Below are 72089 nucleotides of genomic sequence, written 5' to 3' on the forward strand. Positions count from 1 at the left end.
GGGGGGGGGGTTTTAGAACATGGTGATAAATCAACACATGTACAATTTATATCACAATGTTTCCCATGGGTTATAATTTTTTGTTTCGGGGGGGGTTTGAACCCCTAAAACCCCCCCCTGTGTACGCGCCTGCATAGAAGTAATGGAGAGAAATGTCAAATTCGTGCGCGCCAAAATAGCAGGGCTGCGCACCCATACAATTGACATGATATGTTGAATGTGATGCCGTGCGATGGCGTTGTTGAACTGAAGATTGATTTCGCTCCAAGCTGACAGGGTCTGGTAATAGTGTAATTTTATTTATCCTTCGTTAAAAAGTGTCTGAAAATACTATGGCAACAATACAAGGGAGAAAACATGTGAACAATGCACAAAATATTTTATTACTTTCATTGATTTCATTTTTGCATATTAGGAACCAATGCATACGCAATCAAATTTCTTAATTTTGTTCATATTGTAACTTGATATTATTAACCGAGGAGGTGGCTTTAATATAACTTTCAGAACTTTATTCCGAATCTTCTGAAGCGATTTCTAAGATTTGATTCGGTTGTTCGGTAATTTTTAGACGAAAACTTACGGTAATCAATAGAAATAACTGATGTTTCGGTAAATGAATTTCATTTTAAATTTTTGCCGGACGATCAGTTCTACGCAAGTTTTCATCATAGAATTCTGTAAATAGACATACGAATAATACGGTAAATCCTAATAGTCGCTGAGTACGGTAAAACCCGTACCGTCGGTATGGTAAAATTATCGTCCGACGATCAAACTTAGGTATGTAAATACTGATTGTCGTGAAAACTAACAGTTCTTGAAATTTTCAGTAAGTGTTTTTTCATTAACTAAACAAAAAAATATTGACGGGCGGTCGAATGAAATGATTTACAAATGCAAGTTTTTAAAACATTAGAGCTACTCAAAGCTTAGTTTACTTATAGGCAGAAAAAAAATTCATATCACTATGTCCACTTGCTGCTAATACATTTCGTTCGAGAGTAATTTCTGGTGGTCTTGACGGGTTGTGCAATGCTCCGAAAGTCGCTCATAATTCCGGTCAACCGGGAAATGAAGTTACTTCTTTTTACTTTTTTTTGATTTAAACATAATTTTTCGTGAATATATAGTGCACCGTAGTCACGACCGATTCGAATTTTCTTTAATCGTTTTTTATGAAAAAAATCCGTATACGAAAAACCCAATCGTAAGTTTAAAATGTGTGTTGTGTTATGAAATCCGAAAATGCATTCAAGTTCAGAATTTTAACCAAAAGTATACAAACACAAAAAAAATACCGAACCATTCGATAGATCCATTTGATTTATAGTTACGGTAGTTGTTTGACAATTCAGCAATAACCGAACGATCGGGAAATCAATTCAATTACCGAACTGATTACCGAACGTTCAGCTGTTGAAAATTCAGTAAAAAATTACCGAATTCGGTAAAATTTTCTAAGTGTGTATTTAATGAAAAATACAGGGTGCTCCATCTTTTATTTCGGTATGAATAACTTTGAGAAAAAACAACCGATATCCATCAGTGATGTATTTTTAATCAGTTTGGTTCCATACAATTTTTGTAGACTAGTTTTTGAAAACAATATCAATTAAGTGGACACCTTTCTTAGCAATTATAAAATGACTCCTTTTTTCTGCGTTTGGCATTACCTTTTCTAGCATCTCGGGTGTTATAGCGTCGATTTCAGCATGAATGTTTGCCTTGAGCTCATCAATAGTTTGAGGTTGGTTGGCGTAAACCTTGCTTTTCAGATAACCCCAACAAAAAGATGTGTGGAGGGGTAAAATCAGGTGATTGTAAGGTGGTGCCTTTTTGCCGCGATATTTTTTCCGATATGCACGTTGTATTAACACAATGGAACGACTGTTTTCGATGTAAAGTGTCATTATTTCAGCGCGTTGTTTCGGTGTGAAATGGTTCAAGGCAAACATTGTACTGAATTGACGTTTCCAAAACTTAACTGCAATCGCTCGGTTGGTAAATTTGAATGTTATTCAGTGTTTATATACCGATATAAAAGATGGAGGTATCTATGGTTATCTTCATATCACAACTTTAAACTGAATCCATTTGCAAGTCACCGTCGACAAATGAATTCAATTTTAGGCGTACAATACTGAAGTTATGTTTTCGAATCGAGTTAAATGTGGCAAATTGACCAACAAATCACCGAGATACAAGCGCTCCGAATTGGGTCCGGGAAATCTTTCGCCGGAAATTTTAAACTGACCTGTTTGTCCTGTTAGTCTATGTAAAAATCTTAAAATGAATTTTCAAATTCGAAGCATTCGTTCAAATTCAAGTAAATAGAAAAACTCGTCCAAAAATTTGCTAAATATGTTATATGGGATATATCAAACGAACCACTATCACGCTTTCTCGTGGTGATCACGCTGAATCGATTCTTCAATAGCTAAATGATATTTAGGCTGTGAACCAACCGCTCGAGTGTCAGATTTCTACCAAAAGTTGACATTAACCGCGAAATGGTTCACATCCTTAATATACTCAAGGGAACACGGTGTGTAGCAGACAGCAGAAAATCGCACCGACACACAATGCAAAAGCGAAAATCCAACGAGCAAACGAATATAATTTGCAATCCAGTCATCACCTCAATGGACGATTTGATTTGTTCACAGGAAAGCACCTACTAAGCAAAGAAATGTTATACAGCATATATTTATATTAAATTAAGACTGTTGAAAAAACAATCACTTACAACTCTGACCGCCCCTTCTGAAAATTTTAAAAGAATATCGGTGAACTTTAATCGAAATATTCCACACCCATTAAAATCAAAACTAAAAAAATTTGGTTTAGATTTAGTGTTCAGCAGTATGAACTACCAATTAAAAACTTTACTAGGTTCTACAAAAGATCCTACAGAGAATTTGAAAAAGTCTGGGGTATACAAAATCTCGTGTCCTCATTGCGATAAAATATACATCGGACGAACAAAGAGAACAGTAGACATTCGTTTCAAGGAACATATCTCAGAAATAGCGAAAGCATCCAAAGTATTGAAAAAAGGACTACCACATCACTTCAAGTCAAAAGTAGCAGAGCATGCCTTTTTTGAAGATCATGAACTCACTACTAATGACATAAAAATCTTAAGGCCAATTTCCAATCCATGGAAATTAGATTCAGCAGAAAGATCAGAAATATTCAAAAATAACTCCATCTCTTTATTTAACCGAGACCAAGGGAACAGATCTTCTAAGCTTTTCCAGTTACTACCCATATCCAAGATAAAAACAAACATAGAAAACACTTAACTTTTCCAGTTTCTGTTACCTGTTTTTTCCTTTTCAATTTTGTTGTTCCTTTTGAGGTTTTCCTACTTACGTTAGTATAGAAGAAACTTCACTGCAGCATTCTTTCAATAAAATGTTAAAATCGATACACCGAAGAAGGATGTAAATAAAATTCCGAATTACATATCTGAATTATAACGTATGATACACTTTTGTGAAAATAGTGACTTTGTGAGAGTGTAATGACGTGACATAGTAGAATTGAACGGTACAACAACAGTAATATTAGTGATATATTTATAGATTCCTTCAAACTTCGAAACTTCGTACTACGCAGAGCGATGCGGTGTTTTTATGCATGACGCGAAATCTCCCAATGGCGAACGAAGCAGATCTGCTACTAAATGAAATTCGAGGTGTAGCTGTGATTGAACATTAAGTTAAAGGTTTCCGAATCGATTTGTAGTTAAATTATATAAATCTATTCACAGATCTCTGAGTTATTAGCGTTAAAGATTATGAATAAAAATCTTATTCAATGCTAGAAGATACATAAACAACCATCTGTTAAATTATTTTCATCTAAGGGCTCCCCCAAAATAGCATATTGAGGTTCGGCCTGGTATTCATGTAGATGGTACTAAAAGATCTACCACTTAACGGAAAAGAACCCTATCACACGATCTGGGGATTGTGAAGAAACTTGTAATGAGAGCAAAGGGAAAGTCAACTGAAAATTTAATGAATTTAAAAACGCAATGAAGCTATACTAATAGGCTCTGTATTCCATTAAAACTTGTTTTTCTAGGTTTGTGATATTTACGAAATAAAAGTGATTTCTTGAAGATCCCAAAGGTAGTAACTAATAAAGAACTCAACGTTTTCACACTCTCATTCCTTCATTAGCTGGGAAAAACTATTTATTAAGGCAGCCGAACTAGTGCGCTCGTCTCCTGAAACAGTCGACTAATTGCTTTACGAAACATAGATGAGATAGCCAGCACACGACAGCCGTTCGTGATAGTAATTTCCTAAAAATCAATGAATGTCATCGAATTTCGAAGGCTGTCACTGCAACAGTACATGCGAATGAGCGAACATAAAGAAACAGGACACAAAAAGACCGTTCTTTTTGACTACTCTCCGAATAGAATACTCTCATCAAACTGGCGAGCAGAAGCTGTCTCAGGGACAATATTCATTGCCATTATACATGTGTGTCGGTGTTACTAATACATTTCGGACTGTTCGCCACACAGAATGTATACTGAGGCATTCGATTTTGCGACATTTGATGCTGTCTCCTGGCACCTGTCATAAAAAACAGTACTGCTGGGAAGCATTTTATACTAGATAAGATTCTTGCGGGAAAATTATTTGCACACTCCGTTTCCCTCAGTACACGTATAGATGGATTGTAGATTCTCAACTAAATAAGCTCAGTAAATGAAAATCAGTGATGCCACATTTGCAGATTTATCTCCAAATTTAAAAATTTCTGATGAATGCTGCCTCGCTGTTTCACTTATTCTCAAATGTTAAATTGACATTTTTTGAATTTCGTGTACATACTTGACTTTCATTGTTGTTAGCTAAAAAACGCTATTTTCCACTGTAATTGAAGCAGTCTCATTTCACAAACATTTTTCAAATCTGCTTTCCAGGTCTGAATGACCAGTGGACTTTGTACTAATATTAGTTAGTGAGAAAAAAGTTGCTGTTAAAGATTTTAAGCGCTCGAGTCAAAAAATTCACTGCATTTGCAATAAAAAGTTGCCTGTTCATTTCACACAACCACAGTAGCTATTGGAAAAAAGCACACCCGTTTCTCACTAGAAGTGCTGTCAGTGGCTGTGGCAGTACAGTGGGAAATCTAGGTTTACTTAATTTATGGGGTATAAAATGTGCTCGGTAGATCCTTAATAATACACCCACTTCCCGCCCACATAATACGCAAACTTCCCGCCTTCAGAAAAGAATTGCACTGTTTCAGTGTCATTAGCAATTCCTTATTGTGGGGTCTCTATGTTTATTTTTTTATGCTATTACAGTGATTTTCATTTGATTTTCACATCCAAATCTACTTGGGGTTAAGAGAAAATAATGCTCATTGTTCGATTATATATAGATTTTTTTTATTTTTTTTATTTTTTTTCTTTGCAGATTCATATGTGCTTTTCCTTTAAATTTTCGGTCAGTATAACAACATACAACATCTATTGTGTTCAGTTTATGTAATGGTCTATAGTATTGACTCATCCAATAGTTCCATGTTATTTTTTGTGTTACGACGTGACAATGATTTCATATACATAATATACGTTTTATATCATTTTCGTTTTTCTATGTCCTCTATCTGCTAAAATTTGCGCATGCATTCATCATGCGATTTTCTTATGCTTTGGAGACGCTTTCTTTAGGAATCTGGCTAATTTGAATAATGACAAGATTTTATCTGTGTCTCTAAGAATAATATATAATCGATCCTAGTAGTTCCGTTACTAAGAAAATTATTTCGCTCGAAATACAAAATCAAGAAACTAATGTTTGTTTTAGTCGTTTACTGTGTTCATAATATATGTGTTTTTTTTTCGATTCTCGTCACTCTCGAGATGAAATATACATAATGGTGAACTAGAATTTTTTCAACAATGACTAGATGAAACAATCAGGTGAATAGATTAGTACGATTCTAATCCACCAAGATTAAAGGTATCTGAGAGTGAGCGTGAATCATGTATTAATTAACATTTCGTTCGAAGGAAGACTTTGTGAATTTGTCGTTTTCTTTCTGGGTTTTGATTGCTATATTTTTAATTTTTCAACAAATTCGTATTCATTTTTGAGTAGAATAAAATAAACTTTCAATAGATCAAAGATTTTCACAAGATATAACGAAACTAATAACAATATAAATTCCAAGTACTTTCGTGTTACTAATTCTAGAATGAATCACACTTTGTTTCAGTTAATAGGCTCGTTGCTAACAATTATAAAATATTTCTTGTCAAACAAAGATGGATTGTAGGTTTTAAACTAAAAATAATGCTTATTTTCCAAAAGAATCTTGAAATATGACAATAAAGAGCACCTTGGCAGCTGCTGGTATTGTTTTAGTCGTTCAGTCGGTAGCGTTTGTTTCCAAGTCTTCTCTTATTAGAAAACATTGGATTAAAGCATTTTGTTTCGTGCATTGTTAGGTAGCATATATATATACATATCTCACAACGTAACCTTGAGCAGAGGCAAAGTAACAATGAACAAAACCATATTAAACTATCCTATGGTACAATTATACTTACATTTGGTTAGTGATTATGATCATCATTGGATGTTAATGATACTTTATTGCACACTACACATTGATAAAATGTTCATTTACTAACTTTCGTAAATTGACTAGTTTTGAAAATGTTCAGAACTGAAATTAGTTTGCGTATTTTGCAAAATCAATCTAATGTTTGTAAGGTACATATATTTGTCACCAGCACTCAATTGCGAAACAGGATGAACATGTATATATGTGAGCGGAGAATGAATATTCTTGTATATATAATGAATATAGTTTTTGTATATAATTCTTTCTCCCATCAACGTATTTAAACAGACTATTTTGGTAAATATCTTTTGTTTCGGTAATTTGTCTGTTTCGCGAACTTCGTTTTCAATATTTTGTTTTGTTTTGAACAAATAGTTTAAACTACTACTGCCAGTTTTCTGATGTTCATTCGGTGTTAGCGTGAATTCTAGTTACTATAATTATTTAATAATTACACGAGCATAATGAGTAGCTTTGTTAAAAATATGTTTTGCAAATATTTCGTCTTTTTTCAAAGCATTTGAAATTTAATTTTTCTATATTGTTTTTCAAATAACCATATTTCGCTAAGTGTAAACCATAAGCAACGACAAAAGTTATACTTTGCTCAACAAATTCGAGTACTTCAAGTAGTGTGATATTCAGTGATATGTTATTATAACTGATACTCCTTGGTTGTTAAATCTTCTGTTGCAATAAATTTCCGATCAAAATAATTGTCTCAACTGTTAAAATTGTATTTCCTCTGCGTATTCTTTTAGCTTATTGTGTTCAATAATTTACAAGTCCTGACCCAGGCGGTCAATTTCGTTGAGCATGAAATCCACATCGGCTTTGGTGACCGCTATCGAAGATATGATTGAACGGAAGAAATTCGGACGTCGGTCGTCAGGCTGATAACCGACCATCAGCGTTCCGGATTGCATCATGCGGGATTTTATGATTGGACAAATTTTACCCAGTTCCTGTTCTTTTTTAGCATTGTGCGGGACTCCGCGCAGTCTTTTCGGGATATACCAGAAGGACACATTAACACACTCTGGTTCCATGATCAGATAAAATTTGTCTGACTGTTCCTTGATACGTCGAACTTCGTATTCGGTCAGTTCCATTAAATGATCCATTTGCTTCTCAAAGCCTTCAGTTCCTTTTGACCGCCACTGCAACCACAGTTTAAAAATATCGTTGTGTCTCCCACATTGGATGACTTTGTCTCCTGTGTCGTAGCTTATGTCGTAGAGTTTATCGGTCATAAACAGATACTCAGCGGACATCTGGTTGCAGCTAATCAACAGACCCTGTAAAAGAAAACATATTGATTTATTGAATGAAATTAATAAAAAAGATTTGCACCAAGTGCCATGTATTTCGTGACGTGCCGGGAGAGCAAAACAAATGCAAATAAGTGATTTGTTAATAGCAAATACTTTCCGTTTGTAAAGCGGTTAATGTTGAACCGTTAGGTGGCGTTAGCAGTTCAACATAAACTGCTGACGCACTGATAAGCTGAGTACAAAACGTAAAAATTAAAATTAGTCATTTGAAAAAAATTGGTGCAGAAGTTTTTGAATGACGATGGACACGGACTTCGAGGAAAACGCGTTTAAAGGTTTTTGTCTATAAAATCAATGGAAACAATTAATTACTCCAGGGAGCCCGTAGGGTCTAACATTTTCAAAAAATCATGTTTTATCTTTTATAATTTATTACAACGAAACATTTTAAGAATGTTTTGTTAAGTTTTGAAGTCAATCGAAGTAGAAATCTTGGGCCTGTGCGCCGAGTCCTTGCTTCTTCGTAGAATGAGATAGCAATAGATAAAGGTCCATAACTTCCAGAGTTTCGTTCCAATAGGCTTGAAAATTTCACAGAAAATTCTTCAAATGTGTTACTATACGAAAATATAAAGAAAATAATAAATGGTTCTTCAAAAGTGTTAGACTAATACATTTCGAATGTCATATTAGTATGTTGGTATTCATTAGTTAATCTAAACACCTTTTTTTATTAAGCGATTTGCTATTATAAATTACATTAAATAAAATACATTTATTTTGTAAATGATCTTATAGCTATTTCAAGTTTGTTTGTATCAGTTCATCACTTTTATTCATATAATAAAGTTGACTATTGGTTGAACTCATAGAAGAGAAAGAGATCTAACATAAAATAAAATTTAAATTGGAGCTCCAATGGACTTAATGAAACGGTAAAAAAGTTTCATGTAAGGAAGGTCACGACAAGCAAGAATGTTGCGAACTAGAACATTGGATAGTTTACCTTGAGTACGCAAGGAATTTATTAGTTGGGATCTGACATCACGTTACTCCACGCATGTCCAAACGACATGATCAATATCGCGGCAACCTTCACCATAAGCATAATAATTCGTCTTTGGAAGTCCAATTCGAAGGAGATGTGCATCTAACGTGTAGTGATTGGACATGAGTCTGGACATCACACGAATGAAATCCCTACTCACATCCAGTCCCTTGAACCAAGTACCTTTGTCGATATTTTAGGAATAATTGAGGGCATTCACCGACCCAGATCATCTTTATCCCAAGAAGCTTGCCAGCTGGCAAGTGTTCTTTGGCGAGACGCGCTATAGAATTCGTTGGAAGCAATCGGTCTCTCATAAATTTCACCCTCAAAAGTACCACTTTTGGTTAAAGTATCGGCTCTCTTATTGCATGGAATGGAGCAATGAGCCGGGACCCAGACTATAGTTACTTGAAAATTATTATTCAAAATGTCGTTCATGTATTGTTTTACTTTACCCAAGAAAAAACGATTCATTTTTGCCAGCAGCGTTTGAGCGAATGGCTTCAATTGCATTCAGACTATCTGTGAAGAGAAAAAAATGGTTTGAAAATAATGTGACGATTACACTTAAGCTATAATGAACTGCTGCTAACTCTGCTATATAAACAGATGCAAGTTCTTGAAGCCTAAATGAAGCCGACACATTATTGTTGAATATACCAAAGCCAGTAGCGTCTTCAATTCGTGATCCGTCCGTGTAAAACATTTTCTCAGAACCAATATGTCTGAACTTACTTGTAAATATTTTAGGGATTTTCATCGAGCGTATGTGTTCCGGGATTCCACACACTTCGCGCTGCATGGATGTGTCGAAAAATAACGTTGAGTCAGGAATATTTAGGAGGCTGACACGGATAGAAATATATCTTGAAGGAGTTTGGATTATCATATTTACAGAAGTTTGCTTATATACTTCATGTTGTATTGTACCGTTCTCGCTGATTATCTAGATGTATCATACAATTTGAAAATTATTTAATTTTTTTTTGTAAAACAGTGTGTGATCAACTTATCCATCTGTAAGAAATACTATCAATCGAAAAATGTCGCATGTGGTATGGAAGAATAACTTTCTTGGTATCCTGAATGTTATACTCATGTGATTATCGGCCAAGACAAAAGGCTCCACTGCAAATCACTGGTCATCTATGACAAACAGACAATCTAATTGACACCAATATCTACTTTTTGATAAACTTCACTTACCCCTTAGAAATAAGCAGTACATGACGAACCATTTTCTTATACTGTATTTTCCAGGTATATTTTGATTCAATACAGATTGACGTCAGATAAAAAAAACTGGAATCACTGATGCTGTACGAAATATTCAAAGCGATATTTGATTTGTTAGAACGAAAGATATAACGAGTCGTTTCATTCCAACTTTTAAAAGCAAAACTAGCGGTGGGAAATGTCAGAAATAATAGTGCAAGGTCGACGTGGATACACAATGGTTTGTATATACTATTGTCTACCACCACATGTACATGGAACTTGGAGATGCAGATTATTTGTAGCCTTGTAGTTAAAAACTAGAGGGTGGTATATGATACAGTACCAATATTGGTGCGAACCCTAATGTGAATTTTTTTGCTATCTAGATTCTTAGAATAATTTAAAACATCTATTTTCAAATCCTACTTGACAACACAGAAAGTTGCCATCTTAAATTTGAAAATAGCTCAAAACATTACTATTTAGCATCAATTCTTCATACCCGTACCAAAAATAATAATATTGTAAGAATTTGCAATAACTTCGATAAAGTCGCCAATTTGGGTTTGATAGTGACTTAAACCATCAAATTTGAAACCGTCTCGTCGAACCCATTCCAGAATACACATATGTAGAGATTTGAAACAGCATAGACAACAATAATCATTGACATCCACTCGTCAAGCTGGTTTACCTGCTCTGATTGACACGTTCTAACATCAATCAATTCAATCCAATTTATTGTAAGTACTTATTACGAAGCCTCCCTATGGCAAACGAAGCAGAAGCCACTATATGAAATTCTGAAACCGAAACCGTCGGCCGTACACGAAAAATCAAGGAATGACATCATTTTTGTCCACTGTGATTGGTTCATGAAAACATAGATAAAAAATTCACAATTCAAACTAATTTTTCAATTGTGTACTATTGAAATACTGAAATCACGTTACCATACAAGTTTATGTTAAAGGTTTCTGAATCGATTGGTAGTTAAATTATATAAATTCATCCACACATCACTACTAAGTTATTAGCGTTCAAAATTATGACAAAAAATCTAACGCGGCTAGTTTCCTAACTTTTATTTGACACCTGGATCCGTATAGTGCCCAAACATATAAAAAGATATTTTTTGATAAATGATATCATATACTTATACTTATATAGAATTGGCAGTACATTATCTCATACAAGTTTCTATTAAATCATACGAAAATTGCATAAAAATACAAACAAAACTGTAGATTACAGAAATATTTTAGGAAAAAACGGTCGGCCGGTGGTTCTTAATCGAATGTTATTACTTACATCTTCTTTGAAGTGGATCGAGGAGCACTGTAACAGAGCGCCCATTAGTTTATGTGGGTTCCATGTGACAGAATCCGCTCTGTAAGTAAAATAAGAAAATAAGACGTTATTATGTTTAAAAGGTATTGAATGATGCACTGCATAGCCCAATATGTTGCCTTCCTCATATTGTACGTTGTCATTCAAACAATCTTGTTCAGCAGCTGTCGACTGTCGTCCCAAAACTAGAAGGGGTTTCATACCCTTCCCTTATTGCTAGGTAGTCACGTGTCGTCTCAACGAACTGCTACCCCATGGCTGATTGTTTGATGTGGCAGCAAATTTTCCCGCATAGTGATACCCGGAGGAGTGTTTAAGAATTAATTTTGTACACACATTTTATTATTTCACCCCTCTGAAGACACGGTGCACGCAACAGGGACACTTGCTTTACATCAACAACAAAAAATTTTCACAGAAAATGACAGTATCTTGTGTACAGTGAGGAAAAGATGAGTATTGTGGTGATGCAAATCCGCTTATCTTTATTTGTTCAGTGACACTGAATTGGAAATAATTTAAATATTTGACTTTGTAGCAAAAAGAGTTTATACTTTAGTGGATTTGACTGATCATCGTAAAGTTGTCCTCAAATTTAATCAACTAACATGTAACAAACAATGTTAAGAAAAGCCCAAATCTTCTAGTAGTTAGTAGTTAAGATATTAAAGTGGTGAAAACATAAGCCCAAATCTTTCGATTATTGTTGGAGATGTGAAAATGATTTGTTTCTATGCATCAAACAGCATCGAAAAGTACAAGTTATGCTTGTGAAATTGTTCTTATCATAATATTTGGTGAATGGAAGATTCTATGGCTCTTACCCGAAAACGATTTTATTATTATAAAAATTTGAGGTTAGGTTTCCAATTGTTACAATTCTACATATTGAAAGCAATAAATTGGCTTAACAATAATCTTTTCTTGCTCTCAGAAGCAGTTGTTCTTGAGATATTTAGACACGAACTTAACCATCCGTCTGACAGATATTTTTATACCTTCAGTCTGACTGATGGGTCTGGCCAGACCCCTATTCATTTACGTGTATTTTTACGCATTTCGGTGTAAATTAGAAGTGTATTCAGGTTCATTTCTATACAAACCAGGTATATTTCGTTTCTTACATTTCTTACCTTTCATGGCATATGATTTTCTGAAATCTTGTGAAAGTAAATATATTACACGGAAAAATGGGAATAATAAAACCAATAATGTTTTTGAGCGTTTTTTAAATTTTATTTTATCGAAACGTATATTGAATTTACCAAAAGAGATTTTCCATGAAATATGATCTGAACATTTTTGTGAGTTTGTCGTTGTAGTATTTATGCAAACCAAAAATATGTATTGAACCTTTGAATGCTGTTGGCAAACTGGAGATGAACAATTTGAAGCAATAAAAACGAGGTTTTCGGTGAATTTTTTTACTGCTTTATGTAAACATATCATGCAGTCTCTCTTGCTTATAAATGTTTCGGCCCCGATGCTTGTACGATTAGCCACAACAATCAATAGAATGTTGATTGGTTTACCGAAAAAAAATTTAATAGACGAACGAAAGACAAAATGTTTGATTATATAAACATTATTCATTCGGTTTTCAATGTTCGGCAAAACTAGAGTTCTAGACAATGAATGGAGAAAAGTGCAACTAGCATTTTTTTTTGTTGCATCGTCGAGTTCTTTGTAAATACAATAGGCCGCCAGTGCCATCACATCCAACTTGATGTTAAAAAATTACAGTGCTGTATACGAGACTCGACCGATCATGATGACATTAAAAATGCAATTTTAAAATTATCCTATCATCAGATTTAAATTTGGAAAATAGGAAAATAATTGCAAAAAAACATCTAGAATTCTAAAGCTAATTTTAGGAATTAATTTATCAGCGTTTGAGCGTTTAGTAGAATGATTTCACTAGAATAAGATTTCTTTTTTTAGAATTAAATGGTGTTAAGAATTTTATTCTAGTAATTTTTGGAAGTAAGAACCTTCATTTACTAATATATCAAGTTAAGAAGTATTTATAATAATATTTATAGCAAAATAATGAACACTTGTATCTAGGGTAATGTTTCAAACATTTATATGTTGAATGCTCAGTTTTAAAAGTTTGTATTGTTCTGCAAACTTTGAGTACCATTAAATCTTGCCCCACAAAAATTGTGGTTGCTATTGATTGCCGTACAAATTTGTATAATTTAGTTTCAAATTTTAGACATATTATAAATAGTGTGAATGAATGAAAGTTTAAGCAAATATATTAATTTTACTGAACATGTAGTTGAATGCGATTGCAACAGAATTAAGATTTAAATTTTATAGTTATAAATTTAATTCGAAGATAGTGATAGTAAACATTTTAAGTACTTAGAATTAATTCCATTGAAAATAGTGTCTAATTTTGTTTCCAAACATCTTTTTATGGTACTTTCCTCGGAACTCTTACTATTGGGATGTGACGTAAAGATCGCTTACTCAAAATACTGATGTCTCCGATAATTGTATAACAGATAATTTTTACAATTCCTAGGTTGTTGGATAGGTATTATATTAAGAGGAGCTTCTTCTGTAAATGGGGTTTTTCGTTCCTTCATTTCGAGCATCGGTTAAAAAAGTTTTAGGTGAGAGCACAGTCACAATACGAAATAAAACAGACATAATAATAAAGATACGTATTTCGGATGTTAAATATATAATGATGTAATTATTCGCCCTTATTCTGAATAACGACGTATTGATTTTTCGATCGAATGTGGCTCGATCGAATCCTAGCTACCTTTGATTTTGCTAGCGTTATTAGGAATACAAATGAAATACGATCGTAAAATCGATACGACGTTATTCAGAATAAGGGCGAATATCCGAAATACGTATCTGTTATACTTCGTATAGTGATGTGTGGAATATTAATGGAATTCAATGGTATTTCAAATTAGTACTCTAATTTTACATTCCATTAACAGTTCCAGTTACTATTAGGAACTATGGGTGGCCTAATCTAATTTTTGTGTAGTTATTCTTTATAAGCGACTGCTACAGTGTATATTTTATATCGAGTTGTTCCTGGCTCAAACTGTGAAACTGTTGTGCATGATAACTAAAAAACAGCTTGAATTATTTTTCAAAGCTATAAAAAACAAATAAAGTTCGAGCGAATTCGTATCTATTTTTATAAATCTGAAAAGCGGAAAAAAGGATTATCTATTAAAAACGGACCTCAAATGATTTATAGCAACTGTAATATGGTCGCATTATTTTTATTCACTTCAAATTATGATTCCGGTCTTTCCATGAAGTTTCCAAGTAATATTTGACATTGTCAATACTTGTTTTTTTTCTGTTCGTATAATAGGAAATAATTCCTTATTCGTTTATTTCCGGATTTTGTGTGGATACTGCCATATTATTTCTTATACCTTAAACTGATTGCTCACCGAATGCACAGGTGTTTCAATTCACTTGCAGGGATTACAAAGTCAGTTCTAAAATGTAATAGAGTGTTTACGAGTCCTGTGCGGGGTGAGATAAATCGGCCTCCCTCGAAGCAACAGGATTTAACAAACGTAATGCATTTGTTGTGTACCGCAGGCATACGAAATTCGGATCCGAAGGATGAGATTCGTTGGATTTGATGTTGGTATAAACAAGGGTCGATGGGATTAATTGAAGAAGCTAGTGTGCAGCTGTGCAACATTCGTCTAGTTGAGATTTATTAATGAGGAATTTTTATCTGTTTGGTTGTAGCAGTTATTTCATGTTGTATTAATTAAAAAACTTACACAAAAAGTATGTTTTGAAGGAGAATACCATTAATCACAAACGATAATTTTCCATTGGGACGAATTAGTTGCATGCATTTTATCTATCGCTACCAATTCTCTAAATTGATTGCGGCATGTTACTGGGATTAGCCCTATATTCAAATTCAGGGGTACTAACCCAAAATTCAAACACAACATCGGTTGCTTTTTCGGAGCCGTTACGGGATAATGAAAATGCTTTTAGCATAATAGCTTTGTGGTGACGACTTTTGTTAAAGCCAGTTTAAAATGAATCGACAATATTTGGCACAACAGAGTACCGAGTTTTGTACACGGTTTGATTAATTATATATTTATATTGAATGAAACTGAGGTGAACTATAATAATTTTTATAAACTTGGGGTGTTGATGTGACTAATTATTCCAAAATATTGTAACCCATGCACAACGAGAAATAGATGGAAAGAAATAAACCTTCTTCAACTCGTGGAGCTGCGCTACTAATAAGCTACCTAGTGATGTTAAAAATTACATTTGGCTATAACATTGCTACGCTCAATATTTTCGGAAATGGCCGAACCGATTAGGGTAGACTTGAGCACATTTTTAAGGCACTGTATGATCACTGATCACGTCGAAATGGATAATGGTGAACGCTTTCGGCTCCGGAAAAATAATCAAATAAGAGATACAATCAGCAAACCGCATTAATTCCTATCTCAACTATTTTCTAGAAGATGCTCAACCGATTCCGAAAAATTTAAGCTCGATTAAAAGCTGATTGAGTTCAAATATATTATTGTTAATACTTTTAGTTCCGACAATGTTAACGAATAAGCGTCGTAAGCTTTAGAGCACACTTTTGTTAATCACCCGAATCAATCTGAGAAAGATTAGATGTACCTCAATTTCTGCAAAAATTTCGTTTTTCTTGTGCCATTAGATTCAGCTGAATCAATTGAGAATGTATGTATGTGAATCCGTATTTATATATTCATGAATTAGGTCTAGATCACCGAGGTTCCATATTACTGGGAGTGCGCACCGGTGCCTGGGTGTTGCCCTCAAAAAAGTCTAATATCAATGTTTATCTGACAACTTATAGTAAAGTAATTGATCGAAACAGTTATTTTGAGTGATATAACAGCTGTGGCAAGTGTGAGTGATTGATTGATTAGTGAAAACATTTGAAAGTGTTATTTATTGAACATTGCTGATTCGTGAAACTTAAAAATGTTCAAGCGACGGAATCTGAGAATTTACCGCCCACAACAAAACGACGTCAACCGATCGAAGCACCATTTGCATATAATTGTCGGTGTGATCAGATTTGGTATTTAATCCAGTCAATATTTTTTGTCAAACCATATGGAATATTAACTGAAATAGCAAAAAAATGTTACTTGGACGTGCAAGAGGTCTTGGGTAGATCAGAGGTTAGGAATAGCTGCTCTACGATCAACAACATGTTTTGTGTTTTTTTTTTCATTTTCATTAAGAATATATAAAACCGATGATTTGCCGACACGTGAACAGACAACATACAATTGTTCATGTGAAAAAACCTCCAAATTCACGTATCCTAACGATTGGGATTTTTTTTCTGGGTTTACCGGTCGGGCAGCTGAATAGCGCAAATTCTGAACCGGACCCATTTATGGATCCAGGATATACAATATCAATTCCACGCCTGACGAACTAGTCTATGTTGACCAATTGAACACTGGTGTTAGCCCGGAATTGTGCATTGATCCTTTCCCCATTTGTAAATTAGGATATGTGCGTTGCTGAAATATTTACCAAATATATTAATTGTTATTATACTTACTGGGTACGGTCACTGTCCTTTTATTTTTTTCCCTTTATGAGAAATAATAATAATAATAATAATAATAATAATAATAATAATAATAATAATAATAATAATAATAATAATAATAATAATAATAATAATAATAATAATAATAATAATAATAATAATAATAATAATAATAATAATAATAATAATAATAATAATAACAATAATAATAATAATAATAATAATAATAATAATAATAATAATAATAATAATAATAATAATAATAATAATAATAATAATAATAATGATAATAATAATAATAATAATAATAATATTAATAATAATAAAAGTGATAGTAAAAATCTTAGTGCATTTTACCTATTAAAAGTTAGGTAATTATATAAAATACCAATTTTTCTTCATTTTCTTGAGAACATTGTAGGGTCTGTTTCTTGGTCTTAAATCTTCGATGATAATTCTTTGTTTCAGCAGGCTCGGTTTTCGTTAAGAAAATAAAATAAAATAAAATCAGGTGTTAGTAAGCTTGTTAAATTATATAATGTAAGGATGCGCATTTAACACTAGATTGTCCAGGAAAGTTGCAATATGTAAATAATGGAAGGATTGCATTAAATTCTGTGAACTTTTTTAATTCTTTATTTAACGTTATATGCACTATGGCACACTGCACTAGCTTTTATTTATTCTGTCACAGTTTTTATTTTTTGACTTTCTTTTTTCCAATCATTTTGACTGCTTTTGAGCAATTTAGGTCTAAACCAAGTTTTTGGCCTTCTAGTGTTTAGCATGCATCTAGGAAACATAAACTACATGTATTTCGTGAAGAAATCCTAGGTGTGATTGGATGAAATGGTCCACGTGAACCGTTCTCTTCCAGAAACACACATCTCACACTCTTAGTTAGAAGGTGACATCTGTGTCCAAATTGGAGAAATCTAAGTACATTCAAACCTTTCCCGATTTGAGAGTGTATTTACACCTGATCAATCAGTTTCGCTGTCATTGCAATTTGTAAACATTAGTACCGATACCGAACAGGATCGGAAAGGTTTGAGAGTTCCTTAACGGTTCATAAGATGTCAATTTACTCCTATTCCTGATAACACTAGTCCTTCTTTTTGAATTAAATTCATCAAGCTCAGGACGAATATGATATATTAATATTCATCCCAACTGGATCAAGATAATTCAAATTGGTGACCAATTCCAGGTATAAGAATGCTCGAAACCACCTAATGACCTATTGTCAATTTCAAGCAGTATTAGTCCTGTCCACTCCGAGATTGATCCAGATAACATAATAATTTTCATCTTTTTACTTTTATAAGCGAACGATCGACCGATCTCGGTATGGTCCGACTTTGTCAATACGAAGTATAAATTGATTCCCACCCCCATCCGCCAAAGGGGGGTACGCGCCCTGTAGCTCATCATCCTAACGATTGGGAAATTGACGATTAAATTCTAATGGCATATCCGTGGGTATCATTGGATGCATGGAATAAAACTTGTTCACTTTTGAATTTGTCAGTCAAAATTGGTGCATCTAAAACATTTTATCTTTAAACTTTTTTTCAGTACTTGTTCTTGTACCATCTGTACTTTATTTGTTCCAGTATTTTCAGTACTTGTTTTTCTCATTTATGTACTTATATCAGTTCTTTCTGTACCTGTTCCTGTAGCTTCTACACTTGTTCCTCTCCATTCTTCACTTGTTCATCTTATAGCGCTTAAAACCACAGCGCCGACAGCTGTTCGTTTGTAAGGTACTTTTTTGACGGTATTGTTCCAAACGAACAAACGCCCTGACAAATACAATGTTAAGCTTACGAAAATGCAAACATTTCGGATTAAATGTTTTTAGTTATTGTCAACACTACGGATCAGATGTAACTGTATCTGTCTCGGTGAACTTCCTTTAGATCAATAATTAGCTTTGGATGGAAATTATTTCGAGCACTCACAACATCAGAATAATCAAACGACCTATGTAAAAGTCGGTTTCAGAATGATTACTCGATTACTCGATCAATACAGTAGAATGTTATGTATTTTCTCTCGCACGGTGAGCAGTACTGTCTTTCAAGTTTTGTCACAATGAATCAACTGGCATTTGCTTTTAAATCGATTCAGATTTTTTTCAAATGGGTACCACGTACGCTTCGTTCTTCGAAGTAGTTGTTTAGTGCTCGCATTTTAAAGGTCTCAAGACGACTCAAGCAAAATACATGCAAAAGTCGAAACACTTTGTGAGTAAGTGGATGAATCTTTTCACAGAGGTGAAAAATTGTACGACACTGTTCATAGCTACCTAAACCCAAACACTTTAAAATTTTGAAGTACTCTCCAAAAACCAACGTTGAAAGAAAGATATGCCCAAAAACGTCTCGAATGGTTTGATATAATTTGAATCGTGTCTAGGCCAATGAAAAACGTTTGGGCTCGAGTGAAAAATCGAACATGCAATTTGAATTTTAGCCAAGAAAACCAAAAAACATACTTTGAATTCGAATGGAATTCCTCTATAAGGTTGAGAGTTTAACAGTTTTGGTGTTTGAGTTAACGGTGATAATTTGACTTTGCTATTTGCACATCTCAATCCTTTTGTCTCTGAAAAAAATTGCAGCGCATTGTGATAGCAATAATTGCATCCATCGTGAAGATGGGAATTCACATTTCTGGAATTCAAGGAAAACCTCGGATCTTATGGCGTTTTACATTGAAAAACACTGGTGGCGTGGATTACTCAGGTTTTGCACATTCGAGCAGAAATCACAATGAAACACCATCTGAATGTTGCATTTCTGCTCGAAAGGGCAAAACCAGAACAATCCACGTAACCAGTGTTTTTCAATAAAAAAAAGCTTTCAAACAACCTGCCCTGATTATTTGGCACTCATACTTAATTCAGAATGTGATTCGAAATAGTGTGCACATGGATCAAGTAGGCTCAGTAAAATTTGCACACAAAACAGCTCGTTGCGCGCCTAACGATTTTATTAATAATCTACACGCTCTTTGAACATAACTCATGGTTTGAGTTGCTATTAAAATTCTTAACTGGAACAATATGTCAAAATTTGAGTATGGATTTCAGTAAAATAAACTCGTTGCCATGAGTTCTCTCGCATTTATTCATACATAAGAGTAAGCGTTGAGTTTTTAAACATCTGAGTGAAAAAAATACTTCTTGCAGTTCAGTGCGTTTTTATTCTCGGAATATTCTTATCGAAATAAAGAATTCAAGAAAACGTCGTTTTCCATTGCCGTTTCTAGATCCGGTTTTGAAAACATGAATCAACGTCAATCATAGTTGTTTTGTGGTTTCAATTATGCTTAGTGTAAAGCGCAACATAAGGATATCAAAATAATTCAATTTTTACTCCAAACCGTTCAAAAGGAAACAGTTTTGAATCACTATTTTGCGCATTCAAAAGAAAGCAGAATAACTTTGTATATGAAAATTAACGAAGAAAAATTTATTCATTTTGAAAACAAGGAACTCAAATTTTGAGTTGAACTTACTCAAATTTTGAACAAAATATTTTTTTCTTATTTTGAATAAAATTAATCAAGTTTTGACAATTTCGTCCCTTAACGTAAAAATGATTAGATAGGTGGTAACTCAAGTTTAGAGTACGTGCACTTTTTATTAATTCGAGTGATGTGTCACTCAATTTTGAGTTATGTTCAATGAGAGTGTAGTATTCATATTTTGTTCTCCATCGGGCAAGCATTGCAAAACTCGATACGCCCTATACAATCATCGAAGAAAATTTTCAATTCCATGCAAAACAATTTTTTAGATTTTTTCCTCTCCTCGAAGGATTCTCCTTAAGTAATTTAGCCTTAAACCTCCGCATAAACGTCACGTTTCAAGCAAAAAAAAAAAAAACGTTTGTAGATCGGTCCACGAATACCAGAGAAAATTAGTTACACACTTTATTACAGTATATTATTTGACACCAAAATACGATAATTCTTTATCTGTATCTTCGTTCATTTTACTGTAACTAGGCCAATTTGCATTGCCATGAAAAAACAAATAAAAATTGGTATATTATAAGAGTTTACTTACTATAATATCTTGAAATTAAAACGTTGATTTATAAAAATAACTAAGTGTATTTTTCAATGCACTGTTTCAAAGCGCTCAGAATTCGAAGCAGATGATGTGAATCTTTTTCAAATCTTCAGTCACATTTCAAGCCCAAATGAAAAATCGTTTCCCAATCGCAACTGGGAAAATTTTAAAGCTTGACATGGAGCAGAGAAAATCGTTCATGCAGAGTGCCCATGGCTCAGAATCAGTCTGATGGATTGAAACATCGCCTATCCGACCGTTTCCCCCTTTTAACGGCAGCAGGTTGGAGGGGGGATGACAATAGATGAATGATTAAAGTTCCACCCTCGAAGGTTAAAAGAACAGCTGAGATTGTTTTGATGCAGCCATGCGTGCTCATGGTTTGGAATTTGTGCTTCACTGTTTGTCAGCAGAATATTCGTTTGGCTTTTCGAGCATCAACGTACTTTATGTTTGAAGAGTTTAATCATTGCGAATAAAAAACTTACCGTTCAACTCCGGACAGTCTTGGATTACGGTACTTCTTGGATAACAATAACCCACCACCCCATGCAGCCTGTAAACGGTGAATAGAGAATAAAAAAAAATCAATCAACCATGTGCAAAAGGAAGTGTAATTTTCGACTTACATCGATGTGGAACCAGCAGTTGTACTTTTCGCATATGTCAGCAATAGCGTTTATCGGATCGAATGCACCCAGCACCGTTGTTCCTGCTGTGGCATTCACAAAGAATGGAATCTGTCCTCGGGCTTTCCGTTCCAGAATCAGCCTCTCCAATTCGGTTGGGATAATTCTACCATGATCATCCGACGGAACCATAACACAGTTATCCGTTCCAAGGCCACAAACTGATGCACACGATTTGATAGAATAGTGGCATTGATCTGAAGTAAACATTACTAAGTCACCGGGTAGGCCACGGGAACCTTGCTCTTTGTAACGAGGGAACATCTTATGTCGGGCGGCCAGAAAGGCGTATAAGTTTGAAATGGAACCACCTGGTGCTAGAATCGAATCACCGCCATCCCATCCAATAATTTCGCGCATTTTGGACAATACTACATTTTCCATCAGAATGAACACCGGTGCAATTTCGTATGTGAACATGTTGGTGTTAGCAGTCGCTGTAAGCCACTCTCCTGCCATCGAAACTACATCTAATCCACAAGAGAGTTGGTTGAAGAAGTGGGGATGCCCTAGAAAAAAATGTAAACAAAAGCTACTTTCAGAGGGAGCTATCGATCCATCATAATACGTACTACGGGATCAATACGGGCTTTAAAAATACACCATTGGGTGAGATAACTAAGCGTAATCTTGATCATTAATTATTGGAGAAAATCTTCTGGTTTGGCCCCTATTTTCCACAATTTGTATACAGCATCGGTTTCCCTTGCTCTTGCTCGTATATGGCAGCAAATTGCAATGGAAGAGAAACCAGCGCAGTTCCATGTCTCGTTGTGATGGAAGTGTGGATAAAGAGGATTTACTTGATGGCACTTGACGTGCTCTCCAGCGAGAGACAATGAGGTAATCATTTATTGAACTAAATGTAGCGTAATAATCTTCTGATATACCAACGGTGGACTCGAGCTTAGATGCATTGATTGTACTCTATGTTGTAAATTGGAACGTAGCATGAGCTTGCTGGGATTTATGTGAAAACGAACAACTGAATAGATATAATTTTTCTGGAGAGCTAGAGATTTGTTGGAAAATCTGACCACATTTCAGTGGAATTATTCAAATCCAATCAACACTCAATCAATGCTAAGCATATGTTTGTTATGTTGAAAATCTTTTCTGAATTAATTTTTCAGTAAACTTCCCTTTGTACAAGAGAATTTACTTTAGATGAACATTTTAATCCCACCCAACTGAGGCTATTGAATTGATAAAAATATCAGCAAGTATTTGAATCACTCCGTCTCGGTATCAGCTAAGGGCGTTGATTTTGCACCCTTGGATTGTCATCATATACAGCACCCCTCGATAAATCGTCTATTTCATTTCAAAGAGTTTGTACCGAAAGTATGAGCAAATTTTGATTCGATTTCGTTGATGAAAAGATTGTTTCTGCATCCTGCATACCTTAGGGATGGAAAGGACATTGTTGATGTTTCGTTATCGCTGGATACATACCGCAGAAAAAGCCAAAAATACGTGTTTGATTGGATTCTATTGAAATAATAACGTGGCCAAACACACGTGATCTCTAAGGGATATACATAATATTATCGTCCACACATAGTGATCAGTGTTATCTATAGTCCTGTGAATTTGCACTTCAATATGAGTTAGAGATTATAGCTCATCTATTTCATTTGAAATTAGAGTTGTTTTAGTTTACTATGACAACTGCGAATATTCGGTTAACCTCAGTTTCAAGAGAGCTTAGGTTAAAGCTGTAATTAAAAGAAGTACAGAAGTAACTGTGAAGTGTACAATTTCATGTAAACTAAAATTTCGGATAGTTCAGAAAAGGCAGAAATTTTAATCAATGAACGATTCGAACATATTAATCAAACAAGAGTATATAGTATTCAAGGTTTTATTATCGTGGGTTATATATTGGTTTCTCATGAGTTGTAGAAACGATAACAATAATAAACAATCAATCATTTGATCATAATAAACAAAAACTCCAATTTGAATAACACTTTCGTATAAAGCAACAAGAGTACACACTGATGAAATGATAATGCAGTAGGGAAAAATTGTAAAGAAAAGTAAAATTTCAACTTGTTTCGCCACGTTTGAAATAAAGTCAGAGTACTCTTGCTTCTTACCCACTATGAACAGTGGGATGAAAAGGTCGCGTGGCATAGGGACGCGTCGCGTATAATAGAATTAAAGGTAATAAAATGCAGCCCTCAAGCCGGTTGCTTCCCCTTCTCAACTAGAGGGTGAAAATTTCATTGAAATTTAATCCTAATTCATAATATATTAGCATTTTGCACTGACTGCTACTGACGTTTCCACGACACGCAACGCTGCACTGGAATCCGAACCTGCTCCTAGCAGACAAGTAGGCAACTTTGCGGTGCCTGGAGTTGGCAATTGTCCTACCTCCCGTTATACAGATGAGTAGTTTGTGGGGACGAAAGAATAAGTGTGCTTGATTGAATTCCAAGGGGAAGGAAATGTTGGTTTTTCCTTCTATTTATTGCCACTTATTGATCTAATCTCGGTCACGTGTCCCGCCTGACTTGTGATGTTCGTTGCGCATCACATCCGATCTGTGTAGGTCGAGGGCGGTGAAAAACAATTTCCAACATAGATTCTTTCACCCGTTTTGCACCATTCATCACTGGCAGGATATGACTTTTATGGGAAGATAAGGCAACCATCTAGTTTCGGTAGTCTTTTTACAGAAATCTGCTTCAAAAATATTTCTCAACAACCGCTGAGATTTGATGTATTTATCTTGGCATAATAATAGTGATGATGACTTGCGAAAACAGCTATAGGGTAGATAAGGATTATAATTTCCGTTACTATTTTCTGGTTTACTGAGCGAAAATGATGAGCTTTGATGTGTTTTGTGTTTTGTTTACGATATACAAGGAAGATCATTTAATACACGTAAATAATCCACCTATTAGTGTAAGTGTGTATTGCGTCAAAACACAAAAAATGAGACTTTGAACCACAGATAAGTTGAATGAGCAGTATTTAAAAATGTAACTTTCATTTAATTTTTGCATACTGAATGGTTTTGTTATCACGCGTTTTATTTGAAATAAGGCGATTTTTTATTTAATTTATGCAATGATCACGTAAATATATATATATATATATATATATATATATATATATATATATATATATATATATATATATATATATATATATATATATATATATATATATATATATATATATATATATATATATATATATATATATATATATATATATATATATATATAAATCAATCTAACATGTTTCGGGGAATTCAATATTGCGGAATATACATTATTGAATTGTTTAATTCCAAAGAATCTAAATCAGATCGTGAACATCCAAGAAATCTTTAGAAAACAAATATTGTATAATCACTTAACACTGAACAGTATTGAAGAATTATATATAAACTGACTGAAGTTCCAAGTAGTTTGTGGATATTGGATCATCTTTCAAGTATTTTCATAGTTTCAAAACATACTCATATGGTTCGAGATACCTTAGCGCATGGGCGTAGTAAGTTTTTTATCTTATTTATACTAAAATCAAATGAAATTGGAAAAGCCTTTATTTACTCGAAAAAATTAAAATAACGCGATGTTCTACTTAATTCACGCACCTCCTACTAATGACTGTAGGTAGTAGTATGAAATACGTATCTGCATTGCAACGATGATTATACTGAGACAGTGTGTAGAATTTAAGCATAACTAAGAAAATAGATTTGTTGAGATGGTTTTTAATGATCATCTTATTATTCTAATTCTACGAGGATGATCGGTAAACTGATCACACGAAGGACGAAAAAATAGAGATTCAAAGAAAATTACGGAAGAAAGTTGTTGAAACATAATGTTTTCGTTTTTCGTCTAAACTGATCTCAAAACTATCCTAATTTGCAGGTTTTGTTGGTTGATGACCACACAAACAAATTTCGGCTATGCCTGTCCCCGGGTTCTGATTCCGGACATATCTTGGATCGAGCTCAGATGTACGAGATACATCGGGAACACTTTTTGCAAGCATGCATGCTCGAAGCATTTCACGTAGATTAGACATACCGTTTTTGTTGAAAGCAATGAAGGCTGGGTTTAGTAACTATCAAACATAGAAGTTTCCCTTTTGGAAATATGGTTCTTGAACCAAAGTTATAGAAGCTTTATCTTCTTTTAGAAGTCCGAATAGATTCATAGTTGCTGTATTAATTAAAGTAAAGTATATTTCATCTTCAGTACTGATCATACAACAACCAGAAGAAAAAAAATGGCTAATAATCGTTTATAGCGAACCAGCTGCGAAGAATGAAATCGAAAAGTAAATCGTATTCATGACAAAAATAGGTCCCAAGGATTGATTTGCTATTCCCAAAAACGTTGCACCCTGGGCGAGCGAAGCCCTTCTAGATGCGCTACTGCGATAAGGTGATTTGTACGCACTGTGATTGCTACCGTTAATTTTATAGCACCAGTTTTGAGGATCATTTTGCCTAATACTTTAACAACTTTCATTTGACTTTAAGTCAGTGAAAATCAATTCAATTAAGTGAGCTCCATCTTAAGATCTTGTTCACTATTTCCGGTATTCCGAAACCGGAAATTGGAGAACTGAAATTCTCGTCCTTCAACCATCAACTAATATGACCTACAGATTGGAACTGTTTTGAGTCCAACTTGGAAGATCTTTTATGGATATTGTTTTTTATAAGAATGTTGGAAATTTTGAAAATTTATCAACCCTGTAATTGTAGAACCGGGAGTCGGACTTGGATAAAATTCAGTCAAGCCTTATTTGAATTTGTATCTGAATGAGTTTATTTGGTGATAGATTTTCCTGATCTGTGTAATAATCGATTGAACATTCCATGAGATGTCGAAATAAGTTCTATTTTAGAGTTTTTCGTCATTATTTACGGTACTACCAGAACCGGTATTCAGGAACCAGATAACCGAAAACGATTTGTATGGCCAAAAATTAGTATGACGAATAAATGGCAATAGTTTTGAGTCCAACTCTGAAGCTTTTTTGAATTGTCATCTTCTATATCGGTATGAATTTTAAAAACTAACCACCCTGTAATTCTAGAATCGGAAAAATTTTCATTAATTTTATATTTGACCATAAATCCTTCAATTTGAATTTTTGTTTTTGAAATTCGTTTTGGCCTTTTTTTGAAAAAAATATTGAGCTTTGAGAAAGTCAGTTAAATCCACCTCAAGAGCTGTATAGATTACATTTGATTCAAACTGTTTGAAAATCAGTGTAGACATCTTTGAGAAATCGTAGTGCGAATTGAATTTATTATTAAATTAAATTTTAATTAAATTCGACTATCCAAATCTGCAGACCCGATAAACCTGATTATTTTATGTGAAATAGACATTCTTATATTAATCACCATGTATCTCCTGAACCGGAGGTCGGATATGACTAAAACGCTAAATGTTTTATAGGATCCTAAGACCTTTCCTTTGAATCTTAGATCGGTTCAGCCATCTGCGAGAAAAATGAGTTACAATTTCGTTTCGCATATCATCCTGTAGTTCCGGAACCAAAAGTCGGGTCCAAATGTAATTTAGGAACCTTGATTGGGAGTATACGACTTTTCATATGAATCTGAGTTTGTAAAAACCGGTTGAACCATCTCCGAGGAAATTGAGTGAAATTATTTGTTACATTCGCATTTGTTGATCTCGACGAACTGATTCGAATGGTACATAGGTGTCGCGTTCTTCCAGCATTTATTGATGTAAGTAGCTTAAATTAATATAATTATAGAATTACTTTCAACTCGAAAATGCTGCCATCATCTGGTTAACGTATGTCATATTCGAACGATTAGGTTGCCAAAAATGAACCATGCTACAATCGGTCTGAGGCAAAAAGTCATGAAAATAGAAGCTGTACACAGTCTTTTTGGTACTTAGAAACAATTGTGTGTTACAGTATAAAAATTAGTGGTTTACGTTGCTCCCAAGTATTGCTTTGTCATACAGCGCTCAAAATTCCTACTACTGGAATAGGGGGAAAAATCGCTTACACTAAAATATAGATATTTCCGTTAAAAATGGACGGATTTTAACAATCTATGGCTTGTTGGATAGCTATTGCCGTGTGGAATCTAAGTCTAAAAACATCTTTTATTTTCAAGGTCAATTGTGACAGATATTGCCAAAAAACTGAAAATTTAGACATAAAACTTTGTATAACTTTAAAAGTAAACATTCGATCTCAAACCTATTCAATAGCGTTCAGGGTGACGGGGAGACATTTCATTGGCGACTAGTTTGATCAAAATCGGTCCAGCCATATCTGAGATCTCGACCTCTTAGTTGACAACACACATACAGGCACACACACACGGACATTTGCTCAGTTCGTCGAGCTGAATCGATTGATATATGACACTCGGCCCTCCGGGCCTCGGAAAATTTCTCTAAAGTTTGAGCGAATTCCATACCTATTTTTTATATACATGAAAAAGGTAAAAAACTTTTGAAATTAACATTTTTACACTCAATGAATCTTGGGAATTTCTTATGGCATCTTATGACCTTCTAGTTGAATCTGGGATTCTATGTTTGTGAAAATCGGTTCAATATGGTGACATTACTTTTTAGTAATGACACTTTTGATGCTCGTGTAAGGGCCGCTTATGATTTAAAGTCATAGCATGAGTTGTAGCAAAGACATCATATTAACAAGATATCCAGCTCTCACATTTCCCGAACAAATCATCGGCAACATTCTTTTTTGCGAGCATGTCGCCCTCAGGCGAGTCCGCATCGAATCTCATACATAGAAGTAATGGAGAGAAATGTCAAATTCGTGCGCGCCAAAATAGCAGGGCTGCGCACCCATACAATTGACATGATATGTTGAATGTGATGCCGTGCGATGGCGTTGTTGAACTGAAGATTGATTTCACTCCAAGCTGATCTCAAACCTATTCAATAGCGTTCAGGGTGACGGGGAGACATTTCATTGGCGACTAGTTTGATCAAAATCGGTCCAGCCATATCTGAGATCTCGACCTCTTAGTTGACAACACACATACAGGCACACACACACGGACATTTGCTCAGTTCGTCGAGCTGAATCGATTGATATATGACACTCGGCCCTCCGGGCCTCGGAAAATTTCTCTAAAGTTTGAGCGAATTCCATACCTATTTTTTATATACATGAAAAAGGTAAAAAACTTTTGAAATTAACATTTTTACACTCAATGAATCTTGGGAATTTCTTATGGCATCTTATGACCTTCTAGTTGAATCTGGGATTCTATGTTTGTGAAAATCGGTTCAATATGGTGACATTACTTTTTAGTAATGACACTTTTGATGCTCGTGTAAGGGCCGCTTATGATTTAAAGTCATAGCATGAGTTGTAGCAAAGACATCATATTAACAAGATATCCAGCTCTCACATTTCCCGAACAAATCATCGGCAACATTCTTTTTTGCGAGCATGTCGCCCTCAGGCGAGTCCGCATCGAATCTCATACATAGAAGTAATGGAGAGAAATGTCAAATTCGTGCGCGCCAAAATAGCAGGGCTGCGCACCCATACAATTGACATGATATGTTGAATGTGATGCCGTGCGATGGCGTTGTTGAACTGAAGATTGATTTCACTCCAAGCTGACAGGGTCTGGTTGTAGCCTACTTGCATGCAAAGAAAACAGGCATTATATGCACACATATGTACGATGTTGCAAGCATGATCATGCATACGGTACAATAAAACAGCGATTGTTGGATTGACATATTTCGGAAAATTGTAGATTACGCATTTAAAAATAATACTGAAAAGCACTTTGTAGATTTTTCAACAGCGAGCTAATATTATCTCTGTTCTAGGTATTGAATAAGTTACACAAGTTACACAAAATAAGAATAATAAATTAGAACAGATTGAAGCAATATGAGTGATCTGGACCATAATTTTTCTAATGCGTTTTTAATTGTCCAATTTTCCTTGCAGTCTGCTGCTGACGCATGAGATAGATAGCTCTTCATCAAAATGATAATGTTAGATAGATGCCAACTGCTTTAAGTCAACGTTCTACAAAGAAGAATGATTGTAAACACCTCACAAGAGCGAGCCCACGACAGCTCTTCAGATCCACCCTATATAAAACTGGTTGAAGCATATGGATGTGACAAAAGAACAGCAAACGTTTGCACAGATCAGTGAAAAGAACAATCTGCAGGACGAATGTTTGTAATAGCAAAATCAGACAGCAACAAAATGCTTTTCCGCCTGCGTTTGGATTACCTCCTTCTACGTGTAGTGGGCTAAGATGGAAAGTGTGTGCTTATCCGGATATACGTCTGTTCTGCTATTTTCATTCAAACCCCACATTTTCTCATGTATCATTTCAGATAGCGTTAGTAAAGGAGAGCAGGTAAAGAAAAAGGAAACATTTCATTTTGCTTCCGTTGGAACAGCATTGAAGGGGAGATTAATTCTTCTGACCCAATGCAGTTTATGTGAAGAGGATTTTCTCACTCCAATTCTAACAAAGCAGTCTCTCTACACGCTAAAATCATAACACGGCTATTACCATCACTGTCAGTTTAGTTACATTCAAATATAACACTGAGGATAAAGGTAATTCGAAATCAGTAGCAAATCCGTGAAACTTACCCGTTTTAACTTGATATTTTAGTGTGATGGCACAATCATTCACCAGCTGTTGCAGCGTAACCGGCTCATCTGATACGTCTAGCTTTAGAAGCTTCTTCATATCCTCTGGGTGATGGAAGTCCAGAATTTTCTCCTTTCTATCGTTCTGGATGTTAACATAGTCGATTAGCAAATCTGCTATTTTCTGTAAAAACTCTCTCGTTTCAGCGGAATCAGACGATTGAACCATCGGGATAATATCTGCAATTAAAATAGGAAAATGACAAAAATTAAGAGAAATGAAAAAAAAGGACTAGTGTTGATTTATTTACTTTTGCACGAATGTTTAATGCCAATATGAAAAAAATATGGTGAAAAGAAAGTCGAAGAAGTCTTGAATATGAAGTTGCATGTTGCTGATTTGCGAAATGACAATCTAAAACTATTTACCGAAGCTAAAAATGTCTTTTTAAGAAGAGGGGATGGGGCATAGGGTCTAACGGATGAAAACAAAAACACTAGTTCTGCGATTTTTTTCATAGAGCTCTTGTTCAACAACATAAATTCAAATGTTTTGTATAATATTAAGCAATATGCGAACAACATTTTGTAATTTTTTCGTGGAAAAATATTGGAAAATAAGCCGGTGAAGGAGTATGTTTGAGGTCGCTTCCTAGAAATCATGATCGTACATCGTGTGATTCAAACTGAAAATCAAGCAGTTCGTGCTCGCATCTCACACGACGCAGTCGAGAATCATTTACGGTCGTAAATCATTTACGGTCGAAACAACAGTAACAAAGACAATACAGTACAGTGAACAAAAGAGTGTACGGAATGATCAAATACGATTTAACAAAGCCGGAATCTTGACCTACAAGACCAAATTCAATTTGTATAGATTTCAAGCGTTGCAAAGTTAGACCAGCAGCAAATGAAATTGAAATCTTACTTAAAGAACGAATGCATCTAGACGCTAATAAAGTAACTAAGATTCAATTCAACAAGGCGTCTAACTATGTGTACATTATGTTTAAACGTGAAAGCGATGCAATTGCATTCGCTTCGGTTAACAACGAGGTGCACAGTGTCGAGTGTGATAACATTGAATACAGAATCCCTGTGCACATGGTGGACAATGTCATAGAAGTACGCGTGCATGACCTCCCCCCGCAGGTCACCCGGGATGGCGTGCGAGTGGTACGTATGCATCTACGTAAGGCAATTCCATCTTACATCATTTGTGGTTAAGGTGGGACACATCCGTGTAAAACGCTGATTACCTATGAAAATCAGCTGGTTACATGCCAGTTTTGTGAACAACCTGCACACTACGGTAAACCTTGCACCGAAACTGCGAAAAGGACATCTTCAACCAAAGACAAGGTCAACCGTTCAACAATGGAAACTAGTGAGCGCAGTACTCCTGTTTCACCATCAAACCAACCAGCAACTGCAACCAATGTACAACAAGGCGCATGTACAGCAACTAGCAACGAGCTCAAGACTGCGAACATCAAGGAAAACGAAAAGAAGACGGAAATCAACAACAAACCCACCGATGCGGCAATGAACGACGAGACGAGTCACGAACAAAGTGCCCCTCAACCCTCGCAGGAGGGAAATGGAAGCTCCTCTTCTCCTAGAAAAAGAGTGACAACGAGATCCACTTCAAAAAATACACTATTTAAAAAATCGGCTAATTCGGCCACGTAAAGCTTGTACGCAAACAGGCCGGAATAAAAATACCTTTTAAATAAAAAAAACTGAAAATCAAGAATTAGTCTGCAGCAAACCCATCCACGAGTGTTTACTTAATTTTATTCTTTCAGTAATGGTGTGGCATCTCGCGCAGTTTACAGCTTTGCGAATAGAAGAAGCAGGATACTGGTGAGATCGTTCCTTATACTATGTTCACACTATGAGTTAAAACAAGTTTCAACTCTGATTTCATGTTTTAAGCGAAATAACATGTTTTACTTTGGCGTTATTCCATATTCAGAAACATCACATTGAAACATGTTCTCCCGAAATAAGATGATATAATTGCCAGTAAAGCACAACCCTGCTAGCATTTTCCTTCACTTTTCGACTACACTTAAGCAAATTGAGTAGTGAAAATCATAAGGCAAATCTTATGATGCATCAAAAATCACCAAAATCATAATTTCATAAGATAAATATGAAAAATATACCTCTGCAATATACATATTATCTATCACTATTATAGTTTTCATACGAACAACTTATGAACTTCACAAGATATGAGAGAAGTTATGTTTATCATAGAAATTTCGCATAATGTTCCTAAAAATTCCGTATGAATTTCATAAGGCGTTTTATTGGAATTCCTATTTTCGGGATTTCATAAGGCGGTCTTATGGTTCGCTTACGATATTCTTGTGGCTAAAAATCATACGAAATCATTATGAAATTCCATATATTTTTTGCCTGAGTGTATGTCAATTGACAAGCTGTTCAACAACAGCAGTTTTCCATCAAAGTAGCCATGTAATCATAATAAAACAAAACTGAAACCTGGTACCAACGTTTCCAGGTATACCGATTCCTCGGTATTTATACAGATTTTTGACCTCTATACCACAGTACAGATATGTACTCCCAAAATACCGATAATTCACGGATCACACAGATAAGTACCGATTTTGGTTTTTAGCTCGAAGCGACATGAGAAAAGGTTGTCGTGGGACCTTTTCTTTGCTCACCTCTTGGTGACATTTTCTACTACTTATGTAGAAGAGATTCTGATACCGATATGATACAGATAGATTATTGCGCCGAAAACAGATTTTTGGAAAAATGACGCAGATAGGTACAACCATGTTTTGTAGTGTGAACAGTGCGGATTTAACTTTATATTACTATCGTTGAAACATGCTATTTTCGGCCGGTTTTTTTATTTACAATCTCGTTATATTTCTCTCTACTAAAAATCGGACTAGACTTAACTCCGTCGATTATTCGGGGAACGTGATCTATTTTTCTTCAGGTGAAACGCTAAGTTTAGTTTATAACCGTGCAGATATTTTTTTTTGCGACCATGCTTAACAAGGACGGATGTAAATATAGTTTACTCAAGTAACAATTTTTGTTACGCTAACTTGTTTGTGACTAGTTTGCAAGCAGATATTTGAGTGATTGTTACTAACATCTAACCACTTGCATGATTCAAAAAGCGCAGTTTCTACTAGTTGTTAAGTCGGCTAAAACTATGTTGTCGTTACGTTGTAATGCCATACTGAAATAACTTATCTTTTCATAACTTCACATATACGTTAACGTATTTATAATGGAAATAAACCTTTTTTCAACTAGTACCTTAAAACATATCTGTGATTAAAGATATGTTAGAATCAAATAACGATAACTTACAAATGATAGTTAGTTTAATGTTTACGTTATAAAGAAACACTGCTGTCACCTCGTTTTAACCAGTATAACATAAAAAACATGTTCGTGCTCTTGTTTCAACACAGTTGGGTTAAGCGGTATCAAAACTAGTTATGGGTTGCTACTATTGAAGTCAAATAAACTTATTTTCAACTAGTGGCTAGAAGCATTGTTGTGATTAAAAATATGTTTGGATTAAGTAACGATAGCTTATAAATTATATTTAATTCAATATGTCACAAAGATGTTATGATTGGAAACCTAAATAACTATTTCGTAACTAGTTATGTTATGATGAAACATTGCTGTCACCATGTTTTAACCAGTATAACATAAAACATATATTCGTGCTCTTGTTGCAACATAGTTTGGGCTTTGTCGTATCAGAACTAGTCGCGGATTGCTACTTGGGTAGACTGCGAGGAGGATCCATTTGGTGTTTTTTGGTTAGAGAGTAGATATCGACATTACTTCGTATCGCATAAGACATTGTTGTTCGATTGATGGCGATCGTGTGATATCTTGCCAGTATTAGGGCTGTCTATCGCAAAAAAAACAGAACACAATGAATTAAATATATGCATTTTTAGCGAGCCTCATGGCAGCCGGCTGTCCGGAGTTTTACCAGTTTCGGAAGAAACTTCGTATTTTAATAAGAAGCATATATTAATACAAAACGCGATAAAATTGCAACGTATTCTCGGTAGCCGGCTACCCAGAGCAATAAACACATGATAATATTATAAGTAATAAGTAGATCACATTATCTACCAAGAAAAATTCTAATCATTTCCTCACCCCACTAACACCACTCCTTTCCAGTGACACTTGTGGTAAGGCAGAGAATTCCTCGGTCACTAGTAGTAACAATTGTCAAACTAATATTCCTTCCTTCCCATATTGACCTGCATGGGCGTGGCTATCTACGTTATTGATCAGTCTATGTTCTAAGTCAGTTTAGGTTGCACGTTGAGCATGATCTACGACTCCCCAAGTATCATGCATTTGGTTCAAAATGCAATTTCAACTGATTTCTGATCAATCACAATAAACTCACGGGCGGTCAACTAAGCTAAGCTATAAGAAAATATAAAAAAAATAAATATTTTTTAAGAAGTGTTAGTCCCAACCCGCACCTTAAGGTTTCAATCTAAATACGGGCCATATAACATTTTTTAAAGATTGCTTCCCTTATAGTGTTTTTTCCTAAAACTAAAACTTTCGCAGTTTGAATTTTCATTACATATTTCAAATCCCCTTTCTAATATTGGTGAGACAACATAAGCTCTTCTTAAATCCGCAATTAGCAATTATCCTGGAGAGGAAATCGCAGAACCCCAATTTCAAGCAACATTTTGCGAATTGTAACCAAGCAGAGGGTGACTATTTTCCAAAAAAACCGGTGCGGTAGATTTATACACTCGTATCGTGTTGTTGATTAATTGTTAGGAAATTTGTGAAAGAAAAATTTGAAAACGAACAAAATAGTTTTTACGAGTGAATATTTAAAAGTACAAAAATAAAATTTATTATATATAATTTTGAGCAAACCATGTTCCGACAGGATATAAGTTTCATCTGACATGACGAATTGAAATAACATCACATTCGGGGTATATAGTATCAATTTTGGTATTCGGCTCTATTGCGCTGTCATTCGTTCCAATGAACGAGAAAATTCCTTCGCAGATGGAGCGTATCTTGAACATCGAAGGGTCGCCAGACGAATTTCACTTCCCCTCAAGTTTGACGTGTGTATAGATTTAATAATACAGCTCATTCTCAAAGGGATTTAGTGGCGAAAGCCACCCTCTGTGTTCTGGAGTGTGCTATTTATTCTGCTATTTTCGGCTATAAACGTTAAATAACGCAGTGGGAATTCGATTCCGGCGCGGTGAGAGGGTCAATTGACAAGAAAGGGAAACCTGTGGTGTAAGTACTTCCTTCTAGCATTTTTATTCTGGTAAACAGTAATCATTTGTTGATACTTATAATTATTCTAAAACTATTGTATGATTGATTTTGTTCTCACGATTTTCATGATTTCTACCTGTGTGCAAAATAACAACTTCCGTTCTTGAGAAATAATCTCCAGATTGGGAATCATGGAACGATGAAAATTCGTCATAGTTCTATTTAAATCCATAGGCCTTTGCACATCACTTTGAAACAAACTCGTGGCACAAGGTTGCAAATTCAACCGGTGTATCGAATATCCATAAATAACACTACTTTGCTATCGTAATCTCATACTCCCCAGAGGAGCCATTATATGAAATATGAAACAGCTTTTCTTTGAATCTGAACGCAATTGCGGAGATATGACTAGTCTTATTTTTGAAAGGTATTAACTGGATGAAATGCATTTTACCTTAGATGTCAATAAATCATTCCCTAATCTTTAAAAAATTGTTTTACGTTGTGGGAGTATTCTTCTATTTCAACACCCCCACACGTTACTTAACGTTCAAATTTCCGGAGATTGAGTGTTGAAAGCATCGATCCCTGATCGTTTGAACTATTTTTTGTCATTGTGTGCTGCAATGAAAAGTGTATACAGTAGTGTGAGACAAAAATATCATATCCATGTCCTTCTTGCTCAACTAAAAATAGGATTGTATGGGGCTCTCATATAACTGTTTCTCTGGAACCAAAACACCGATTTCACTCGAAGCTCAATACTAGAGCCCGAAAGTTTCTTTTAAAGCTATATTAGGAAACAACAATGAAGGATAAAAAAGTACGGGTGTGTAACGGACCAAATTGTGGAATTCTCTACGATATTTAGCGCAGTTCGGAACATTTTTCTCGAACGATTTCGCACAGCGAAAAGTCCACGAAGCAAATCAAATTAATTTGGATTTTCACTGAACTGATGATTTTTACCTTCGATTTGCAAAGAAGTAATCTTAATAGTTCTTTACATAACATTTAGAGCCATTAGAACGGCTGATTTTATATAATGTTGTTCACTTTTCGTTTTCTTTCGCTCCAATGCAGACGACCAGAAGCTCTGTTGTATGATGCAATCGCTCTTGTTTGAGTTGAAACTAGCTTTGCCTACAAACCGCAAGACATCCGCTCGCAGTGCTAAATGATGCCAAACTGAATCAATTTTTCTCAAAAGGGTTTCTTTTTAAGTGATTTTGTTTGTACCTTTTTCACAAATGGGCGGTTCCAACTGCCACACATATAGGCACTCATAGAATTTTGACATCCATTATTTCATTTCGGATTTGCATATTTCAATGGAAGAAACTATCAAGATACTGTACAGGATTTATTTCTGTCTTTTAGAAGGACCAAATTGTGGAGTTCTCTACGATATTTAGCACAGTTCGGAACATTTTTCTCGAACGATTTTCGCACAGCGAAAAGTGCACGAATCAAATCAAATTAATTTGGATTTTCACTAAACTGGTGATTTTTACCTTCGATACTACGACCTGAGCGTTTGAAGTTTTTAACCACGCAGAAGGAGCGCTGTCCTATGCCGCTGTTTGAATGCGTCTTCTCGCCCCGACGTCTGCTTCCATCCAACGCTCAAGAAGAAATGATCGATTTTCGACCACGGTGTTCCCCTTTTATAACGTTCAGTTGAAGATATGTGCCTGACTACCTCAAATTCGTCGTCCTTGCGCGATAAACCCAAGCGTAAGTAAAGAGTTTCCGCGTTGTTTTAAAATTTTGAGAATACTTTTGAGTTGTTTGTGGTTATCTCACACTGTTCAAAATATTATTCTAAGTTTTTGATTATATTTTTGATGAAATAGTGAAAAATTATGTTGCTGCCATTAATACAAGTCGAGATATTCACGATTAAGTTCTGCCCATTCTTCCATATGGCTAATTTAGAATATTTTCAACAGTTGAAAATATGTCGAATTTCACTTTCTTTAATTTAATAAGCATCAGAATAGTATTGGAATAATGCTAAATTTTTCATCCAAGGGTTGCTTTTCAATTTTCAACCCCGACCATGGGATAAGACAATTTGTCTGATTTGAAAAATGAATGTTCACACGGTTAAAACTCTATAATCGATATAAAAAGAATAGATCTTGTTCATTCAATGAAGAGTTTCATGATATTTTTTCATACGCATAATTAAATTGGTTTGATTATAATTTATAAAAATGTGTAAATGAATGCATTTTGAATAAAATAATAATGTGTATTTCTTTTAATAATTTTTTAGTGTCTGTTGGATTTTAACAGGACGTTCCCTTTGGAATTGTGCTGGTTTTATAAAGATGAGCTATAGACTAGTTGACTTTTGGTCATTCCGAAGAAGTTACTAAACATTTAATATGATTTAAGTCATGCATATTTTGCGTGTTTTTAGTTAATTGTTCTCATCGAAATGTCGAGAACGCCACGGCATCACCAAGTTATTATTTATATTTACCATTATGACAAATTATTTTTGTTTGCCCAAAGTTTATTGAATAACCGAATGTCTGTAGCAAGTGTCACCAATCGTTGCCAGATTGTGTACCGGCGGCAAACAACAGCATGTTTCTGATATTGAAATATTTGCTCTTCACTCGTTCAGTTGCCTGCGCAAAATGATGTTGAAAATGAGGGTGGCTCTCTTCGGAAGCGAGACGGATGACGGATGCTGCGTCTGCTTTGCTACCGGAGTGGATGTTTGCAGAACTTGATAAAAACAGCCCCTATCGGTATGAATGTGCATGAATACGTCGCTTTGCGTAACACAATGTTGTATGAAGCATTAAACGAAAAACTAAAGTGAGGGTTATTTTTAATTTAACATTTCATTCCTTTTTCCTTCCCTTGTCGGACGAACAAGAATGTTGTCATGGCATTTCAAGAATGTTATTCGTTATTAAATTCTACTAAAAGAACAGTACGCGTGATAAGAAGCAAAATAGCATTTATTTATTCCGTTTCCCAAGAATTGTTAAAATCATTACCAATGAAACTATTGAACGTTAGTTTAACAAACGAAATATCTTGCTGTGAGTAACATATGCTATGTGTATATTTTGACACGCTCAACCCAATTATCCACACTTTAACGGGTCGTTAACTACATTCGGAATTGAAGTCAGCCATGCGGTGCAGGTGACATGTTTCTGATTTTGCTCCTTCGCTTTATTCTCGAGGAAATTGCTATCCGTTTGTGTGAGGGTTGCTTTCCTTTTCCAAGATAAATTATATTGAGCCATGTCAGAAATGTTAATGAAATCAGTGTTTTTTCATATTACCAAACGAATGAAGTTTGAAGGTGTTCAGTTGTTCCCAATAATTTTAACCTGTTCCAGATACGAGTAACAAGTAATCTTGCTTCCCATACTCTGATTAGGATGAAAATGAACCTGTCTTTAGTATTATGTATTATTTAGTATTTATGTATATAATATTATTATTATTTAGCAAATCTTTTATTTTTAACGGATGAGGAAAATAATTCAACTTAACACCGATTTCTAATTCAAATATCGTTAATTGTTTAAAAGGATGTATAGCAATAATTTTTTGGACTTCGGTAGAGCACTCTAAACTAAACATTCAAGAATTAAAATTAAATTTAGAAAATGGCATCGTTTTGATCAGAACTTATTGTTTAAACCAACACATGATGTTTCATGGTGTAAATAATTATTAAAACCCTGGGATATGATTCTACAGATTAAAAGCAATAAATTTGTTTAACATTTGCATCTAACAAAATAGACAAAAAAGCCGATTTTTCATGGGGTTGCCTCCATCCGTTCTGAAGAAATTATCCATCAATCATCGTAACCCAGGAGTCAGCAGCCAAATTTGACTGCTCTATCGTTCGAACTCTAACCGTGATGGCAAAAACAGTGAAGCAACTCCGTTAAGAAGTGTGCGTGTTCAAAGAACGGCACTCCGACGCGTCGAAAACGGATATCGTGCGGCCATATGTGAACGCCGGATATGCCTGTTCCGGCATCTATAACATCTTGGCACTATTATACAACAATCAGAGCATCGAAAGAAAGCCCGGTTCCGGATAGCCGACGACTCTGAGTGACAAGAAGCAAAGAAACAGAAAGGAAGACCGAGGGAAAAGTGGTTACATCATTGCGTGCAAATGTGAAAAAGTACCTGGTGAACATGCACGTACAGTCTGTTATATAAGGTTATGATTACTCGCGATCGGTAAAGTGAAATGGTGTGATTTCTTTTCAATACAGAGGGCAGTAGTGTCATTTATGCAAAACTCCACCATTCAACTTTACGATCGCGAGTAGTCGTGACCACGCTCTTATGTAACAGGCTGTACATGTCAGGAAGCGAAGTCGCTTCCACTGGTTTCCGAGGTAATGATGCAGCGCTGGTTTCGGAGGTAAAGCGGCAGCTGAATAAGATGGTCAACTCGATTTTCCCGGTGATTCGCGACCTGGTGATGGTAATGGACGACAAGACCTATTTCACTTTCAATGGCAACGACTGGCAGGGTACTTCGTATTTTATTTCCACACCAAGTTCTTCAAGAAGGTGTGCTGTGGCTGATAATCAACGAGAAGGCGAAGTGATCGTTGGAGTAGATGAAGCGGCTAAAAATCGGTGTGGTACCCAAATCGGCGAACCCGTCCAACGTCTCCCAGCTGCGTCCCATCGAGAATATCTGGGCCAATCTGAAGCGTAAGATCTACTCCAACAGTTTTCATCCATCATGGTGAATGTTCCGGTTAACTACCGAAAACCCGCTTGCAAGGCATATAATTTTTTTGCAAGTAAGCTTACCCTATTTACCTTCCTTGGAAAATTTATCAAAAGCAATTATCTGTCTTAGCTTTTTTTATCACAATTCGAAAAAGGTCCATTTTTAATGCTAGCGTTATAATGATCTTACTCTAAGAAGTAGCCGTTCTCGAGATATTGGAAAATACAATTCATAAAACTTTAGTATTTGTTGAGCCGTACATCATTTTGGCAAGCAAGCAAATCTGATTTTGTCACCTTTTCTTGTTGATGTTTATATTTATGAATAGCAAGCCATTCTAATTTTGTCACCTTTTCAGATTTATGTTCGTTGTCAAGATGACATTTTGTATTAGTAAAATTCTAAGCGGAATTGAGTTTCATATACCATTCGACTCAGTTTGTCAAGATCGAGTGTACATGTGTATGTGACAAAAATGTGCCCTTACTTTTCTTGGAGAGTATTGTAGTTTTTTTTTACAAAATTTCATGACATTCCACAGTATATTAAATGATTATTATTATATTAAATATTAGTTTTTTGTCAGTAATAGCCGTTCAACCGAGAAGGTTGTGTATAGAAGCGTACAGTTTAATAACGCTGGTTGGTTTACACGCGTTAAATACGACAACGGTTGAACTACAGGTAGAGACCTGTTGGCAGCAGCCGTTAAAACGTATAGTCGTGCTGCATAAGAGAGCCCTAGTGCTGGGCCAAGCTGGTGAAGGAAACAACAAAGGGCGTTTCCCAAACTCTACCCAGGCCGCAATATACAGCCACAAGTGCTGAGCAGGAGAGTGCAAAGGCACATCGAAGAGGAAGAGTGCAAAGGCACATAGAAGCAGGAGAGTGCAAAGGCACACCGGTGCGAAGGCACTTCGGTGCAGAAGCATATCGGTGCGGAGCACAAGGAAGAAGGAGACAAGACTCGTTCTTTCCACTGCCATACAACACGCAGGTATACACCGGTGACCTGCGCTGGTTACAGCTGGCGAAGACGAAAGCAAATCGGAATTCGAGTGGTGCTGGATGTCAGGTAGCAGTAGCATCACATCATATTCTATCGCTACAGTGAGCTTCAGCATTGTATCAACGTCCAGATACATCCAACAAGAACATCTAGAGCAACGAGGATCTACACGGCAGTGCAACGGAGATAGACAACAATTTCAAGGTAGAAGTTTTTTCTTTTCCTTTTGATTGAGTACTGTGTAGTGTTGGTTTCAAATTTTATTTTAAAGTTTAGTTAAAAATTTTAATGTAATGGATGAATCCATGGACGTAAATCCTAGCATGAATCCTATAGCCCCACGAACGAAAAAATATCAGGAGAGCTCTTCTGGGCCTTGGATAGTCTTTTTTAGACGTATATCAAAGCCATTAAACATTTTTCAAATTAATAAAGGTTTGACATCACGATACTCTTCAATCAAAGAGATCATAAAAGTAAATAACGATAAAATTCGTGTTGTGGTAAATAATTTGAAACACGCGAATGATATTGTCTCTTCGGAACATTTCAATAAAGAGTATAAAGTTTACATACCCTCCAAAGATGTCGAAATTGACGGTGTTGTTACCGAAGCGAGTCTTTCGGTAGATGATTTACTCAAGCATGGTGTTGGTCGTTTCAAGAACTCTATGCTTGAGGGTGTGAAAATACTGGAGTGCAAACAACTGTACTCAGTAGTTCATGAAGAGGAAAAAAAAAGTTTATCGCCCATCAGACTCGTTTCGAGTGACATTTGCCGGGTCTGCGTTGCCGTCCCATGTCTATGTCGATAAAATTCGCCTCCCTGTTCGGCTTTTTGTTCCAAATGTAATGAATTGTACGAACTGCAAAAAATTCGGCCACACAGCTACTTACTGTAGTAATAAACCAAAATGTATTAAGTGTGAAGGGCCTCATAAAGATAATGATTGCAACAAGGAAATTGAAAAATGTATTTATTGTGGGAATAGTCCTCATGATGATATTTCAGTATGCACTGCATTTAAAGTGCACAAAGACAAAATTAAGCTTTCTTTAAAAGCACGGTCTAAGCGCACATATGCAGAAATGCTTAAAACGGTCATTGATGTCCCCCCTTTGGAAACCGAAAACGGGTTTTCAAATCTAGAGGAACCAGAGGACTCTGACTCTGACGAAAATGGTGAAGGTAATTCGTTTATCACTACCCAAGGGTCAGTTAAGAGAAAGAAGTCTTCCTCCAAATTACCAAAAAAGACACCTAAAATTTCATCTTCAAAAAAAGATCCCCGTGTTAAACAAAAAAAGTCAAAACCAAAGACTGTGCCTCCTGGTTTGTCAAATTCACAAACCAATCTAGGATCTAGTACAGAAAAAGATAATAATCCAGTGGGCTCCATTTCACAGCCACCAACAGGATTACTGAAGTTTTCGGAAATTGTTGAATGGATTTTCTCAGCATTCAATATATCTGAACCCTTAAAGACCCTCATAATGGCATTCCTTCCAATAGCTAGAACCTTTTTGAAGCAGTTATCAGCTCAATGGCCAATTGTCTCAGGTTTTGTATCTTTTGATGGATAATTTATCACCCGTCGCAAATGATACAATCACTGTCCTGCAGTGGAATTGTCGAAGCATCATGCCAAAACTTGATTCATTTAAAATATTATTGCATAGTCAAAAATGTGATGTATTTGCTTTATGCGAAACATGGCTTACTTCAAACATAGCTTTAAATTTTAATGATTTTAACATTATACGTCTCGATAGAGACTCTCCGTATGGTGGAGTGCTTTTGGGAATTAAGAAATGCTATTCCTTTTATAGATTAAACATCCCTTCAACTTCTACTATAGAAGTTGTTGCTTGCCAAATAAACATTAAAGGCAAAGATATTTGCATAGCTTCGGTTTATATTCCTCCAAAAGCACAAGTTGGACAGCAACAGCTTAATGAAATGGTTGAAGCCCTTCCTGCACCACGATTGATTCTGGGGGATTTAAATTCGCACGGTATTATGTGGGGTTCCGTTTACAATGATAGCAGATCATCTTTAATACAAAACATTTGTGACAATTTTAGCATGACGGTATTAAATATGGGTAGCATGACACGGATCCCAAGACCTCCGGCACGCCCAAGTGCATTAGATCTATCTCTTTGCTCAACATCAATTCGACTAGATTGCACCTGGAAAATACTGCCTGATTTACACGGTAGCGATCATTTACCAATCATCATCTCAATTAGCAGTAGCAATTGCATTGCTACTTCCGCTAGTATTCCATATGATTTGACAAAAAATATCGACTGGATTAAATACCAAAGTAGTATCTCTAGTATTTTGAATTCAATGGAAGAGCTCCCTCCACTTGAAGAATATGACTTCCTCATTTATTCGATTCTGGAGGCAGCAGAACAATCCCAAACTAAACGCTTTCCTGGGCCAACGACTAACAGAAGGCCTCCCAACCCCTGGTGGGACAAAGAGTGCTCAGAGGCTAAACTCGCAAAACAAAATGCTTGCAAGACGTTTCTAAAACGGGGAGGAGGAACTCCTCAGAATTTTGAAAAACTTATGGTTTTAGAAACCAAGTACAAGAGCATACTTCGAGCTAAAAAAATGTAGCTATTGGAGACATTTTGTCGAAGGTTTGTCAAGAGATACCTGAATGAGCACTCTTTGGAACACGGCCAGACGAATGAGGAATCGTAACGTGGGCAATGAGAGTGATGAATACTCGAACCGATGGATATTTGACTTTGCTAGGAAAGTTTGCCCAGATTCTGTTCCTACGCAGAGCATTATACGGGAATCTCCTCCAAATAATGGTTTTATTAATAACCCATTTTCAATGATGGAATTTTCTATAGCACTCTTGTCTTGTAACAATAACGCTCCAGGGTTGGACAGAATTAAATTCAACTTGGTGAAGAATCTGCCCAACCTCGCAAAAAGACGTTTGTTGGAATTGTTCAACAAGTTTCTTGAGCAAAATATTGTTCCACCTGACTGGAGACAAGTGAAAGTTATCGCCATTCAAAAACCGGGGAAACCAGCTTCCAATCACAACTCATATAGACCCATTGCGATGTTGTCCTGCATCAGAAAATTGTTCGAAAAAATTATTCTACGACGTCTCGACACTTGGGTCGAGACGAACGGTTTGTTGTCAGATACTCAGTTTGGCTTCCGTAGAAATAAAGGGACGAATGATTGCCTTGCATCACTTTCGTCTGACATCCAAATTGCCTTCGCTCAAAAGCAACAAATGGCATCTGTATTTTTAGACATTAAAGGAGCATTTGATTCAGTTCCATTGATGTTCTTTCAGACAAGCTTCACCAAAATGGACTCCCAGCGGTTATAAATAATTATTTGCACAACCTTTTGTCAGAGAAATACATGCATTTTTCACATGGCGATTTGGCAACACTCAGAAATAGTTACATGGGTCTCCCGCAAGGCTCATGCCTCAGTCCGCTCCTCTATAATTTTTACGTAAATGACATTGACAGCTGTCTAGTAACCCCATGTACACTAAGACAATTGGCAGATGATGGCGTGGTTTCAGTTACTGGACCCAAAGCTATTGATCTGCATAAACCATTTGCAAGATACCTTAGATAACTTGTCCGATTGGGCTGTTCATCTTGGTATCGAATTCTCTGCGGAGAAAACAGAGTTAGTCGTCTTTTCAAGAAAGCATGATCCCGCGCAGCTTCAGCTCCATATGATGGGAAGAATGATCCAACAGGTTTTAACTTTTAAATACCTCGGGGTGTGGTTCGATTCCAAATGCACGTGGGGAGGACACATTAGGTTTCTGATAACAAAATGCCAACAAAGAGTAAATTTTCTTCGAACAATAACAGGATCTTGGTGTGGTGCTCATCCGGAAGATCTAATAAAATTGTATCAGACAACGATACTTTCAGTGATGGAATATGGATGCGTTTGCTTTCGTTCCGCTGCAAACTCTCATATTATCAAACTGGAGCGAATTCAGTATCGTTGTTTGCGAATTGCTTTAGGGTGCATGCATTCGACACATACAATGAGTCTTGAAGTTCTGGCGGGAGTTCTTCCATTAAAAGATCGATTTTGGGAGCTTTCATCACGCCTGCTAATAAGATGTGAGGTGCTGAATCCCATGGTAATTAATAATTTCGAACGACTAGTCGAGCTTCGATCTCAAACAAAATTCATGACAGTATATTTTAACCATATGTCACAGGAAATCAACCCTTCAAGATATATTCCTATCCGTGTCAGCCTCCTAAATGTCCCTGACTCAACTTTATTTTTCGATACATCCATGCAGCGCGAAGTGCGTGGAATCCCGGATCATCTACGTTCGACGGAAATCCCAAAAATATTTTCAAGTAAGTTCAGGCATATTGACTCTGAGAAAATGTTTTACACGGACGGATCGCGAATTGAAGAAGCGACAGGGTTTGGTATGTCCAACAATAATGTTTCGGCCTCATTTAGGCTTCAAGAACCTGCATCTGTTTATATAGCAGAGCTAGCAGCAGTTCATTATAGTTTGAGTGTAATCGTCACATTAATTCCAAACCATTATTTCCTCTTCACAGATAGTCTGAGTGCAATTGAAGCCATTCGCTCAAACATGACTGGCAAGACTGAACCGTTTTTCCTGGGCAAAATAAAACAGTGCCTGAACGACATATTGAACAATAATTATCTAATCACTATAGTCTGGGTCCCGGCTCATTGCTCCATTCCTGGCAATGAAAGAGCCGATATTTTAGTCAAACGTGGTGCTATTGAGGGTGAAATTTATGAGAGACCAATTGTTTTCAACGAATTCTATAGCTCGTCTCGCCAAAGAACACTTGCCAGCTGGCAAGCTTCTTGGGATAAAGATGATCTGGGTCGGTGGATGCACTCAATTATTCCGAAAATATCGACAAAGGCATGGTTCAGGGGACTGGATGTGAGTAGAGATTTCATTCGTGTGATGTTCAGACTCATGTCCAATCACTACACGTTAGATGCACATCTCCTTCGAATTGGGCTCTCCAAGACTAATCATTGTGCTTGTGGCGAAGGTTATCGAGATATTGATCATGTCGTTTGGACATGCGTGGAGTATCGTGATGTCAGATCTCAACTAATAAATTCTTTGCGTACCCAAGGTAGACTATCCAATATCTCAGTTCGAGACATTCTTGCTTGTCGTGACCTTTCATACATGAAACTTATTTATCATTTCATAAAGAAAACTGGAGTTTCAATTTAATAAAGGCCCCTTTCAAGACTTAGTTCTGATCCCAGCTGCGTCCATGAGTTCAACCAATAGCTAAATTAGAATAAAAATAATGTAATGATACAAACAAACTCGAAACAGTTTATGAAATTATTAACAAAATGTCTGAAAATAACAGCTTATTTTATAATTTATAGAAGTTAATCGTTTGGTTCAAATAATATTTCCGAGTATATTTCATAATTAATGACGAGTTACCTAAGATGATATTTAAGTAATAAGAGAATATGTTTTAATAAATGCAAAACGTTGTGACTATGTTAGAATTAAATTAGGATAAGAATATTATGTAAAAGTGATGCTACGGCGAAGAAAAACTTATGTAAACTGCCTTAAGAAATAAACGTATTTATGAAAAAAAAAATTAGTTTTTTGTAGTTAGTGTCTTCACAAAAGTTGTTTTCAATCAAATGCCTTTTGATGAAAAATGTTACTAGGGTGGTCCTCATTTAGATTGAAATCTGAAATCTAACTTTCTTAATTGAACTCAAAAATACAATAAAGTTGTAGGAAATTTTATTTTGAGCAACCTTGCTGAAAAAAGCACCTCTATAGCTTTTTGTTTGATTGAGTTACATCAATTTTCATGAATAAAAGAAGGGTGGCACCTGAAATTTTTTTATGTTCTAACTTTTTTGTGAAGCGTTCTACGGAAAAGCTGTCTTCAAAAGAGTTGTTGTACTAATCAATTTTGTTCAACCAAGCTTTTTCATATGAGCTACCAGTAAAAAGTTATGATTATTTTTTCATCAAAAACTAGTCAAGCTTCAAATATCAATATTCATTAGATGCCAGATCGATAAAAATATATCCTATGCGGTTCCTGAAAGGTCATAATATAAGTAAAAATTTAAGAGAAAATTGGAATGGTGTTATTTTTTTTAACTTATTTAAATTAGTTTTCAAAATACCTTCAAAAAACTCAAAAACATTGCATAACTCTTAAACGTCAAATTAGTTCTACAAGTGTTCCATACATTGTCCTTCCGAGAAATGAGACACACCAAAACTACAGCCGAAAATAGATTGCAGAACAATTTTAATTAATTTATTACCAAAATAACTACTTTAATTGAGTTTGAGCAACTGAGGATTAGAGATACTATGTAATATAGTTATTTCAAACTAGTTGGCCACGAAAAATCTATGAACAGAAATTTTCATGATCTCGACAACCATTCCAACAAGCTTGTACAAGTTAGTAACATGCAAATATTTTTATCCACATCGTGCCGAGACGCCTATGACACTGGCCCTCCTTTTTCATCCACTTGTGTATCGAATAGCCTGTAAAAACCGGAAAACGACGCATAATGAGTTTTGGTTCGAATAAATACATTCTACTCATTTTAACAAACTGATTTTTTTGGGTTTCAGGTGTTTTGGCTTACAACAAATCTAACTTTCATTTGCATTCACTTTCAGGTTCCGGAATTATAGAGTAAAGAGTGTTAAAAAATTTTTTCCGCCAATTAAAGTGCCGATGCAAAAAAAGTGGAATAAGCTCTAGTTAATTGACGGCCCAACAAATCGACTTCGGCAATGCCGATCCCGAGTTTCCGGTTCCGAAAGCACATTGGTCTCAAACTCCAAAACGTAACTCACGAACTTTTCTCAGAGAGGACTGAACCGAATTTTAAAGGATTTGTTTCATATGATAATTTCTATGATTGCATAAGATACTGTTGAATTTTATCCAGATCCGAATTCCGATTCCAAAATCACATGGTGTTCGTTCCGGACGTATAGTGAGTTTGAAATTTTGAACAACCATTAAGAGTGGTAAAAAAAATGCGAAAAATCATACTTAATTCACAACGAGATGCTACCCGTTTATCATTCCGTATTTTAATATTCTTGCATCAATGTCAAATTGTGTATCGCTTTAAAAATAAATTTTAAAGATTTCAGAAGAATATATAAAACATTTTAAGAGCATTTACTTTATCAAAATCACAGATTCAAACGCAGAAATCGAATGAATTATAAGATTTTTCAGTTCTTTATATTGCATCCTTCAAGATTTTTTTATGTGTGATATATACATTGTCATATGTTACAGATACAATTAGTGGTGAACATTTTTAGACCTTTCAACATGTTTGGTGAACATTATGCATATTACCTAGCATTAAGTAATACACTCATATTTACTGTACACGGAGAATACACACCGTGCTAAATTGAAATCAGGCCTAATTAATTCGTGTCATTAGAAATAAACATTGGAATAAACTCGTATAGTTTCAGAAAAAATTGGCACTCATTCAGAGGCCAATTAAGAAATTTTTTTAACGTTTTTGTTTCGCTGCTTCAAATGAGGGTGCAAAATCTTTAACACACTTTACCCTATAACTCCGGAACAAGAAGTCGGATCCGGGTGAAATTCTAGAGTTTTGTATGGAACCACGAGACCTTTCATTTGAATCTAAGTTTGTTCAAATCGGTCTCGCCATCTTTGAGAAAAGTGAGTGAGATCCATTTTGGAATATATAACCACTATTTCCTGTGTTTCCGGAACCGGAAGCCGGGAATCGAGATAGCCGGAACCGGAAGTAGTTCGAAATTGGAATTTTTACACCAATCATCCTGTAATTCCGGAACCGGATAAAATTCAGGAACTTTGTGTGGGGCTACAAGGCCTTTCATATGAATCTAAGTTTATGAAAATCGGTTCATAAGAAAAAGCAAAACGATCTGATTAATATAGCAGGTATAGATTCTTCTTCAAAAGAACGACTGATAACAAAACAGTATTGATTGCACCTTGCAAATAAAAAAAACAACAGGACAGTCTATTTAGGCATCCACTACTCTTAACATAACTTTCAAATCGAAACAATTTTGAGAAGAATTAATCCGTATTTTGATAAAGCGAAGTCTTGGCATTAAATTCCTATTGTGAAGTTTGGCCTTTCCGTTCCAACAGACTTCGCAGCCGATTCATAGCGTACAGAGTTATTTAATGAAGAATCCTTCCAGGTCGGGGCTCGAGCATACGACAACATGCTTGTAAGACCAGCCCCCTAAACATTGAACTGCCAACCCGTATTTTGCATCGACGCACTGAAGGATGGTTTGAGTTTTGAACACATTTCACCATGTAATTTTCGAATTTGAAGTCGGATTCAAATACAATGACTTGAGATGTAAAGTGGAGATAAATTGTCGATTAAAAATTTGTTAAGCAGTCATTCAACTGGCCTCAAACCCGAAGAACTGAAGTTTTGAAGAACCGTGCAGTAATATAAAAGAGAATATGAATAAAAGACTGAACTCGAAAAAATTCTACACTTTCTTTTGTGCATTACTCTTTATTGAATTGATAAGAATTGATGACATGTATAACAGATTAGCCCGGGTTTGCGGTTCAATGCATAGGGCGCTGGTCTTACAAGCTAGTTATCGTATGTTAGAGCCCCGACCTGAAAGGATTCTTAGTAAAGACCAAATTCTACAAAAAAATGTAATGCCAAGACATTGCTTTTTTATGTATGAGAAATAGTTCAAAGAAACTTAGACGACCTCATTGAGAGCTGACAGCGGAAGAAAAGCGATGAAATGCAATCATGTGAACGCTATGAATATGAAGGATTACTTTAAGCAAAATCCGAATGATTTGATTGGTTCATCCAACAGGCAATGAAGGATGCCGGACTTCATGTCTTCAAGTTAGCTCAGGGGTCTATCACCAGGAAACATTAAAAAAATCCACAATATCGTTTTGAATGATCGAAAAGTGAAGTTACGTCAGTTAACATCGTAACGATATCAAAAGAACGTGTTGGCTTTAAATTGCATGAGCATTTGACGATAAGAAAGCTCTGTTCAAAGTGGGTACCGCGTTTGCTCACTGTTGACCAAAAACGAGAACGTGTTGATGATTCTAAGCAGTGTTTGGCCATGTGTAAGCGTAACAAACCGAAATTTTTCGTCGATATGTGACAATGGATGAGAAATGGATTCATCACTTCACTCCTGAAACAAACGATCGTCATCTGAGTGGACAGCAACTGGTGAACCTTGTCTAAAGCACAACAGTCGGCTGGATAGGTTATGGCTTCGATATTTTGGGATGTGCGTGGTGAAATATTTATCGACTGTCTTGAGAAAGGAACTACCATTAACAGTGAATATTATATAGCGTTATTGGAGCATTTGAAGGCTGAAATTGATAAGAAACGACCGCATAATGAGTGTATCGATAAGAAGTTAGCAACATTCAAACAGTTATTACTCTGAAATGGCTTAATTTTTTGCAGCGTGTTTTGCGGTGACATGTTTGTTTACATGTCAATAACAGCTGCGCAATCGATTGGTTTTGTTACGGTTTATCGTTTTAATGATGAGTCGAATTGATCCGGAATCGCGAAAGAAAATTCTGCACACTTGGTGCTCAGAAAGTGGTGTTACGTACAACGAAATTGCAAAACGGGTGAAAGTGCACCACACCAGTGTCAAAAATATTATCGAGAAGTTCGGTAAGACCCTTTCTATGAAGGTTTTGCTCCGATCCGGTAGGAAAACGGGTCCCAGCCAGCCCGGCCGGGACTTAAAAGTGGTTGAGTACATCAGGAAAAACCCATCGGCGTCGACGCGGGATTTGGCCAAGTAGTTCAACACCAGCTTCGGGACGATTCAACGGATCAAAGTTCGAAACTCCCTGAAATCGTACAAGAAACAGAAGGTGCCGAAAAAGTCCCTGGTACAGCAAGTTCAGGCCAAAACAAGAGCGCCAAAACTATATAACCGGATTCTACAGAATAAAGACGGATGCCTCCTGATCGACGACGAAATCTACACCAAGGAAGACTCGAGCGCTGCCCGGACCGCAATATTATACGAAATTGGTGTACCAGGACCTGGACGACGCTGACACCACGGTGGCGATGGAAATGTTTGGGCAGAAGGTGTTGCGGTCGTCGATTTTCTTCACGAAGGGCACAATTAACGCCAAGGTGTACGAGGAAGAATGTTTGAAGAAGAGAATGCTGTCACTGTACAGAAATTATAAGGCTTCTTCTCCGTTCTACAGTGGTTGTCAAAAATAATGTACATCGAACTGCCTGGATCTTCGGAAATTGAAAGGTATTGAACAATTGTCAAGCGACACTTTCGGAAGGAAGGTACAGTGTCCCAAAACATGCAGGAGTTAAAAAAAAATGGACAGCAGCCACCAGGAAAGTCACAAAAGTAACTGTGCAGAATTTAATGAAGAATGTCAAGTCCAAAGTGCGAAGATTTTATCGCTATTTTGAGGCAAAAGATAAAAGTGTTATTGAATGTTAGAGCGGCGCTGGAATAATTGCGTTGCTCTTAATGGAGATTACGGTAATGAATAGAGTTAATTTTAAACCAAAAAAGTAGCGTTCACTTTGTTAGGCACGGAACTTTTCAGCCCATATGTTATAAGACTCCGAGACTGGAAATACAAGGCGATGAATGTTGAAAATTTCAAATCATCAGACAGATAAATCTTCTTAGTAGCGGTCAATAATTCCAAAACGGAGCTCACATAGATTTGAAAGAGATGATTAGAACGATGCCAATTATTATGGTTTCAAAGATTTCTATTCACTTCCACCGGAATCTGGCTTCCGGTTCCGAAAAAAAACGGGATAATGAGTAGTCATTTTAGCATTTAACGATTTTTATGCGTACGGCACGTAACCGTTTTCATATACTGTATTTTAATTATTTTATTATTATTTTGAAGTTTTCTGTAAGGAGCAGAATTTTTATATCTGCTTAGTGGTTTATGTTGAACTGCTAAGTGGCATAACAGTTCAACATAAACTGTTACGCACTGATGAGTCGGAGACGTTACAAGAAATATGTAAGAATAATGAGAGCTCTAAATTTCATACCGTCATATATAATTAGGTCAATTTATTGTCTTCGACTATCGTACATATATTGTCTACACAATTACACACATATGTTATTTTAACAATACTTTCAAGTTGAACGATCTGTACACTATTGAAAAGGAGATAGCAAATATTAACTAGAATGCTATGCCTGCACTGTATACGATAAATTACGCTTCAAAGAAAGTCCGGCATGTTTCGACTCGTGAAGAACAGAAAAAGTCTTCTTAATGTGCCTCAAATCGATTTCAATTTGCAGGTCGTATTAGTTGATGGCAATACAAACTTATTTTGACCGTTTCCTTTTTCAGATTCCGAAAGTAGCGATCACAAACTCCAAAATGAAACTCACATCGATTTCTTAGAGATGGGTTGATGTTTTGAAACAGATCAGCGCAAGGAGATCATGATAGTTCGAATCGAATCAGGCGAATAAAGTAGATGGGAAAGCAATTGAAACCCTAAATCATAGAATTTTGCCAAGGAAGTGATGCTCATTGTCTCGATAAAACAACTTATGCCTTTCTTTATAGAAAGGTTTTAGAATGACTGGATAAACCGACTTTCGAACGAAGCCTCGGAGACCCATAGTGTTATATACCAATCGATTCAACTCGACGAGTTTTTTACCGAACAATTTTCTCAGAGATGGCTGAACCGATTTTAACAAAACCCGTTTGAAAGGTACTATTGGCCCATTGATCAAGTTCAAAGATGTAATGGCTGTGGCTTCTGGTTCCGGAGATATGATGGTAGTAGTGACGTAACCGACAAAACGCGTTTTTCACCGTGCAATTTTCTCAGAGATGGCTGAACCGATTTAAACAACTTAGGCTCTTTTGAAAGCCGTTGATATAGTTCAAAGATCAAATGATTGTGAGTATATATATATATATATATATATATATATATATATATATATATATATATATATATATATATATATATATATATATATATATATATATATATATATATATATATATATATATATATATATATATATATATATATATATATATATATATAAATCTTTTGTATATATGGGACAATTATACGTGGGATAATGTGACTGTGAGACTATTTAAATGGTAAGAGAAAGGTATTATCACACCAATAGGTAGATTAAGAACAGTTTTTTCGGTATTCAATCGCTCCTGGAATCCTCAATAGTTACCATCTGACACCAAAAGTCCGACCGAATCGATATCCGCATAAACAGATATGTTTCCGAGGAGCGCTCGCGTTCATCTTCTCAGTCCTCGGTAAGCATGCGCGAATATCTTTTTCATTTGCAGAATCATGCTCAAACTATCTTATGCAAGCTCAGTATTAATAATTTTCGGTCATCTATCACCATTTCATGGAATTTTGACATCGTCCTTTGTAAGCGCATAGGAGGGTGTGTGCAGCTTCGATCATCACGAAACTCTCGAAACCACAATTTCACGGTGTAATCTGAAGGACCACTGGTTCCATAATATTAATCCAATTTTTTTTTGCTTCGCCGTTTTGCCCAATAATGATCTTTAAATATTCAAAATCTTTTGTTTTTAAGTTTTATAATACGTATTAAAAACGAATGTGTAAAAAGTGTGTAAGAAAGAAATGTATGAAGATACCTGAGACAATTTCTTCGATTCTGAAAAGCAACATCGCTGAAGAATAGTTCGACAAATGAGCAAAGCTGCTGTTATGGATTCACTAAGATTTTGAGCATGCGCCAATTCTCATCTTATCCTTTGAGGAAATACATCGATAGATAGAAGATTTCATTCTTTAGTAGATTCTGATTTTAGTAGAAATAAATGACTGAGCTGAGATGAATGGGGATACCGTTACCGTACAAGGTTTGGGAATCTATCATAGATCATCGGCTTCGTATGCTAAAATTCTATATCCGTTTCTATGACGTCATTTATTATTAGTAGATCTATAAAGGCGTATACTTTTCTTCATAATTCCAGAGCTTCTCTAATGTATGCCAGATATCTGCACCTGCGCAGTTCATCGAAACAATCAGAATTTTATGGATCACCCATTCTGAAAAATCGATCAACTACTACGACAGTAGTATGAAAAATTTAATATAAACAAAAAAATAATATCACAGCTCGCGACAAATTAAGTTTAATTTTGGTAATTAACATAAAACTGGATTATTTCCCATTAATTTCGAAGTACATGTTATATTCGTATATTTAAACGATCTAAACGACTACAAAATAACAGCGAATAGTAATAGCTTAAAAGAGTTGAAGTGATAGTGAAAACCATCGAAATTATACAAATTAAAAAGGAAATTCGTGCGTTGAGAATTTTTCTGTATCTACTTAGTGCCAAAATGTGACACGCTGGCCGCCATATTGCATACGGAAGGACATTACATAACACTTACCTTTTGCAGTAAGCTTGGCTGTTTTGTCAGACAGCTTGTATTTGTCAACGTTAATAGAAGTCATCTTTATTTGTGACTTACTGAGATGCGATAAGCAAGATCTAACTTAAATTACTATGTTTCTCTATAAATATACGTTGAACACGTCCTCCAGCGAGTTCGCTATGACTATACACTGAACAGGTTCACAAACTCTTTTAGTTACGTAACAGCTTTAGCACATCCAGTATATTTGAAATCTGCTATATATCACAATTTGATTAAATGAATAACTCCTTACTTTATAATTAACTGCTAAATCGGATTGCGAGATTAAATCCCGTATTTTATAGATAACAATTTTATAATTTATTTCAATCTTAAAATTTTCACCAGTCCACCACACGGTTCTCGGACGGACAGTGCAAACAAAGACCTTTTGATTCAAACCGTGCTGTCTGACGTTCTCACAAGCTATGCTAAAACGTTGAGGATACCTCAGCAGAGAAGCTTTCGTTTCCAGATCGCGAAAAATATCGAGTTAGCACACATTGGAAGAATTCAGCAACATCCGACATCAGAACGAACAGCATTTGTGTGTGTTTCAATGTCCTCTAGGACACATGGTACACAGTTTGTTACGTCATCGATTGAATGTTCTTCCCTAAATGCAGGAAAGCTACACGAGGAAACTTGTTACAAGGAGATCAGTGGGTGGTGGGTGTAAAATTACGAACACTAGATGGACCGAAGCACCACAAACGGCGCCATCATGCATAGGCGGGGCTTATGCGGTTGCATGAATTGAGGGGAAAGTTGCTGAATATTTTATATACATCCTGTACAGCTTAGGTGTTTGATGTGTGTGGGCGGATTGTGGGGGCTTTTTAGGGGATTTTATTAAATGGTGAATAGCATGGTTGGAAGCAGTGCAAATAAAATGATAAACTTTTATTGTACAAAGTCTTCTTTGATAGTAGGGCGAAAAGATTTTGTTTCGTCACTGCAGAATATAGATCTTTTGAAAAATCAACCGCCTTAATGAGAATTCTATTTTTTACCAGAGCAGTTTGGATTTCGTCATGCACATTCAACTACTCATCAACTTGTTAGAGTAACGAACATGATAAAAGCAAACAAATCTTCTGGGCTATCTACTAGAGTTGCTACAAAGGTTTAATATAAAAAATGTCTGGTTTCCAGTTTCTTGTTTTTTTTTTCAACTAAATGATTCAAAATTATTTAAATGATCGTACTCTCAGAATTGTAAATTGATGTACCGGAAATAACGGTAAAAAAATTCGAAAAACGGAGCTAATTCCATTTGTTCAAATACGCCTAAACCGGTTTTCACAAACTTAGGTTCAAATAATCTCATAAACTGCTTTTGAATTTTATTCGGGTCAGACTTCTAATGCACCTAAAATTTCAAATTGTCAATTAGAGCGACAATGCACGGAACAATTTTTCTAAATTTGAATCATAACTGATTACGAACAGAATATAGTTATGCTTGTACATGCCCACACAAACGATTCGATGAAAAGTTTTCTGAGGAATTCCTTAGAAATTTTTTCAGGATATAAGAGTAATATGAGAAAGGAGTCATTGCACCACTAGGTGGATAAAACCTATTAGGCTAACTTTTTTTTCAATTTTAGTTTATTATACTAATATTAATCCTAAATAGTGTTTCAGTGGGCTGGGCTGCATGAAAGGCATCCCCTTTGGTGAACTTAATTCGTCCACGTCTCTTGTCGTCACGAATTAAAACAAAAGAATTGACAAATATTTGGTTTTTAATATTCTGAACTGATAGATAATTTTTCTAACATCTATTGTATTCAAATCAATATAAATACACAGTAGTTAAATTTAATCACTTATTTTTGATATATTTAGTGAAAGTTCTAAAGAATATTGAAAATATCGTTTGTTTGCAGATAAAGGTATTCACCAGACACCATTATCCTGTGCGAAGTCAACAAGAATCTAACACCAAGCGAAATTCAAAAATACTCTTCAGCTATTAGTTTTAGGGCAAACTGTTCGTCGACGTTCTGTATCATATGGTAAGAATAGCCAAGTTGCCTGAAATTACTCTTCAAGACAATTGAAATCAAACGGTTTAAGCCACAGACGCACGGTGAAATAAGAAAGAGGAAATTAAATGGTCTGATGTAGTTTTTTATGAGGTGATGTAGTCTCGTGAAAATCGATGGAAAAATTATAATGGTTTCTAACTTCAATTTCAGCTATTAGTAGTCCTAAGAAATACTATAAAACCCGATAGAAATCATGTCGAAGCCCCTGCAGCAAGTCTCGAAGACCCAAAACGAACGTAATAATTCGCATCGTCGATTTTCTACACCAACAACATTTTCTTCTAAACGAAATATTTTCAGTATTTTTGCCTTTATTAAACGGTTTCGAAAAATCGTATTGTTTTATTTCTATAATCGAAATATTAATGAATGAGAAACTAAGCTATGTATGAAAACCGTACTAAAACGCTTTCGCAAATATAGTTCATCGAATTTACTTGCACTTAGCGGTTTTTCTGGTGTTTCATGGAGTACTTGTCTCACGCACGTATCAGCTCAAGCCCGTCTATTCTGTATCTAGAAGTTGTCTAGATACTGTTTGCCAGCCATTCAAGACTCGGATACTGCGTGCTTCACCATCCATTTGATCGATCCACCTTGCTCGCTATGCTTCTCTTTTTCTTGAGCCTGCCAAATCACATTGAAAAAATGTTTGCCAACCGTTATCCTGATGACATGCCCAGTCGATCGTAGCTGTCCAATTTCACCTGTGCGTATGATAGGTGGATCTTAAAGCAGATGTTGCAAACTGTGGTTGATTAATTTCTTGTGGTGACGTATTACGAATTAATCAACCACCACGATATCGTCGCCACGTTCACCTTTCAAGTAGAAAGGTGTTATATTTTAAATATTTTGTTTCGATGGATTTACGGTCAGTCCAATCCCAGTTTGATTTATACGTCTTGATGAGCTTAAGTCGTTTAATTTAAGCTGTCTTGTTGGATAATTTCAGGCAGCTTGACTATTCATACCATGTGATACAGCACGTCGACGACCAGTTTACCCTAAAACTGATAGTTTTTTAGATTTCGCTTGGTTTCGAATTTTTCTTGATTTTGCGCTTAGTGTCGGGGAATACTCTTTTTCGCAAAAGAACTATAATTTTAATATTCTTTAGAATTTTTACTAAATATAGCAAAAATGTGAGATTAGAATTGACTACACTGTGTTTGTTGAATCATTTGATTTGAATATAAATGTAAAATAAATGTAGCCTCTACTGTTCTCCCATCAAGTATCCACATAGCGAAATTAACGTCTACGATGGGTAATTTTCTATGACGAGAAATACCAGCGCGAGTACCAATACAACAACTAGAACGAGATAAAGCCCAAGGTGGACTTGAGTTGCAGTTACCCGGTCTGAAATGCAAGGCATTACTGATCAACCGTCACGCACAGGGAAAAGACTCAATGCCGTACTACAAATCGCTAGTATTCCTAAACAATCCCAACCAAATAATTCTACCAACCAATTGCGCCTGTCTGAAATTAACAAACACACATTTTCCACTTCTACCGAAACAACTACAACAAAATCTTTCGTCCGATCTCATAACCGTTTCCACATAAAAGACACTGAGGATCCTAGAATAGAACGAGTGAACCGGCTTCGAAAATGGCATAAGGCATGGAACAATATACATTGCACTAAAGGTCTAACTTCGCAACAGCGAAGCGATCTTTACCTATTCGTGAATGGGAAAACCGAACACAGACAACTGCTCATTACTAGCTAAATCGAGACAGACGTACGGGTGTGTGTAAAAAACTTGTAGATGGAAACGCATAGTATTTAGTTCTAAGGGTATGTGATACATGATTTTAGAACTAAATACCATGCGTCTCCATTGGACGATAATTTGATGGAGACGCATGGTTTTCCGAATGATTTTTTTTAAGTCTGATATTACAGCCGTCCCCATTTTTTTAAAAATCTGATAAAAATACAGCGTAATGTACGCATAAATTATTTATTTTTGAGGTAAAATTTAGAGTGGTACAAGAATTGTAAGTGTGAAAAAAAAATTTCGAAAATTTTGAACATTTTTTTCACATGAAATACATTTCTAAAAATCGTGGAAAAATTCAGAAAGATTTTCCATAACTAATAAATATTTCTGATTTATTTCAATTTTTTTCTAAAAAAGTACAGGTGTGTAATGTCAGAGACATAACTGGATATCGTGAATACGAATAAAACGGGCACTCTTTCTTTATACTTCCGAATATCAATTAATTGATCGATTGTGTTAATTGTGCAAGTTTTGCCCTTTTACACTACTAGAATTTGAAACGATACACCCAAACTACAGCACAGATTAGTTACATCAAACATTCTGACACACAAATATTACAAAATAACCACTATAGTCTTTATGATAAAATATTGGTGGTTTTGAAAAGAACCTCTTATGAAGGCGTGCGTGAAGGGCCAAATTGTATAATTTTCTAAGATATTAAACACTGATTGGATATAAACGATTTTGAACACTGTTGCGAATTCAACACTGTGAAAATTGCAAAGAAACTGATCATATTATCTTAGATTTGCACTGCACTGCTAATTTTAATTTTTGATTTACAAAGAAGCAATCTTTATAGTTCTTTAGGTAACATTTAAAGCCATTAGAAAGGCTGATTTTGCATAATGTTCCATATTGTTGTCTATGTGATTTCCCGTTGTATTTCGCTTCAATGCAAACGACCACCAACAGGATGATGTAATCGATCTTCTTCGAAGGGAAACTGGCTCTGCGACCTGAGCGTTTCAGGTTTTGTACAACGCAAAAGGTCTGCTTTCAGTGACGACTGCTCCACCTGACGATTGAAGTCCAAATGAAAGCACGACCTAAGCGTTTGAGGGTTTATACCACGCAAAAGGTCTGCTTTCATTGACGACTGCTCCACCTGACGACTGAAGTCCAAATGAGAGTTGCGACCTGAGCGTTTGAGGTTTTTAACCACGCAGAAGGTGCACTCTCCGAAGCTGCTAGTCCCACGACGTCTGTTTCCGTCCAACGCACAAGAAGAAATGATCGATTTTTGACCACGGTTCCGTTTTTATACGCAATCAGTTGAAGATATGTGCCTGACTACCTCAAAATCGTCGTCCTTGAGCGAAAAAGCCAAGCAAAAGTAAACAGTTTTCCGCGTTGCTTTCAAAGTTTTAGAAAACTTAATTTTTGAGTTGTTTGTGGTTATCTCACACTGTTCAAGATATTAGCCTCAATTCCTGATCATATTTTTGATGAAATAGTGAAAGAATTATGTTGCTACCGTTAATACAAGTCGAGATATTCACGATTAAGTTCTGCCCATTCTTCCATATGGCTAATTTTGAAAAGGCATCCCATAGTAAAGTAAGTCGTATTCACGACAAAAGTTTTTGAAAAACTTAAATAAAATGAAAATCAGAACAACCACCCTAACTCCACAAATATGGCAGTTAAAGGGAAGTTTTGGGAAAATCATCTCCAATACAAACCCGTTTAAACAGCTTATATCAATTTTATTTCTGTTTGGGGGCAGTTTTTATATGAAGGCCCGGCTACACCCTTCAGATTTTATTAATTGATGAATTTTCCTTGAGAATCAATAAAATTATTCCAAAATTTCTTTACCTCAAGAAACGCTTCAGTCTTAGCGATGAACTCTACATTCGATGCAAATCTCCTTCCAGCAAGCTTCGTTTTTAAATCTGAGAAAAGAAAATAGTTGCTGGGGGCTAAATCCGGTGATTATGGATGCAATTGCAAAATAAATTCAGCATGACATTCGATAATGATTGGTTTTCTTGGGATAGAGTCAGAATAATTCGTATCCAGCCATTTCTTGGCTTGCACGATATTTTCTTATTAAAAAATATCAACACAATACATTTTTATTTTTAGATTGTTTCTATGTTTCCAAAAGTAGTGAGAACCAAATGTAATGAAATTTCAACAAATGATATCTGAATGATATCTCTAATGAATGCTAGAATGGTTTTTAATTAGTGATGCCATATGTCTGTCAGACCGGAGACTTATTGGTTGACATGTTAGCAGAAATGGGTAAAAAACCGCACCGGTACGTACATGGGCTGGTACGGATGAAGAAAATGTAACACCGAATTTGCGAACGATACACGCTGTGTGTGGTGTTCGATTTCGTACACGCGGTAAAGAAAATGAAAACCGACACCTGAGCTCGGTTTTGAAAACACAACCGGGTCCACTGGTACCAAGCACACATGTGCACGAGTTTTCAACCGTGTTGAAGACACCATTGTAATCAATACTCAGAATGGAATGTTTTTTCATTGCGTATTGCTATTGCGTATTGAAAGCTGTACAATTGATATTATCAATTTGATTACTAGCCAAACTGATCATTTTCGTGACTCCATCTAGCAGTCATGTCCTTTCATCTAATGTCGTTTTTGTTTTTGAAATGCACTACACCGGTGTAGGTAAGGTTGCACTGAAACCGTTCGTTTTTGCCAATTGCACTACACCAGTGCTACACTTTTTCTGCACCGATACCACTGGTGTAGCACTCATCAAAAGTTTGGTTTAGCTCTGTGCAATGGAATCGTTTGTTGTAGTCAATGGTTACTGTTTATGTTTTCGTCATTTTTGTTCGTTTATTCATGCCTGAGTGTAGCACTGCACCGGTGTAGTGCAAATTAAAAACGAAAACGCCATAATATTCATTTTATTGCGAATATACCGTTTTTGCTCATTGACATTATAATTTCATAAAAATGTTGACATATCGGAAAAGTAAGAATCACAAAACACGGTTGAAATTCCGTGTCTCGAACTAAACACTACCGGCTGCGAAACCGAATACGGTGTGCAGCAGACAAGAACATTCGTAGAAATTAGGTAAACCGTACCGTACCGAAACTGGTGTGTTTTTAGCTCTCCGTGTTAGTCTGAGTGCATAGGCAAAATTGAATTCTTTTTGGTTCCGATGTTTGAGTATCATTGGTTACCTTATAAAAGCAAAGCCTTGGTATTACATTCCTGTAGTGGAATTTGACCTTCTGTTTCAACAGACTTCACAGCCGATTCAGAGTGTACAGAACCAGTGCATGGCTGGTGCTACGATTCTACTGACACTACGAATCCTTCCAGGCCGAACATACGACAACTGGTTTGTAAGACCAGCACCCTACCCTACCTACCCTACCCTGGTTACTTTATATACTGTTAGTTAAATCAAACAATCAGCATAATCGTTCGCTATGATAGCCAGGTGTATAGTAGGGGATCAGGGTATCGTAGCATCGTAATTATTTGTCCTGGAATGAGATTAGTTTCAGAGTAGAAGTTATCGCTCAGAGACAAACATTCCCAAGAAACTATACCGACAATTAAAAACTAAATTATAACAGGCTTTAAGCTATTGTCATATGTTCTTATTAGTGATACTTGAACGAGCTGCAGTTTAGAATTATTTACTTACCTTACCCTGCTATCTTCCTGGGGTGTCCTTCTCTGTATCAAGCATACGTCTCCATCCAACTTGGTCCAAGGCTGATCATTACAAGCCGCTCAAGGCACGAATACTTCATAGATCGCCCTCCATTTGACTGATCCATCTTGCTTGCTGTGTTTCTTATCTTTTTGTTCAAACCGGCTTAGATTCACGAACCTTTGTCACTGGAATGTCGTCCGGCATTCTAACGACATGCATAGCCCATCACTCGTTCAATTTTAGCTATCTGTACGAGGTGGTTCTCGGAACAGTCTTTGCAATTCTTTGTTCATACGCCGTCTCAATTTTCCATCTTCCATCTGCATTCTGCCCTAAAGTAAGCATCAGAAAACAATGAGACTCAAACATTTTAAATTTTATTGGGGCTTAGCATCTTTATTATCAACTTCAAACAAAACCTGTATTAACATAAAATGTTCGTAGAAGATTAAGCTTATTCTTCAGTCAATATGTCCGACATTTGCATTTATGACCTCTACTAGACGACATCTGAAGCTTTCGCAGACCTTCGCAATATGATCTGATGACATTTCTCTCCAATGTTTTGTTTTGGAGTTCCATAGAGAGATCCAATTCGAGTGAGGATGCTCACATTCACGTGCTTTAATATTCGCCCATACACTGAAATCTAGAGGATTTAAGTCAAGCGAGCTAGGTGGCCACATTTTCTTGGACCAGAATTGAGATATATTGTTCCTCAAACAAATTTGTGTTTTCTTCGTCGTGTGAGCAGGGCTAAATGGATCACAATAGTTGCATCCTTGCCGTGGGTAGATGTAATCCAAGGCAAAACATGATCCTTAAGAATTCTTAAGTACACATCTGTGTTCACTTTCAGACCTTCTTGGATAAGATCGGGGTCCATTTTCTGACCATCGGAAGCAATCAATCCAAACACCATCACCCCTGCTGGATGCTTGGTCTGACACGTGAATTTGATGTTATCAGGTACATCAGATGCTTTCTTCGAACTTACATACCGGTTGGTGCGACTGTTGGACGCGCTGTCGACAGTAAACAACTTCTCATCCTTAAACAAAATGACGGTGGACCTCTCCTTCAGCTTACTAAAAAGGCAGTTTCTTGCTTCGCTGCTTTAATTTTGTCAGTAAATAAATGTCTTTTAACTCGAGCTGTAGATTTTCCTTTTAAATCATATTTCACAACTCTTCTTACCGTTCCTTCTGATACATTCGTCTTAATGGATTGTATCAACCTTGGCGTTCTCACAGATCGCTTCCGACCACTTCTAGGTTTTCTTAGTACTGTTGAGAGTCCAACTGATGCCTAGACACGAAATACAGTAGCCCTTGAACATTTTACAAGACACATGATATCTGAAACTGATTTCTGGGCTTGAAGTAATCCGTTTTTGTTTTTGAACCTACGCGTGGGCAATTCTGACTCCGAATAAAACGAACACGTGGTACGCGCCCTAAACAATAACTCATAAAAAAAGAAAAAAAATAACAAACTCGCATGAATGTCGTGGTGCGACCCGAGAAAATTTTCAGAGCGAAACTACGCGATTGGAGTCCGATCTAGAGCGACCCCAGGTTGCTAAAACAAACATCTCAAACGTTGTTTGGGCGACTCTGGGCCAGTTCTCGGGCTGCTCTGATCAATTAACGAAAACGTTATAAGGGTGTCATCCTTATCGCACATTTTTCAAAAAATTCTCCAATATAAAAACAAATTCAAATATACCAATCTGTTTGTAAACAATAACTGACACCTGGAGCAAACTTTTGTAAAACTAGGTTGAGTGAGGGTTTTTCCATAAATACGTTTATTTTTTAAGGCAGTTTACATGAGTTTTTCTTCGCCGTAGCATCACTTTTACATAAAATTCTTATCCTAATATAATTCTAAAATAGTCACAACGATTTAAATTTATTAAACATATTCCTCTTATTACTTAAATATCATCTTAGGTAATTCGCCATTAATTATGAAATCTACTCGGAAATATTATTTGAACCAAACGATTAACTTCTATAAATTATAAAATAAGCTGTTATTTTCAGACATTTTGTTGATAATTTCATAAAGTATTTCGAGTTTGTTTGTATCATTACATAAGCTGGAATCAGAACTAAGTCTTAAAAGGATCCTTTATTAAATCGCGTCTTAAAAGGGTCCTTTATTAAAACACTGCGGGCGCGTTTGTCTCCTGCCAGCATAGTCCAGGTTTCGTGGCCATAGAGAACAACCGGTCTAACGAATCTTACGAAGTCAAGAGTCTAACTTGACATATAGATACAATCTTCATCATTGTACAAAATTTTCATTTGAGAACAGATTTGACGTGTGAAAAACACAATTTTTTGAATTCCCTGTGTAATACACAATTTTTTGAATTGTGCACAATTTTTTGAATTCCCTTAATGTTTCAACTCGCTTGATTCGTCCTTTCATCGATTTGAAAAAAAAATCCTTTGTACAATAACGAGTTTTCGCATCAGAGGCATGGTAAGGCTGGGAAACTAACTTTCGAACGAAGCCTCGGAGACCAATAGTGTTACATACAAATCGATTCAGCTCGATGAGATCGGAAGATTCAACGAGTTTTTTTACTGCGCAATTTTCTCAGATATGGCTGAACCGATTTCAACAAACTTAGGATTGTTTGGAAGGTACTATTGGGCCTATAATCAAGTTCAGAGATAAAATGGCTTTGACTTCTTGTTTCGGAGATATGATGGTATAAGTGACGTAACTGACAAAACGCGCTGTTTTTTGTTTTTTCTTTCGCGCAATTTTCTCACCGACGGCTGAATCGATTTTAGGAAGCTTAGGCTCGCTTGAAAGCTATAATCAATAATTTCGTAATACTCAGGCTCAGAGCTTAAAATTGTCACGCATTCTCAATGAAAGAAACCATTCCAACAGCCTCATTTTCAATACTTTAATGTCTCATCGTAAATGACCGACACCAGAATAAACGAAGAGAGAAGAAGCATTTTCGTTTCTCATCGAAAAAATGAGAGAGTATAATTCCCAACGTCACTCTTTCCTTTATGACAAGGCGAAACCAAACTAACGTTTGCATGGAGCATTAGCAGAATTTCAATTCTCATTCTTTCATCGATGTATTGAAAATCTGTGACGCTTAGCTATAAAGAGGGACTAAAATATGACAAATCGAAGTAATTACATCCCAGAACCTCTTTAAAAACCAAAACTACTACAAATACGAGCAGCAACAGGTAGAAGTCATTGTGAAACCTTTTTCTGTCATTTTCGATTCTCAAAGCTTCGGTTGAATATCTACACTGCATACTATGGGATTATTACTGTTGATTTCGTATTCCTTCTTGATCGTACGTAACATATGTTTTCCGGGCGGCTTGTTGGGCCTGCACCAACCTCTTGTCTCGCCGGAGGGCCAGCGTGTCAGCACTGTTTAGAGTCCCACACTGATAGGCTCGCTCTCTGTAAAGAGAAGGCAAGCCCCTCCTTCCCTGTCAGCATACGACCAAGGTCCCACCGTAGTTGGTTACCCGATCTTTCCTATGGTTACTCGTACCCCAGGGATAGGAGTTACTGGACAAGAGGCTAAGAACCACATTGGGGCCTGAATTGCGCATTGTCCAGTCGTTTACCAACCAGCAACGCTCATTAGACCGGTTGTTCTCTATGGCCACGAGACCTGGACTATGTTGGCAGAGGACCAACGCGCCCACAGTGTTTTCGAAAGAAAGGTACTGAGGACCATCTATTGCGGGGTGCAGATGGAAGACGGAACGTGGAGACGGCGTATGAATCACGAATTGCAACAGCTGCTAGGAGAACCACCTATCGTACGGACAGCTAAAATCGGACGTCTACGATGGACTGGGCATGTCATAAGGATGTCGGACGACAGCCCAGTGATAATGGTACTTGAATCTAATCCGACTGGTACAAGAAGAAGAGGAGCGCAGCGAGCAAGGTGGATAGATCAGAAGCATCCGTGCCAAATATATTATATATCAATATGGATCACTCTTGCGATTCACGAGGGACATCACAGTAAAGTGCGGTGGTAAAAAAGGTTACTAATACACTATAAATTTTTTAATGCACGTATGACAGTTTTCCTAATCAGTACACTGAACCAAACAACTCCAAATATATGGTATATTTCTCGATATACACTGCACGAAAAAATAAGGTGTAAATACGGTTTAGAATAGTAATCTGATACTAACTTGGATGAGAACATTTTGTTTTCATAAAAATCTTTATTATTATATAAATATATGTGAAATGTGCACACAGAACTAAACAAATTATTATTAATGTTAGTTCCCGAATTTTATCAACATTTCTGAAGTATGTACTACAATTTCTTGATTTATAAAACAACAGTTACGGTGATAGATATATACAGCATCAGGTTGTTTAATAAATAAATAAATGCTTCAAAACAAAACAATTTAGTATATGAATATACCGTAATTCGCCTCAATTAAAGCTATCAATTGAAGTAGAAATAATAAGTATAACTTGTTCTTTTGCTTACTGTATTGCACTTATCATACTATTTATTAACATTTTTGCAGTGATAAACAAACTTTCTATTAGTCGAATTTTGGAATGGAATGAAATTCAATTACTTTTTACAAAATAAATGTCGATATTACAAATTTTGACTAAAAGTTTTAACTAATCGCAAAACAGTTCACAGCATGAGGCAGATCAATTAGTATATGCACTTTTAATTCATAGACAATTTATAAATATGACCATTTTCTTTTACATTCTAACTTTACCTGAGAAAAGATAATGTGCAGCAAATTTAAATTCAATGTCATGAACGCAATGAAAAAAATATCGCGATCAAAGTAACTTGTAATACATCGTTCATTTAATTTTAATTTTGTTCTATATATCAGAAGTGATCTGCCAAACATTGCCTTCACTGCCTATGGGTTTCGTCTTTTCGGCATTATTATACCATTCATGAGCAAAGTTAAATACTACTTCATAACTCTTGAAAGGGAAGACGATAGGTCTAAGCATAATTCTACATTATTTATAGGCGATAGTTACTTTCGTCAGAAAAAAAACACATTGAAATATGAAAATGTTCACACCACTATGTAGGCATCATGCTCAATTATTTTTGACATTTCACTTCTGGGTGCACGTTAAACGCAAACTATTAAACATGACTGAACTAATAGCCTTTGCCGTCACGAGATGGTGTTACTGGGATGTCTTTTTCGTTTTGTATTGAATTAGTTAAAGTAATCCATATTGATATATAATATATTTGATCCGTGCCTTGAGTGGCTGGCGACGAGCAGCCATGGACCGAGTTATGTGGAGACGTATGCTTGATTCAGCAAAGGACACCCCAGGCCTATAGCTGTTAGGTAAGGTAAGTAAGTAATTTAGATTTTCTAATTCTAATTCCCTTAATAATAATAATAAAATATTTGTTGAAATGGCTAGTTTTTTAGCTGAATCCACCAATTAAACGTGCTGTCGGCACACTTCATTTCTATTCAACTAATTTTTTAGTTGAATTAGAGAAATAAAACGTTGTTTTCAACCAATGGTTGAGCTGGCTTCTGCAATTTGCAGCTACATGGCGCACTGTCACAGAAAAAATGTTATCACTGTAATGACTACTAGCCACTAGGTGGCACTACTACAACTACTAAAAATTTCAGTCACGGTTGTCTTTTCTATATTTGCAGGTTTAAATACGATGTTGTATTGGAGAAAAAGACATAAACGAAACATAAACTTCTTTTTGAAAATTTTTCTTCTAAATCGCTGTTTTCTTCATACGACTTCGCGAAATCGACGCTCTCACTGAAAACTTTGAGCACTCGGAAAACAAAAACCGAATACAAGTAGTACACCGGACGGTGTATCCCGGAAGTTTGGAAGATACAAAAACATCATTCGACATATACAATTAGAGTGCAACATTCGAAACTCACTTCGCTGTTCCGCGTAAAAACATTATTACGCACAATCGCTTCAAATGCGCACAAATTCTGAATAAATACACTTTCCACTAAGAGTTTACGTTATTTTTACAAATCGGTTTAGAAATTTATATATGAATATATCGTAACACATGTGAAAAATATCAAAACAATTTGCAAGCAGTTTCAATAAGACTGTCCTTTTTAGCTTTTTAATGGATTGTTTTGCTTTGACACTTCTCATAAGTTTTTGGCTAATAAACTTGTTAATAAAACTCATTTCATTTTTGTTTTCTTTGTGCTGTCCTTCAGTAATGATGGTGATAGATAAATAGAAACAAATTTTCTGATTTTAATAACAAAATTAGTTGTCGAAAAGAATTTCGTGTTGGAATGAAATATTGCTGGTTTGTGTCCAGGATATTCGCCAACTAAACACGTTCTCTAAAAATAAAGTTTTTTTTCAGCAACGTAAATTCTCAATTTTAACTAATTTTATAGTTATTTTGGAAATTTTGTTGATAAAATCAACTAATTTAAAAACAGTGATACGAATTAGGCGCAGAGCTAATTTTGGTCGTTCCATGTGTTGATTTACATGTCGTGTAAATTCCATTATTTTTATATTTATTATCATTTACATTTTAAAAACAATCGCATGATCTTATTTTTGCAATCGCTGTAGTCTCATCTGTATTCACGTGCGAGGAGAATTGATTGATTTATGCAGGAGAATTTTACTACTGGTCGTTAAATGATTTTTAAGCGGTAAATACACCGTAATTTTTGGCAAACTTCTTGATGACACTGTTAACGTGGGATTTGAATGTAAACTTTTTATCAATTATTACTCCAAGATACTTCAACTCTCTAACGCGATCAATGATCTCTCCATCAATTTCAATATTGGTCCAGTGCTCAAAAAAGATATAACCATATTTTTAGTTTTTGCGACATTTAGTTTAAATTGTTTGAATTTTAAGCACTGATCCAGAGAATGTAGGACTTCGTTGAAAGGTGCATTCGCTTCATACAAATCCTTAGCTGTAATGAACAGAGCAGTATCATCAGCAAACAAACACTACCCTGAGGCACACCAAGTGAATTTCTCTGGAAACTATATAGACACAACAACGTTGAAAACAGTTCTTTGGGTTCTATCAAATAAATAGCATTCAAGCTACTTATGTGACATTTTTTTCAGCCCCTGTGAAAAAGATCAGGATGGTTTCCGGTATGTAATAAAAAAATCCGTTCAAGCCAGTAGTACTACGGCACGCTAAAAAAAATTATCATTTTATTCCCCCAGCTGTTGCGATTCTCTTATCGCTATCATTTGTGTTCGTTAGCGAAAACCAATAGGTAGAAGCGTTATCAAATAACATTTCACCTACTAGTACCAATGCATTGCTCTGCTATATGCAAGATATGATTTCATATCATACCGTGCGATAATCCGGTCAATGCAGAAAACCGCCGTTATATTGGCCCACGCGACTCAGTTGGTATCAATATCAGACATTTGAAAGTAAGTTTTAACGCAGTGACACAGAAGTAGTAGCGATAAATTTTTTGTCGTAACGGATATTACCATAAATCGGTAAACGGAAAACCAGGCAAGTGATTCAAACACAACTTAATGGTTTATGCTTAGGATAATGATGGTTATCGTGCCTTTGTAAATGATTGATTGCAAATATCTGGGTATGTTATTTAAGGTATTGAACATATTTTCACCCTTCCGTATTCGTTAAAGCAATGTAGATTTTTGTGGAGTACGAAACAAGTTGTAGCTCATTTTCTCACATATTTTGAAAATTTTTTGATCGCTTTTAGAAATAAACACTATTTTTATCAAGCGTAAAAAATCGAGAGGTGAAAATTGAATTAATATTGAAATTATAACTTTTGGAACTGGAATGCAGAGCCTACTGAAATTCTGAAGCTGTAGCAATAACAATTACTCAAATTGAAGTAATTACGTGTTTACGTTAAATAACGGTTTGAAATTTACTACATTTATCGCCCTATATTGCCGGGACCGAAAGTCAGACCCTGATCACATTTCATGGCAATCTATACGACTGTAGGACTTTTTATTTGAATCTTAGTTTGTGGAAATTAGTGCACTTATTTTATTTTTTTTTGTATGTATCAGCCTTGAATACCGTAATATTCAAGTAATATTCAGAAACTTTGTATTTGGCTACAAGACTCCTGCGTTAATACTTTGGTTCAACCTTCAGGATCCTTCATATGTCATAGAAAATTCCTGAATTTCATATTGATCCGGAATTTCAGGGTGATGAGTGTTAAAATTTTTTCTAGCTTTTCTCCATGATGGATGAACTGATTTTCACAAAGTTTAATCCAAATGAAAAATTCTACGGTTTCAAACGAATTTCTGAGTTTGTTACGAGCACTACTTCCGGTTTAGGCGGTACATGTTGTTAGATTTGTAACAATATTTTGCTAGTTTACGTACGAACAACCTTTTCTGTTCAAAGCCGTTCCTGTTTTCTATTCAAAGAACCGTTTGTTTTTAAGAATGTCGCAGTGATATTTATGATGGTATGAGTAATATAAGGAAAGCATAATTACTCCATTATAATTGCATTAGGAAATAGTTTTTTTAAATTTCTTTCTTTTGTGTTTAGTATCAAACGAGTGTTCCTACACGGAAAGAAATCCGTTACTGCTGTTATGATTAGAAAATCATGAAACCAATCATTTTGACTTATCATGAAATCATGAGCAATAACTCTTCTCCCATGAAAATTACTCATGGTTCGAAAATGCGTTATTTGAAGAATGCATTTCTTTCCAAGTTCGTAACTCTAATTTTCTACCCGGATATCACTTTGAACCCTATGCCTCAAGTGATGTGATAGATTAATAGATTAATGGTAAAGCAAAAAGCAGACATTGAAAAGCAAGACCTACTGAAAATGTTTACTTGTTCCTGAAGCATGTTATTTAATAATCGTGTTGTTTTACCTTCCAGCTGATAGAGAATTAAACATAACATAAAAATAAAGATAATGAACCGAAAATTGACATCATAAGGGACTAAGCACTAGGGATGGTACTTGGAAGGTAAAGTATCGATACCTAGGGTATCGGGATACCAAAATTTTGGGTATCGATACATGGTATCAAAAGGCAATAAAGTATCGATACCTGTAAGTATCAATTGATACTTGAGCAGCAGCAGGTTTTTCCATACATTTGTTGTGAAACTAGTATACGCATATTTCTTGCCACATAGATTGCACCTCGCCTTTCTTGACTTTTGGTCCACTTCAAAGAATTTCACATTTCACTTATTTTCTCAAAAAATTTCATATCATAACCTTTATGTCGATACACGGATACTACACTAAAAGCCAATTCCTATTGAACATTTAGGAGTTTCGTTGGTTTGTGCAAAAGCACATATTCTTTTTCTTCGGCTC

General features: G+C 35.7%; 1 protein-coding gene across 1 annotated transcript; it reads right to left on the reverse strand.

Moving 5' to 3' along the window:
- Positions 1-5532: 5532 nt before the first annotated feature.
- LOC131433764 (glutamate decarboxylase) lies at positions 5533-55601 on the reverse strand. Its single transcript, XM_058600357.1, has 6 exons — positions 55134-55601; positions 30509-30748; positions 21800-22368; positions 21659-21726; positions 11461-11539; positions 5533-7904 (listed from the first exon to the last, which is right to left on the reverse strand). Exons 1-6 carry the CDS (start codon positions 55195-55197, stop codon positions 7386-7388), a joined length of 1539 nt encoding a protein of 512 aa, XP_058456340.1. The 5' UTR covers positions 55198-55601; the 3' UTR covers positions 5533-7385.
- Positions 55602-72089: the final 16488 nt, after the last annotated feature.

This window comes from Malaya genurostris, chromosome 3 (genome assembly GCF_030247185.1).
Source record: "Malaya genurostris strain Urasoe2022 chromosome 3, Malgen_1.1, whole genome shotgun sequence".
Classification (NCBI taxonomy): Eukaryota; Metazoa; Arthropoda; class Insecta; order Diptera; family Culicidae; genus Malaya; species Malaya genurostris.

Excerpts from the sequence above, each read along its gene's own strand:
- LOC131433764 (XM_058600357.1), bottom strand. The coding sequence starts at position 55,197 with ATGACTTCTATTAACGTTGACAAATACAAGCTGTCTGACAAAACAGCC. Across the intron at positions 30,749-55,133 it reads AGCCAAGCTTACTGCAAAAG|ATATTATCCCGATGGTTCAA; the intron begins GTAAGTGTTATG and ends TTTTAATTGCAG. Across the intron at positions 11,540-21,658 it reads AGACTGTCCGGAGTTGAACG|AGCGGATTCTGTCACATGGA; the intron begins GTAAGTTTTTTA and ends TTTTACTTACAG.